Consider the following 72,089-nt stretch of genomic DNA (forward strand, 5'->3'; position numbering starts at 1 on the left):
TCGTTGGGTCAGATGGTGACTTGCCCCTGACTGATGGGGAGGACAACCTCCAGTTCCTCATCGAAGGGGAGCTGGAGAGCGAGAGCGAGGACGACCTCCACTCCTGGACGAACCCCACCTCCTCCGACAAGGAGGAGGAAGAAGAAGAAGAGGAGGAAGAGGAGGAACAGGAGGAAGAAGAGGAGGATGATTCCTCCTCCTCCGCTGGATATCCGCTAGCGAAGCGCTTCCGCGCTTGGGCGGACAGCGAAGACGATGATGATGACGAGGAGGAGGAAGCCCCGGCCGAGGGCTGGGGCAGCAGCGACGAGGAACTCTCCGGAAGCAGCGCCGGCGGCAGCTACGATGCCGACGACGAGGCCAGCGAGGATTATTAGTGTAGGATTAGTAGTTCCTGAGCAATCGGCTCTTCTTTTGTTCCTCCTTTCTTGAGCAATCGGCTCTTCATTGTAAGAACCCCCCCTTTTATTAATGAAGAAGTGTTCCCAATCAATTTTTTGCCGATAGTCAAAGTCAACCAACTCCCAAAAGAGCCGATGGCATCGCATCGGCCTCTACCATAAAACGCGAGTAAGGCCAACCCAGTTGCCCCTCCAAACGGTAGCCTGCAACCTCCGTCTGAGAAAGCAAACTCAGATCCCCAAATCGCCGCCCGAGCAGCTCCAACTCACGGCCACCCGCATCTCAGATCTCGACCGCGCCGTCCCAACTCCACAGCGCATCCAATGGCGGAATCATCCAATGCCAACGCCATGGTCTCCGGTCTGAAGGTAATCCTTAACCGCCTCTCGTCATTCAAATCAACCTTAGGATTAACAGCGAACACCTGAATTAATGTCCTATTCCGTTATTAATTTTAGGTTTCAGACATCCTGCTGCCACATCCTTCTCTCGCAAATTCTATGTGTCTTGGTCCTCGTTCTTCCGAGAGCCCCTCTCTCTTAATCTCATGTGAGGCTAACAGGATCCCCTTCGTGAACCAGAACTTAGATCTGTCTTCCTGGGCCGACTGCCTGCGAGCCTGGCCTAATCCTCCTGAGGGTTGGGTGGCATGGTACAATAGAGTGTCAAAAACCCATTACGCCACCTGGGAAACTATAGGGATAGCCGATGCCTTGTCATTATCATTATCTCCCCTTGAAAAGAATGAAAATATTCTGAAAACCATCGGCTACTTCTGGTCTGATGCACTGAACTGCTTCATGTTTGGCCACGGCCCTATGACACCAACTCTGCTGGACGTGGCCATGATCACAGGCCTAGACATTGCATCCCCAAGCCCCTCTGCGTTTAAGCTACCAAAGGTTCCTTTCACCCTCTCCTCTAAAAAAGAGTGTACCAGCTGGGGTGCCTACCTCAATCGTTATATGAAAACCAAAGGCCCTATGACAGAGCGAGAACACACAGCCTTCCTGAACTTCTGGTTGGAGCACTTCATATTCGGTGGCCCATCACTCGCCCCAACCAAGAATTACCTTTCCTTGGCCTATGAACTTGCCAAAGGCACTCAACTTGGCCTTGGCAAACTGTTTCTTGGAGAGGTCTATCGATCTCTTCAACTGATGTCTGTCAAACTGTTCTCTCAAAAGACAGTTAAAACCGGAGGCCCCTGGTGGTTTATTCAGTTATGGGCTCAGTTGTACTTTCAGAACCAGATCCCAGACTTCCCATCTTTGGCCACATGCACCTTCCCAGATGCTAATGGGAAGGAGATCCGATGCACCAGCTATGGCCAAGCTTTGTATAGTCTCCCAGGCAGCAGGCTGATCCCTAAGGAAGCAGCAGGGTGGTTCAAGATTTTCTTCCAAGGCTTGGACAACCCCATGTTCTTTCCTTATACTGAATCGGAGAACTTTGAGAACCCAGTCTCCTTCCGGTTGGACAACTTTGCCGATGACGCTAGCACCCGGCACCTGTACTCTATCATGATTCGTCCTTGCTTTCTCCCAGTTGGCAGGAGTACCTCAAACCGGATCATCAAGCCTGGTTATGAGTCTTACCAACCGGTAGTAGTAGCCCGGTAGCTTGGTCTTGGGCAAGTGCCCCCACACTTCTTTCTCCACCACCTGACAGCAAGCAGAGCTGAACTGCCTGACATCCTTACTGGCCAAAGGTGCTATACCTTCTTTGACGCTCTGGCCATTCCAATTCCCCACAACCTCCGTTTCACCACCACTACCGACGGTTTCGAGACTTGGTGGTCCATGTGGAAGACCCATGCCTTCAGAAGAGCTCTAGGACCGTTGCTGAGACAACTTGATGCCGAATATGACGCTCCTGCAGACCAGGTACCATTACTTATAAATTTCTTGCAATGGCTTATGATAATTGTCTGTAACCTGGCTCTATCTCTTGGCAGCAACAAGATGGCCCAGAGCCCATGCAAGCCGATGGATCCCCCTTCAAATTCCTTCCACCAGCCCCGGTGGTTCTCTTCTGCCAGAGCTCGCCACCCCTGAAGAAGGTCATAATGGAGAGCCAGCCGATTTCACCGAAATCGGCTCCCAAGAGTAAAGCATCCTCGGGGCCAGTTGCCCCCCGAGCCTCATTCCAGGCGAGGAAGGCGGTGAGGAAAGTAGCTGCCAGAAAGACCCTGAAGCGTAAAGCTCCTGCCCAAGAAAGCTTGCACGTAAGCTGACTCGTGCCTTGGCTAAATTTATCTGTCCTCCCAGTCTTTTGCAACATGCTTGTACTTCTTTTTACAGACTTCCACCAAAGAAAACTCCAGCGGGGAGGCACAGTCTAGCCAAAGGGACTCGAGCCCGGGCAACTCCGGGAGATCCACCACACAGAGCCAGACGGACTCACCAGCGTCGGCTTCCAAGAAAAGGTCAACTCCCGAGCCTGCTGCCTTTCAAGCTTCGATCAGAACAGGGTCACGCGTGAAGCGTCGATGCGTCAAGAGGGCTCGCAAAGACCCACGAGCTTCTCCATCAAGCTAGGAGGTTTCACATGTAATTACCTCCCTGGTTTATATTTCATGCTAACCCATTGCCACTCGGATCGGCTAATCACTTCCTTTTGTAGACCAATGATACCTCTAGCGGAGACGTCGAAGAGGTACTGATGCCGTCCGCCATGCTAGACCTAGCCACCTCGACGATCGTGGCTGACCAAGTGGCTAACCTAGCCAAGTCCACGGAAAAGCCGATTATCACAACATCGGCTGCTCCTCCTACCTTGGGAGAGGTACACTCCACTCCCTTGGCTCTATCCTTTTCTTTGTTGTATACTAATACCACTCTTGTTCGTCTTGTCAGGGTTGTGATCTTTCAAGCTTGCTGACGTTCGATCCTGAATCCATCGAACCAGCTACTTCCAAGGCAGGTGAAGAACCAAGTCCTAGCACGGTCGATGGTCCACTCCAGCGTCTCAAGGCTTTGCTCTCCTCCTCAGTTGAGACCCTGGTTGAAAACCCCGAGAAAGTCAAAGGTATCCTCGAAGACATCCAGCCCCATCTCCCGGTGACACTGCAGGTGAAGCTTTGGCCAGCTGTGACTCTATCAGTCTTCAGGTCAAGGGTGCAATCGGCTCGTCAAAGAATTATCCTTCGTCATGCCCAGCTACCGTTGAGGGCCGATATTGCAGACAAGTGTCAACGGCTCAACGAGAAAAAGGCTGCTTTAGACGCCAAAACTGACACTTCTGCCAATAGTGCCGAACTCGAGACCCTGCATAAGGAACTGGAAAACCTTGAAGAGAGGGTCAGGGTGACCAAGCAGCTTATCCAAGACAAGGAAGCCCTTATTGCCCGCTGTCAAGAGGAAGCAAAGGGCCTCACAGCCGATCTGAAGACCGATCTGGCTGAAATTCGTGCCCTGAGCAGTCAGCTGGTGACGGGCAAGGACGAGGACGACGAGGCCGAGATCGCCGAGGTGGATCGTATCCGTGCTGACGCCCTTCACGCCCTCAACGTGTTTCTTCAGTAAAGCCTCTGTGTATAAACTGACAAATGTTTTGCTGAACTTGTACCTCTAAAGTCGATGACTGTGCATCGGCTTTTTATTCTGAAGTCGATGTCTTTGCATCGGCTGTACTTGTATGCTGTTGTCTTCGCATATTTCCTCAAGTCGATGTCTGTGCATCGGCTATGACTTGCATGTAAAAAAAAATTTTTACTGGCCGATTTTTCTATCGGCCCCTCACATTTCACTTCCCATGTATCGGCCCCTCACATTTCACTGCCCATGTATCGCACATGTTCCTCTGATTAGGTGCCCCCCGAGCCGAATCTGTCAGGTTACTGCAGATATCGGCTCTGCAGTTATCCAAAGAACTATACCTAAACATCGGCTCTGCGGACATGACCAATGCCGATTTCTTCGAGCTCACAAGCCGATGTAAACCCATACCCTAGTTTTCCGTCACCTCTTAGATCGACACTGAACACAGGGAAAACGTGTGGTAAGGATAATATGGGCCGATTGCCGGAATCGGCCCCCATTTTGGTTGCATTGCTCAATGAAGGTTTACATCGTGGTCTTGCTTTACTATGACTACGTGACATGCTTGAGATAAGATCATTACTTTTTATTTTTTGGGGCCGATCACAAGGATCGGCCTTGCCACGTACGTCCATAGCTTTTGCTCTTGTTACACGGTCAGGCCGGTGGATAAGACCAGCCTCACCCCATTTTTTCTCACGTCGATGCGCTCGCAGTCGTCCAAAGTGATGCCTGAGAGTGGCTCTTGGCCTGCCGTCTCCCAAGCGTTCATGCCAGCCGTTGAAATCTCGGCTGAGTCATCTGCGTGGACGACCTCGACTTCATCTCCATCCCACTGTATCAAGCATTGGTGCATTGTAGATGGGATGCAACAGTTGGCGTGGATCCAATCTCTGCCTAGCAGGACAGCATAAGTGCTCTTGCTGTCGATGATGAAGAATGTCGTAGGGATGGTTTTCCTCCCTACGGTCAGATCCACGTTCAGAACACCTTGTGCTTCAGATGCTTGGCCGTTGAAATTGCTCAGTGTAACGTTGGTCTTGATCAGATCCGAGCTAGAGCGTCCCAACCGACGTAGCATGGAGTATGGCATGATGTTGACGGCCGCTCCGGTGTCCACCAGCATCTTGTTGACAGGCTGCCCATTGATGTAACCTCATAAGTACAGGGCTTTCAGGTGTCTGTAGCTTCTTTCTCGTGGCTTCTCGAAGATAACTGGCCGTGGGCCACAATCAAGTTGTGCCACAGGTGCTTCGTCTAATCCTGGAGCACAAAACTCCGCTGGAAGGATGAACACCATGTTTGTACCAGCCGATGTCTCATCATCGGCTTTCCTTTGCTTGGGGCGCCACTCCATCTTTTGTGGTCGACCCTCTTCGTCTAGAGTTCGCTGAATTTTCGCGGCCAGATCGGGCCGCGCCTTCCTTAACGTGTGCAGGTATAACCTTTCGGCTTCCTCCAAGCCACGTAGTCGCTGAACCCTACGCTTTTGGGAACGGCTGAGTCCATCAGGGCACCACCTTGGCCGGTGGTACTTATCTTCTTCTTCTTCATCGTCATCTTCTAACTCCTCGAGATCTTCCACCCGAGAGGACTCAGCTTGCTCGTTCCGAGATGGGAGAGGTCCCAGACGCTTGAACACTGACACGTCTCCTGTGCTCTTCTTCTTCTGTCTACATTCTGGGCAGTTGCCGATTGTAGGCAATCGGCTCATTCCTGAATCCCAGCAGTGTTTGAAGAAAGGACAGTCCCAGTGCTTGTCCACGTCATCTTGCTCTCTTGACTCGTTCTTGGTACGGCGCTCATATCTCTCCTCGTCTCGATCCTGCCGACGATGTCTCCTGGCGTCCCTGTTAGCCAGACGATCTCTTTCATCGTCATCGCTGTATCGTCGGCGTTGGTCATACTGACTCACATATTTGTTGAGGAGATGATCAAAGAGAGGTCGTTGATATCGCACATTCTTCACTTCTCCCTCTGTGATGTAGCGCTTGCCATCGTGTCGGAGCCGATCACGCGGAACGGCTTCTTCCTTGTCCTTGCTACGAGAGCGGCTGCCCTCGTCTCTGTCCTTACCAGAGTGGTGCCCAGGCCCTACCATGTTAATACTGAACGAGAAACCTGGCTGGCACCTCCCAGGGTAAGTGCACTCCACCATGTTAATGGCGGGGAAGGGGTGTGTGTCGACTTTCATGGCGTACTGGTTAAAGATTAGACGCCCTTGCTCTATCGCCATTTGGATCTGCTGACGCCACACCCTGCAGTCGTTAGTGGTATGGGTGAACGTGTTATGCCATTTGCAGTATGGCTTTCCGTTCAACTCCTGTGCCGTGGGGGTTTTGAGGCCTTCGGGTAACTTTAGCTGCTTCTCCTTGAGTAAGAGGTCGAAAATTTGCTCAGCTTTGGTCACGTCGAAGTCAAACCCTCTTGGAGGCCCTTGTGGCTTAACCCACTTGCAGGACACGGGGCTTGCCCCCCGAGTCCATTCAGCCACTGCTACCTCTTGATCTCCCGCAGAGCCTTCATCTTCATCTGCCTCAACCAGGACTACCGCACGCTTGAATTTGTCCTGGTACAAGTCTGGGTGGCGCTGTTCATATAATGATAGTTTCTGAACCATATGCGCCAGTGAAGGGTAGTCGGCTTGGGAAGCCATATCCTTGATCGGCGATGCGAGACCCACCACTGCCAACTCGACTGCTTCTTTTTCTATCAAACGAGCCGAATAGCATCTGTTCCTAACGGTCCTGAAGCACTGGATGTACTCTGACACTGTTTCTCCGCGCTTCTGACGCACTTGCGCTAGATCGGCAATGCCAGCCTCGGAAGCCTCTGAATGATATTGCATGTGGAACTGCTCTTCCATCTGCTTCCAAGTCCGGATTGAATCTGGTGGCAGCGAGGTGTACCACCCGAAAGCCGATCCTATGAGGGACTGTGCAAAGAACCTCACACGTAGTTCATCTGATGCTGAGATCGTGCCCAGCTGCGCCAAATATCGGCTCACATGCTCGATTGAACTGGAGCCATCTGACCCACTAAACTTGGAGAATTCAGGGAGCCGATATTTGGGTGGTAGTGGGATCAAATCATACTCGTTGGGGTACGGCTTGGAATAGCCGATTGCCCTCCTTTTCGGCACCATGCCGAACTGGTCTCTCAAGATTGTACTGATCTGATCCGCGGTGTTGGCTGCAGGAGTCGAGCTCTGAAGATTCGCTGGAGTGGCGTACTTAGCCAGCCACGCTTGCTTCTCAAGCTCTGAGCTAGCTGCAGGAGTTGAGCCTTGGAGGTTTGTTGGCGTGGCATACTTAGCTAGCCACGTCTGCTTCTCACGGTCTGAGCCAGCTGCAGGAGTTGAGTTCTGGAGGTTCGTTGGAGTAGCGTACTTAGCTAGCCACGTCTGCTTCTCAAGTTCTGATCCAGAAGCTCCTGCTGCTGTTCCGGAAGTCCCTGCTGTTGTAGTCTGGTTCGTGAGTGCCCAGCCACTGCAATCTGGCACGTATGTGCACGTGTATCCGTGAGGGATCTCCTTGGGCGCCTCATACAAGAACTGGTAATCACTAGGGTCACCACCGATCTTGTGGACGACGAATGCCGGTGAACTCGGCACTTCTGGTGCTGCCAACGCGAATGGCAGCGGTGGTCGGGACTGGAGTGGTATCTCTCCTTGGTGAGTCCCTAGAGCGGGTCCTGACGGAGAGTACTGATGCCTCATGATTTCCTGGATCACCCGAAGGGCGACACGCTCCAAAGTGTTCACCAGGTTCTCAGAATGGCGGTGTAGCGAATGCGCTACCATGAAATTAATCTCCTGACGCAGAGACCTGGTGCGTTCTTCTGAAGGGGTAGACAGGTCCACTCCATCGAGCGCGCCTTCAGGCGAGAAACCTTTCCACCTGATGCCGTGTGAGCGGGTCCTCTGGAAAGAGCCGATGAGGTCGGCTTCGAGGATGGCTTTGACCTCGTCATACTTCTTCTTGAGCTCCTCGGTCAGATCCTCGTACGTGACTGGAGTGCCTTCCGCCATCTCAGATGTAGATGGCGATGCAGTTGATGTTGAAGACTGTCCCACCGGGCGTGCCAGAATGTGTTGGCGTCCGAAACCCACCGGCGAGCAACGGCTGGCAACACGAAGAGCCGGGAACAACCTAGAGCTACGGCTGGCCCTGGTCCCTCCGAGCGACGGCCCGCAAAGCTCCTGGTACGCACGTCCCGATGCTGGTGCAAGGGCGTGCCACCTGATCTATACCTGATCAGGAAGGTGATGGATTTGCTTCGCTTAGTTTCCTGCATGGCATACACGTAAACATTAAATACGAGCCTCGATCGGCTCTCAGGTTGTCCTGTGAATCGGCTCAAGGAGCCGATCCACCCATGGTTCGTATGAGGTCTACGATCACATGGAGGTCCTGCTTGATCGATATATAGCTAAAACGACCTACAACGATTTAGGGTTTTCACCGCATAATCGGAACATCCTACGCGTGATTGAGCCTGGCAGCCACGCACGGTGATAATAAACCAACCCTAGACAAGGCCTAAAAACCAACATGAAGTTGATCCCCGAAACATCTTGTCTAGGGCTAGCAAACTACACCCTACGTGCTACTGGATCCTTCAACCCGTTTGCAAGGCCTAACTATGCAGATATTAAACTAATCCTTGAAGAACAAGGAGCAATCATAACGGATCGGATCTACTAGATAATGATCAAGCAAGGTGCCGCCCTTACACCTAAGATAGGTGTAAGGGCGGCTAGACGTCTAAGGGTTGCATGGACGAAAGCATGTATCGTGGTAAAACAATGCTAACCCTAACACATCTATGATAACTACGTTGCTCGCCATCAACAAGGCTTCAGCACGAGCGACGCATGAACGACGAATAAATCTTGCGATCTAGGCAGCATGATGCTTACCCGGAAGAAACCCTCGAAACAAAGGGGTTGGCGATGCGCCTAGATTGGTTTGTGATGAACGTGATTGTTGTTTTTCTTAATAACCCTAGATACATATTTATAGTCCGTAGACTTTCTAACGTGGGAATAATCCCAACCGTGTACGAGCCAAATTCTAACTAACCGACACGTATCCTACTATATTTACAGATACAAGGGCAGACTAGCCCAAACTTCGTGTACAAGGCCGCTTCATGTATATCTTTCATGTATATTCTTCAAGCCCAATCTTGAACGCGGCCCACCTCTAATCCGGTCAAATTCTGGTGATAACAAGTAGTAAATAAGTAAAGTAAAGTAAATGCAAGTAACTAATTTTTTTGTGTTTTTAATATAGAGAACGCAAACAAGACAGTAAATAAAGTAAAGCAAGTAACTAATTTTTTTTGTGTTTTTGATATAGAGAAAGCAAACAAAGCAGAAAATAAAATAAAGTAAAGCAAGACAATAACAAAGTAAAGAGATTGGATGTGAGAGACTCCCCTTGCAGCGTGTCTTGATCCCCCCGGCAACGGCGCCAGAAAAAGAGCTTGATAACGCGTGAAGCACACGTCCGTTGGGAACCCCAAGAGGAAGGTGTGAAGCGTACAGCAGCAAGTTTTCCCTCAGTAAGAAACCAAGGTTATCGAACCAGTAGGAGATGAAGGCCACGTGAAGGTTGTTGGTGACGGAGTGTAGTGCGGCGCAACACCAGGGATTCCGGCGCCAACGTGGAACCTACACAACACAATCAAAATACTTTGCCCCAACTTAACAGTGAGGTTGTCAATCTCACCGGCTTGCTGTAAACAAATGATTAAACGTATGGTGTGGAAAATGATATTTGTTTGCAAAGAACAGCAGAGAACAATGACTGCAGTAGATTGTATTCAGATGTAAAAGAATGGACCAGGGTCCATAGTTCACTAGTGGTGTCTCTCCAATAAGAAATAGCATGTTGGGTGAACAAATTACAGTTGGACAATTGACAAACAGAGAGGGCATAACAATGCACATACATATCATGACGACTAATATGAGATTTACTTAGGGCATTACGACAAAGTACATAGACCGCTATCCAGCATGCATCTATGCCTAAAAAGTCCACCTTCGGGTTAGCATCCACACCGCTTCCAGTATTATGTTGCAAACAACAGACAATTGCATTAAGTATGGTGCGTAATGTAATCAACACAAATATCCTTAGACAAAGCATTGATGTTTTATCCCTATTGGCAACAGCACATCCACAACCTTAGAACTTTCTGTCACTGTCCTAGATTCAATGGAGGCATGAACCCACTATCGAGCATAAATACTCTCTCTTGGAGTCACAAGTATCAACTTGGCCAGAGCCTCTACTAGTAACGGAGAGCATGCAAGATCATAAACAACACATATATGGTAGATTAATAATCAACTTGACATAGTATTCCATATTCATCGGATCCCAACAAACACAACATGTAGCATTACAAATAGATGATCTTGATCATGATAGGCAGCTCACAAGATCTAACATGATAGCACAATGAGGAGAAGACAACCATCTAGCTACTGCTATGGAACCATAGTCCAAGGATGAACTACTCACACATTAGTACGGAGGCGATCATGGTGATGTAGAGTCCTCCGGGTGATGATTCCCCTCTCCGGCAGGGTGCCAGAGGTGATCTCCTGAATCCCCCGAGATGGGATTGGCGGCGGCGGCATCTCTGGAACTTTTCTCGTATCGTGGCTCTTGGTAATAGGGTTTTCGCGACGGAGAGTATAAGTAGGTAGAAGGGCAGAGTCAGAGGAGGCACGGGGGGCCCACACCATAGGGCGGCGCGGCCGCCCCCTTGGCCGCGCGGCCTTGTGGTGTCGGTGCCCCGTGGCCCCACTTCGTATCCTCTTCGGTCTTCTGGAAGCTCTGATATGTCTCAAACATATCTATAATTTCTTATGTTCCATGCTAATTTTATGATGATACTCACATGTTTTATACACACTTTATGTCATATTTATGCATTTTCCGGCACTAACCTATTGACAAGATGCCGAAGAGCCAGTTGCTGTTTTCTGCTGTTTTTGGTTTCAGAAATCCTACAAAGGAAATATTCTCGAAATTGGACGAAATCAACGCCCAGAGTCTTATTTTTCCATGAAGCTTCCAGAAGACCAAAAGGATCGCGAAGTGGGGCGACGAGGCGCAGCCACACTAGGGCCGCGCGGCCCAAGGGGGGCCCGCGCCGCCCTAGCGTGTGGCCCCCTCGTCAGCCCTCCGACTCTGCCCTTCCGCCTACTTAAAGCCTTCGTCGCGAATACCCCAGTACCGAGAGCCACGATACGGAAAACCTTCCAGAGACGCCGCCGCCGCCAATCCCATCTCGGGGGATTCAGGAGATCGCCTCCGGCACCCTGCCGGAGAGGGGAATCATCTCCCGGAGGACTCTTCATCGCCATGATCGCCTCCGGATTGATGTGTGAGTAGTTCACCCCTGGACTATGGGTCCATAGCAGTAGCTAGATGGTCGTCTTCTCCTCATTGTGCCATCATATTAGATCTTGTGAGCTGCCTATCATGATCAAGATCATCTATTTGTAATGCTACATGTTGCGCTTGTTGGGATCCGATGAATATGGAATACTATGTTATGTTGATTATCAATCTATCATATATGTGTTGTTTAAGATCGTGCATGCTCTCCGTTGCTAGTAGAGGCTCTGGCCAAGTTGATACTTGTAACTCCAAGAGGGAGTATTTATGCTCGATAGTGGGTTCATGCCTCCATTTAATCTGGGACAGTGACAGAAAGTTCTAAGGTTGTGGATGTGCTGTTGCCACTAGGGATAAAACATCAATGCTTTGTATAAGGATATTTGTGTTGATTATATTACGCACCATACTTAATACAATTGTCTTTGCAAATTAATACTGGAAGGGGTGCGGATGCTAACCCCAAGGTGGACTTTTTAGGCATAGATGCATGCTGGATAGCGGTCTATGTACTTTGTCGTAATGCCCAATTGAATTTCACACTACTCATCATGATATGTATGTGCATTGTTATGCCCTCTTTATTTGTCAATTGCACAACTGTAATTTGTTCACCCAACATGCTATTTCTTATTGGAGAGACACCACTAGTGAACTATGGACCCCGGTCCATTCTTTTACATCGAATACAATCTACTGCAATACTTGTTCTTACTGTTCTTCACAAACATCATTTTCCACACTATATAATTAATCCTTTGTTACAGCAAGCCGGTGAGATTGACAACCTCACTGTTACGTTGGGGCAAAGTACTTTGATTGTGTTGTGCAGGTTCCACGTTGGCGCCGGAATCCCTGGTGTTGCGCCGCACTACACTCCGCCACCAACAACCTTCACGTGCTTCTTGACTCCTACTGGTTCGATAACCTTGGTTTCTTACTGAGGGAAAACTTTCTGCTGTATGCATCACACCTTCCTCTTGGGGTTCCCAACGGACGCGTGCTGTACGCGTATCAAGCACATTTTCTGGTGCCGTTGCCGGGGAGATCAAGACACGCTGCAAGGGGAGTCTCCCACTTCCAATCTCTTTACTTTGTTTTTGTCTTGCTTTACTTTATTTTATTTACTGCTTTGTTTGCTTTTTATATCAAAAATACAAAAAAAAATTATTAGTTACGTGCTTTACTTTATTTACTATCTTGTTTGCGTTCTCAATACTAAAAACACAAAAAAATTAGTTACTTGTATTTACTTTATTTAGTTTGCTTTATTTACTATTGCTAAAATGGGTACTCCTGAGAATACTAAGTTGTGTGACTTCACTAGCACAAATAATAATGATTTCTTATGCACACCTATAACTCCACCTGCTACTACAGCAGAATTTTTTGAAATTAAACCTGCTTTACTGAATCTTGTTATGAGAGAGCAATTTTCTGGTGTTAGTTCTGATGATGCTGCTGCGCATGTTAATAATTTTGTTGAACTTTGTGAAATGCAAAAGTATAAGCATGTAGATGGTGACATTATAAAATTAAAATTATTTCCTTTCTCCTTAAGACGAAGAGCTAAAGATTGGTTGCTATCTTTGCCTAAGAATAGTATTGATTCATGGACAAAATGTAAGGATGCTTTCATTGGTAGATACTATCCTCCTGCTAAAATTATATCTTTGAGAAGTAGCATAATGAATTTTAAGCAATTGGATAATGAGCATGTTGCCCAAGCATGGGAAAGAATGAAATCTTTGGTTAAAAATTGCCCTACCCATGGACTGACTACTTCGATGATCATCCAAATCTTTTATGCAGGATTGAATTTTTCTTCGCGGAACTTATTGGATTCAGCTGCTGGAGGTACTTTTATGTCCATCACTCTAGACGCCGCAACAAAGCTTCTTGATAATATGATGATTAATTACTCTGAATGGCACACGGAAAGAGCTCCACAAGGTAAGAAGGTAAATTTTGTTGAAGAAACCTCCTCCTTGAGTGATAAGATTGATGCTATTATGTCTATGCTTGTGAATGGTAGATCTAATGTTGATCCTAATAATGTTCCTTTAGCTTCATTGGTTGCTCAAGAAGAACATGTTGATGTGAACTTCATTAAAAATAATAATTTCAACAACAATGCTTATAGGAATAATTCTAGTAACAACTATAGGCCATATCCTTCCAATAATAGTAATGGTTATGGTAATTCTTATGGGAATTCTTACAACAATAATAGGAATGTACCCTCTGGTCTTGAAGCCATGCTTAAAGAATTTATTAGTACACAAACTGCTTTTAATAAATCTGTTGAAGAAAAGCTTGGTAAAATTGATATTCTTGCTTCTAAAGTTGATAGCCTTGCTGCTGATGTTGATCTTTTGAAATTGAAAGTTATGCCTAATGAAACTAAAGATATTAAGTCATTTGCTACAGCAAACGCCATCCAAGTTCGAATTAATAAAAATATTAGATTGATGGCTGAATTGCATGCTAGGTGGGAAAAAGAAGAAAATACTAAAGAAAATAATGTAGCTAAAGTTTGGACTATTACCACCACTAGTAATGATAATGCTTCACATGTTGCTACACCTCCTACTATCAATGGTAAAATAATTGGTGTTGGCAATGTTTCTACTCCTAATACAAAGCGTGAAAAACTGCCTGAAACTGCTAAAACTGCTGAAATTGCTTGTGATAAAACTGCTGAAATTTTTCAAAATATTGGGGACAATGATCCCATTGATTTAGATCATAATGGTTTAGATTTTTATGATTGTCACATCTCTGAACTTATAAAGTTCTTACAAAAACTTGCTAGAAGTCCTAATGCTAGTGCTATAAATTTGGCCTTTACAAAACATATTACAAATGCTCTCATAAAAGCTAGAGAAGAGAAATTAAATCATGAAACTTCTATTCCTAGAAAGTTAGAAGATGGTTGGGAGCCCATCATTAAGATGAAGGTCAATGATTTTGATTGTAATGCTTTATGTGATCTTGGTGCAAGTATTTCTGTTATGCCTAAGAAAATCTATAATATGCTTGACTTGCCACCATTGAAAAATTGTTATTTGGATGTTAATCTTGCTGATAATTCTACAAAGAAACCTTTGGGGAGGATTGATAATATTCGCATTACGGTTAACAATAACCTTGTCCCCGTTGATTTTGTTGTCTTAGATATTGAATGCAATGCATCTTGTCCCATTATTTTGGGAAGACCTTTTCTTCGAACTGTTGGTGCTTTTATTGATATGAAGGAAGGTAATATTAAATATCAATTTCCTCTCAAGAAAGGTATGGAACACTTCCCTAGAAAGAGAATGAAGTTACCTTTTGATTCTATCATTAGAACAAATAATGATGTTGATGCTTCGTCTCTTGATAATACTTGATTCACACTTTCTGCGCCTAGCTAAAAGGCGTTAAAGAAAAACGCTTATGGGAGACAACCCATTATTTTACTTCTACACTTTTGTTTTATATTTGAGTCTTGGAAGTTGTTACTACTGTAGCAACCTCTCCTTATCTTTATTTTATTGCATTGTTGTGCCAAGTAAAGTCTTTGATAGTAAGGTTCATACTAGATTTGGATTACTGCGCAGAAACAGATTTCTTGCTGTCACGAATTTGAGTAGTATTCTCTGTAGGTAAATCAGAAAAATCTGCCAATTTACGTGCGTGATCCTCAGATATGTACGCAACTTTCATTAAATTTGAGCATTTTCATCTGAGCAAGTTTAGTGCCCCAGAAAAATTCGTCTTTACAGACTATTCTGTTTTGACAGATTCTGCCTTTTATTTCGCATTGCCTGTTTCGCTATGTTTGATGGATTTCTTTGTTCCATTAACTTTCAGTAGCTTTGTGCAATGTCCAGAAGTGTTAAGAATGATTATGTCACCTCTGAACATATGAATTTTTGATTATGCACTAACCCTCTAATGAGTTTGTTTCGAGTTTGGTGTGGAGGAAGTTTTCAAGGATCAAGAGAGGAGGATGATACAATATGATCAAGGAGAGTGAAAACTCTAAGCTTGGGGATGCCCCCGTGGTTCATCCCTGCATATTTCAAGAAGACTCAAGCATCTAAGCTTGGGGATGCCCAAGGCATCCCCTTCTTCATCGACAAATTATCAGGTCACCTCTAGTGAAACTGTATTTTTATTCCATCACATCTTATGTGCTTTACTTGGAGCGTCTTTATGTTCTTATTTTTGTTTTGTTTGAATAAAATTGGATCCTAGCATTCATTGTGTGGGAGAGAGAGACACGCTCCGCTGTTGCATATGAACACATATGTTCTTAGCTTTATTCTTAATGTTCATGGCGAAGATTGAAACTGCTTCGTTAATTGTTATATGGTTGGAAAAAGAAAATGCTACATGTGGTAATTGGTATAATGTCTAGAATAATTTGATACTTGGCAATTGTTGTGCTCATATAGATCATGTTTAAGCTCTTGCATCATGTACTTTGCACCTATTAATGAAGAAATACTGTAGAGCTTGTTGACATTTGGTTTGCATGATTGGTCTCTCTAAAGTCTAGATATTTTCTGGTGAGGGTTTGAACAACAAGGAAGATAGTGTAGAGTCTTATAATGCTTGCAATATGTTATTATGTAAGTTTTGCTGTACCGGTTCATACTTGTGTTTGCTTCAAACAACCTTGCTAGCCTAAGCCTTGTATTGAGAGGGATTACTTCTCGTGCATCCAAATCCTTGAGCCAAAAACTATGCCATTTGTGTTAACCATACCTACCTACTACATGGTATTTCTCTGCCATTCCAAAGTAAATTGCTTGAGTGCTACCTTTAAAATTCTATTCTTTGTCTTTGCAATATATAGCTCATGGGAAAAATAGCTTAAAAGCTATTGTGGTATTGAATATGTACTTATGTATCTTATTTCTTAATAATTTGCTTGTTGAGAGGTAACCATGTTCCTGGGGATGCCATCAACTATTTCTTTGTTGAATATCATGTGAGTTGCTATGCATGTTCGTCTTGTCTGAAGTAAGGGAGATTTATCATGATCAAATGGTTTGAGTATGCATATTGTTAGAGAAGAACATTGGGCCGCTAACTAAATCCATGATCCATGGTGGAAGTTTCAGTTTGGACAACAATCCTAAATCTCTTATGAGAATATTACCTGTTGTTGAATGCTTAAGCATTAAAGAGGAGTCCATTATCTGCTGTCTATGTTGTCCCGGTATGGATGTCTAAGTTGAGAATAATCAAAAGCGAGAAATCCAATGCGAGCTTTCTCCTTAGACCTTTGTACAGGTGGCATAGAGGTACCCCTTTGTGACACTTGGTTAAAACATATGTTATGCAATGATAATCCATGTAAATCCAAGCTAATTAGGACAAGGTGCGGGCACTATTGGTAATCTATGCATGAGGCTTGCAACTTATAGGATGTCTTATACATAACACATATGCTTTATTACTACCGTTGACAAAATTGTTTCTATGTTTTTAAAATAAAAGCTCTAGCACAAATATAGCAATCCATGCTTCCCTTTGCGAAGGGCCATTCTTCTACTTTTATGTTGAGTCAGTTTACCTATTTCCTTCCATCTTAGAAGCAAACACTTGTGTTAACTATGCATTGATACTTACATACTTGCTTATTCGCATTCATCATATTACTTTGTGTTGACAATTATCCATGAGATAAACATGTTGAAGTTGAAAGCAACCGCTGAAACTTATATCTTCCTTTGTGTTGCTTCAAAACTTTCTACTAAGAATCTATTGCTTTATGAGTTAACTCTTATGCAAGTCTTATTGATGCTTGTCTTGAAAGTACTATTCATGAAAAGTCTTTGCTATATGATTCAGTTGTTTAATCATTGTCTTTACCATTGCTTCGAATCACTTCATTCATTACATATGCTTACAATAGTATTGATCAAGATTATGATAGCATGTCACTTCAGAAATTATCTTTGTTATCGTTTACCTACTCGAGGACAAGTAGGAACTAAGCTTGGGGATGCTTGATACGTCTCAAACGTATATATAATTTCTTATGTTCCATGCTACTTTTATGATGATACTCACATGTTTTATACACACTTTATGTCATATTAATGCATTTTCCGGCACTAACCTATTGACAAGATGCCGAAGAGCCAGTTGCTGTTTTCTGCTGTTTTTGGTTTCAGAAATCCTACAAAGGAAATATTCTCGGAATTGGACGAAATCGACGCCCAGGGTCTTATTTTTCCATGAAGTTTCCAGAAGACCGAAAGGATCACGAAGTGGGGCGACGAGGCGCCGCCACACTAGGGCCACGCGGCCCAAGGGGGGCCCACGCCGCCCTAGCGTGTGGCCCCCTCGTCAGACCTCCGACTCTGCCCTTCCGCCTACTTAAAGCCTTCATCGCGAATACCCTAGTACCGAGAGCCACGATACGGAAAACCTTCTAGAGACGCCGCCGCCGCCAATCCCATCTCGGGGGATTCAGGAGATCGCCTCCGGCATCCTACCGGAGAGGGGAATCATCTCCCGGAGGACTCTTCATCGCCATGATCGCCTCCGGATTGATGTGTGAGTAGTTCACCCCTGGACTATGGGTCCATAGCAGTAGCTAGATGGTCGTCTCCTCCTCATTGTGCCATCATGTTAGATCTTGTGAGCTTCCTATCATAATCAAGATCATCTATTTGTAATGCTACATGTTGCGTTTGGTGGGATCCGATGAATATGGAATACTATGTTATGTTGATTATCAATCTATCATATATATGTTGTTTAAGATCTTGCATGCTCTCCGTTGCTAGTAGAGGCTCTGGCCAAGTTGATACTTGTAACTCCAAGAGGGAGTATTTATGCTCGATAGTGGGTTCATGCCTCCATTTAATCTGGGACAGTGACAGAAAGTTCTAAGGTTGTGGATGTGATGTTGCCACTAGGGATAAAACATCAATGCTTTGTCTAAAGATATTTGTGTTGATTACATTACGCACCATACTTAATGCAATTGTCTATTATTTGCAACTTAGTACTGGAAGGGGTGCGGATGCTAACCCGAAGGTGGACTTTTTAGGCATAGATGCATGCTGGATAGCGGTCTATGTACTTTGTCGTAATGCCCAATTGAATTTCACACTACTCATCATGATATGTATGTGCATTATTATGCCCTCTTTATTTGTCAATTGCCCAACTGTAATTTATTCACCCAACATGCTATTTCTTATTGGAGAGACACCACTAGTGAACTGTGGACCCCGGTCCATTCTTTTACATCGAATACAATCTACTGCAATACTTGTTCTTACTGTTCTTTGCAAACATCATTTTCCACACTATACAATTAATTCTTTGTTACAGCAAGCCGGTGAGATTGACAACCTCACTGTTACGTTGGGGCAAAGTATTTGATTGTGTTGTGCAGGTTCCACGTTGGCGCCGGAATCCCTGGTGTTGCGCCGCACTACACTCCGCCACCAACAACCTTCACGTGCTTCTTGACTCTTACTGATTCGATAACCTTTGTTTCTTACTGAGGAAAAACTTGCTGCTGTACGCATCACACCTTCCTCTTGGGGTTCCCAACGGACGCGTGCTGTACGCGTATCAAGCTCCGTGGAAAAATAAGACCCTGGGCGTTTGTTTCGTCCAATTCCGAGAATATTTGCTGTGTAGGATTTCTGAAACCAAAAAACAGCAGAAAACAGGAACTGGCGCTTCGGCATCTTGTTAATAGGTTAGTGCCGGAAAATGCGTATAAATGATGTAAAGTGTATATATAACATGTGAGTATTGTCATAAAACTAGCATGGAACATAAGAAATTATAGATACGTTTGAGACGTATCATTATCCACGGGTACATCCGAATGGAGTATGGCATTGTATAGAGATTTGACAGAGAAAGAGCCATCTACGTGTAAATTCCATCTAAATTCATCTGGTTCAGGTGATAGATTGATATCCCCCGACCTTTGAATTAAGGTATTCCACGCCAATAGCCTTTGTCCTAGCAAAACTCATCTGAACGTCACATTCGGGGGAGAGGTAGCCATTACTATAGCAATGGTATCTCCTTTGCGATGAACGATACTATACAACGCAGGATACTGTTCACTTAGGGGTGCATTGTCTAACCAAGCATCTTCCCAAAAACGTATCTGTGCTCCATTCTTAATTGAGTAAGTTCCATGGCGAAAAAAGATATTATTTGTCGTCATTAGACCAGCCCAGAAGTGTGAATCCCCAGGTTTCCAAACCACTTGAGATAACGTCTTGGAGCCTATATACTTTCTCCGAAGAATAGTTTGCCAAATCCCATCCTCGGTAAGGAGCTTAAAAAGTCATTTATCCAGCAGGGCTGAATTCTTGACCTCCAGTTCATGAACTCCAAGCCCGCCTTGATCTTTGGGACTACAAACTATACTCCATTTGACCAGTCGATACTTCTTTTTCTCGTTGTCCCCTTGCCAAAAGAATCTAGATCGATAATAATCGAGTTTATGCAGAATTCCTTTTGGTAATAGGAAGAATGATAACATATACAGTACCATATTGGTCAGTACCGAATTAATGAGTATCAATCTTCCTCCCAGGGACAGCAATTTACCTTTCCAACTGCTAAGGCGTTTCTGTAATCTTTCTTCCACTATTTTCCATTCGGCAATCGTAAGTCTCTGATAATGAATCGGAATACTCAAATAGCGAATAGGAAATTAGCCTTGCCCACAACCAAACAACTTTGTATAAAGAGTTGTATCATCTTGAGCATCACCGAAACAGAACAATTCACTTTTATGGAAATTGATTTTCAATCCCGACAAATGCTCAAAAGCCACCAAAATTAATTTCAGGTTTTGAGCTTTTTCGAGATCATGATCCATAAACAGAATTGTATCATCGGCATATTGAAGGATAGATAAACCACCATCAACGAGATGTGGAATCACACCTTCAATCTGACCATCAGACTTGGCCCGCTCTATGAGTATAGCCAGCATATCCGCCACAATGTTGAATAACATAGGTGACAACGGATCCCCTTGGCGTAACCCTTTTCGTGTTTGTAAATAATGGCCGGTGTCATCATTAACCCGAATTGCCACACTACCTCCATACACGAAATCATTTATTAAAGCGCGCCATTCAGGAGAAAAACCTTTCATCCTGAGTGTCTGTTGAAGGAAAGACCACTTGACCTTGTCATAAGCTTTTTCAAAATCTAATTTTAAAATAACCCCATTTAATTTCTTAGTATGCATCTCATGTACCGTCTCATGCAAAACCGCCACTCCGTCAAGGATATTTCTTCCTTGCATGAAAGCGGTTTGAGATGGCCGAACGACATGCTCCGCAACCGTATTAAATCTAATGGTGGCCACTTTCGTGAAAATCTTGAAACTTACATTTAAGAGGCAAATAGGTCTATATTGTTGAATCCTTTCTGCCTCGTTAACTTTCGGTAACAAGATTACTTCACCAAAATTTAGACGAAATAATTCTAGTTGTCCTATGTGCAGGGCACTGAACAAATCTAGAAGATCCGCTTTAATAGTATCCCAGAAAGTTTGATAAAACTCCGCTGGAAAACCATCGGGACCCGGTGCTTTGTTGCATTCCATTTGGAAAATAGCCTTTTGAACTTCTTCCTCGGAATAAGGTGCAGTTAGTAAGCCATTTTCTTCTATAGAAACTTGGGGTATATCAGCTGTTAAGTCCTCATTTAGAGAAAATGCGCTTTCATCCGGAGGACCAAACATGCCTTTATAATAATTAGTAATGTAAGATTTGAGTTGCTCATGGCCTTCAATTAGCCCTTCATCTTGAGAAAGAGAATGAATACGTTTTTTCCGATGTCTCCCATTGGCTATGCCATGGAAGTATCGCGTATTTGAATCTCCTTCTAAAACGAATTGAGCTTTGGAACGTTGATACCATTTGAGTTCCTCTTCACGGAGGAGACTCGCCATCTGCGCATTAGACTGATTCTTAAGTTCAATCTCATGCGGAGACAGTGGTCTTACCTCAGCAACCGCCTCAAGCTCATTAATCACACTTGATAAGCGAGCCTTCTCCTTCTTAAGAATACCAGTCGTATGGGTAGCCCAACCAGAGAGATGTCTGCGCATTGCACGCATCTTATTATTCCATCTCAAGATTGGAGTACTACCACCAACCGGCCTTTCCCAAACCATCTTAACCATCTCATGGAACCCATCTCTCTGTAGCCAAGCCAAGTTCAAATTTGAAAGGCCGCTTACATACAATGCGGGGATTTCCAGTAGTTAGGAGGATAGGAGCATGGTCAGACAATTTTTCAATACGTTCTAGTGCACGAACCGACACCATAGGGTATTTATCTTCCCATTCAGTATCCATCAACACGCGATCTAGTTTTTCGTATGTGGGTTCAGGCAAGCTGTTAGCCCAAGTAAACTGTCGACCGAACATAAACACCTCTCTTAAGTCAAGGCTATCAATGACAGCATTAAACAAGAAAGGCCAATGTCCATCAAAAAGACCTTTACTTTTTTCATGAGGAAATCTTAATAGATTAAAATCTCCACCGATCAAAATCGGGTAGGGATTATCTTTAATAAGATTTACCAACTCACGTAAAAAGTCAGCCTTAAAAACGTCTTGGGCGGCACCATACACGGCAACCAGACTCCACATAAAACCGTCAGCTTTATTCTGAATGTCGAGTTTAATGTGGTACTCTCCATCAGAACTAGCTAGAACAGTCATGGTGTCTATTCGGACGCCAACTAAAATGCCACCAGACCTACCACGAGGTGGGCGGGAAAACCACTGAAAGTTAATCCCGCCTGATAAACGGTCGAGAAAACTTTGTGAGAAATTCCGCCTACCCGTCTCTGATATTGCAATAAATTCTAAATCATAGTTTCTACAACCATCGGCAATGTGAGAATGTTTAGCCAAGTCACCAAGACCTCTGCTATTCCGAAACATGCCATTCATTAATTCAAATGGTTATGTACTACAGTTTTATAACAAGGAGAAGTCCATCATTCAGCAGCAGCCTCTCATAAGCTTGATATCACTGTCCATGTTTAATGGCACACCCCACTCTACCAATTATACATAGCCTATGTCCACCTCAAACAAACAGCTGATGGCCAACATCACCTGTTAAGAACCTCACATGGTGTTAAGCATGCAGCTTGTGATATTTCAGCAGGATCACACACCTGTATAGCTAAAATCTTTTTTGAAGAACTTATATACATATTTAATTTTCGCAACTACTAGTAGTCAGAACACCATGTACTCACGAAAAGATTCAAGAAAGAAGACACTGTTGTGGAAGTTGCCTGCCGAAACAATTAAGTGTGTTCAGCAAGATAAAGTCTTAGGGACTTCATGTCACAAAATCAAGAAAGTAGTCCGTGCCGGACATTATTGGAGAACCTCTAAATGGTATGAGACTTTGACCTTCACCAAACCAGAAATGGAAACAGCGACCAGTCTGACTGCTGACTGTGATTTAGGCATAACCAAGCCAGAATAGAGCCATTATATACTTTGGTAAGCATGATCCGGTGTCTTAATGGTTGCCTGCAATATTTTGATAGCTCCTCGTCGGCTATCGGAAAATTGTGTTCTAGTTTCGCACTATAGGAATAGCCCGCTACGCCGACGATCACGAGCCCTCAGCAAGTCAGCATAGCCTTAAAAGGCTGTCGGCGTACACCTTCGGTGCAGCTCCTCGGAGAAGGTCCACCCGTTGGCGTATGGACCCTCGCGGTGCAGGCCACGCCGTCCCGTCCTTTAACTTCAAAAAATTTGATTTTTTTTAATTTTCTCAGTTTCTCACATGGATCATTTTAATTCTAACACTACACTTAATCTTAGGTCAAGTTACCCCTCATAGTCAAACTTCCCACCCGGGTTAACCATCCTCACACTACTCCACCCCTAGCACCCTTAACATCTTGGTTCCTTCTGGTTGAGCTTTCATCTTCTTCACAAAATATTGTTGATAATACTACCATATCAATCCAGTTAACAATTAGATCGTGATATCACAACTCTTTATTATTTTGAATTTAAATAATTATTTAAATAAATACCAATGGTTAAGTAATAATAATCACTACCGAGGATGCAATTATAATTTATTTTTAAAAATAAAAATATATAAAATCCTGAGTTTTTGGCAAAAACTAAAATTTTCCTACTTTCATATTTTTATTTGGAATTTTGAGAATCATTTTGATATATTATACATTTTTTCCGACTTCGTATGCAACCAGAAAAGCCGTTTTACCGATACATGACGCAATTTTGCAAAAAATATCAAATTTATTTTTGTTAAATTCTCTTGCAACTAGATGATATAACACATGGACATCTCGAAGGATTTTATTTTTAAATTTTTTTATCATTTTCTGCCATTCAGTTGAAAGTTAAAAAGGCGGATGGGGGGGTGCGTGGAGGGAAAAATTGCGACCTCTACGCCGAGGGTGGACATCGGTGTAGCAAAAAAAAGAGGAGAAAACTATGTGGATGGTGGCCGTCAGCGTAGCCTTGATGTCGTGACAGCGCTGCCACGTCCTTAGTTTGGTGGGTTGCATGCACAGGCATACACAGATGGCTTACGATGTGCCGAGGGCAGCCGTCGAGGGCATCGCTACTCCGACGGACCTTTTGACGGGCTGGCCTGGAGGGCCATACGCCGATGGTCCCGACTTTTGACCGTCGACGTATGAGAAGGTCGTCGACGTTGCGCGCCATTCCTGTAGTGTCGGGTTGCGACTTCAGGAACATGGTTGGCAGTCTGTCACACTATCACCGGTAAAGTGTACTCTAAATATCATCAATGGTTCTGATAGGTTCATCAAGACCAGTGCTAGACTTCAGCATCATGACGGTCCAAGTGGTGGTTCTCTGCAGTTTACGTATGCAAGACCCGGCAGAACTGCTGGAAATTTCTTTTTTTTGAACAGGAGAGACCCCGAAGGGTCAAGAAGTTTCATTTAGTCAAAGCGGTCAGTACATTTTACAAACAGGCCCTCTAAGAAAAATAAGATAAAAATCAGGCCTTGAATATTACAACCAGGACCCTGAAAGAAGTTACAGAAACGCGATCGAGTCCTCAGTCGCCGCCGCCGGTCGGAGACCTCCAACTTCAGGCACCATCGTCGCCGCCGGGGACTTTGCCACTTGGGGCGTCAATGGCGTTGCTTCCTGGAGCAGGGTCGAGGGAAATCCTCACGCAGAGGATAGATAGCCGTCGAAGTAGCCGGCTTGGAGTGGCTCAGAACGCCGAAGATAGCGCCGGCAAGCCATGCCCGACGCTGGTGAACTCCAAATCGAAGATCTGGAGCAAGAGCTCCAGAGGCGCGGAGCGGCCCCCTCGGCCAAAGATAGCGGCGGCGCAGCTCGCCGACGCTTGGTAGCTTCCGCTGCAGAAGCTTCACTTCTCCATGCTGCCACCAAGCTTTCCAAACTGACGCATCACCTCCACCTCCACGCCCTCTCCCCTCGCCACCATGGCCAGCCGGAGAAGAGGGAGATGTTGCATAGATCAGAAACAAGATGCAACCCAGGGCTTTATTGACTCTTGTTGAGGGAAGAGCAGCACCACTGCTCGCCATCAGCTCCTTCCTCCGGAGCTTGACGAACTGGGGTAGAACCTCCTCCGGCCGCCATGAGCTGCCCACAAGCCATGGCCACCGAGTCTCCTCCGGCATAACGCCAAACCGGGACAAAGCCCGAACACTAGTACTAGACCTAGATCTACTATATACAGACCGGCCTCCTCCCTCCCGCCGCCTCCAGCCGGCGTTACGCTACCTCTTGTTTTCTGTATCTGTCATAGTATAAAATAGCCGGCTATTTTTTAAAGGAAATATATTAATATCGATAGATACCAATTAACTTAGCCTCTGCAACAACACAATACCTAAAAAAAGCTAAACTAAAAAAAAATCCTGCTATGGTATTTTAGACCTAACAACAACAGTACATCCACCACTAAGACAACACCTCAAATTCAGGCTCTCTAAAAGTGACGCCTCCAAATCTCGCTATTGAGTTGTGACCGTAACTATCGCTCCTTTCGTCGCTTCTTCATTCTTTCCTTCTACAGAGTAAGGAGTTTTCAAGCAAGACCAAATACAGTAGTGGATAACTGCAATAAGTAGTTGATAGCAAAAAAACAGTTCAAGAACAGTGCACAAGCGTCGTCATCGCCCGATTAAAAGATCTTAGGTTTTCACCCTGAAGATAGTCCATGATAATGTTTTCACCCTGAAAAATAAGACTCTAAACTTCACATGTGCTTCCACCGCCACTTGCATAATTTTGTTGGGAAACCCAGAATACCAAGTAAATCTCTCAACAATACAGAGACTCGTCCATTGCTAGTCCTCCAATCCAGCCTTCAAAATATTCTCCGGCTCTGATTTCACCATGGACCAGAATATTATCTATTGGCAACATAGAATAGAGTTTCGCGACGTTCTCTCCAGATCGAAACGGTCGCTTATTTAGCCGCGACATTTTTGGGGGCTATGAAATGCTACAGCCGAGTTATGATGGACTATTCCATTTAGCGATTTTTCAAAATTTTAGAATATTGCAGTCATATCTTACCAAAAACAAAACTACGACTCAAACATGATTTGTGATAGAAATATTTAACTATTCAAAGCACACAAGTATTCAATTATTCAAATCACAAATTTTATCTAATCATACTGAATGCAAATTGAAAACAAGAAAAAAAATCAAAATTCAATAGGTTTAGCGGTTAAATTTGAGGCTAATTAGAGACTAAATATAGCTATAGCCGGCTATTAGCGGGTTTTTCTTATTTAGCCTATAAATTGCATAGCTCAGGGCAGGTCTTCCAAAAAACTATAATGGAGCTATAGCCGGCTATTTAGCTAGTCCACGGTGCTCCCCCTTTCAGAATCTCCCTACGGTTCAAGCCCTCCACGTTTTCATGAGAAGTTAAGAGCATGTCTAACAGATTCCTTAAATTTCTGCCCGTGTAACGCGAGTACAGGCCCTGTATTCGATTTCGATCAGCCGAAAACTCGTCCGAGCTAGCAGACCGAGGGGGCTTTCTGCATATGTGCACCTGTACATGTACTATATATTGTGGCATTTGGCCCCCTGGTAATACAACAAGCATATTGCCTTAACATGGTATCAGAGCGAAGTTGATCCTCTAATTCCCGGCCGACGTTTCTTGTTCCGTCGCCCGTCCGTCCTCCGCTCGATCTCGATCTCGATCTCCTGCTCCGCCCCGCCCGCTCGATCTCGCCCGACGCCCTGCAACGCCAGGCCGATTCCCTGACGCCTCTTCTCCGCCAGCGCCAGGACACGCCATCCCCAGCCCGATCTCTCTGATCCGTTCCGGGAGAGCCCGGGCGTGGCCGCTGCTGATTTCCCGTCCCGCGTGTGATTCCCGCCGCGTCCTGCTCCCGCGATCTGCGCGCGCTCCCGCGATCCGCGCGTGGCCGCTGCTGATTTCCCGCCTCCGCTGCTTCCTGCCTGCCGAGTCCTGCTGCCGATTTTCCCTGGCGCTGCTTCCTGCCTGCTTCGTGCTGTAGCCGTTCGGTCGTCGTTCTCCTTGCCCGCCTCATCCCTGCTGCCTCCGATCTCCCTGCTCTCCTGAGATCGCTCTCCTGCAGTTGACTTCCGTCTGAAGCAAAAAAAAGAGAAAAAAAAGAGCTATGTCTTCCGCTGATCCCGCCCCTTCTTTGGGCCCACCTTCGGTACTTGATATTTGTCCGCTGCCTCCGTGCATGACTGCTAGCTATTCTTCGTCGCCGTTTGCGGCCTCTTCACGCGGCTCTGCCCGCGCTTCACCGACTCCGTCTACGTCGGCTCGCCGCTCTATACCGACTTTTGCGGCCTCTTCACGCGGCTCTGCCCGCGCTTTGCCGACTTCCTCTATGTCGGCCTGCCGCTCTACATCGACTTTCGCGGCCTCTTCACGCGGCTCTGCTCGCGCTTCGCCGCCTTCGTCTATGTCGGCATGCCGCTCTACATCGACTTTCGCGGCCCCTTCACGTGGTTATGACCGCGCTTTGCCGACTCTTTCTTCATCGGCGTGTTGCTCTCCGTCGCCCCCTTTGGTGGCCTCTGTGCGTGTGGGTGATAGCTCCTCGTCGGCACCTGATTGTACGTCGACCTCTCCAGTCGCGCCCCTCTCTGCGCATGAGATAGCGCAGCTTCACCGCCTGCTTGATGCTTGGGATTCCAGTTTACGTCAGCAGCCTCGCGGTCTGAGTCTCCGCCCTCGTCCTCATTGCACCTATTGTGGCAAGGTTGGCCACACTTCCTCTACCTGCTGGACGCGGGATCCCAGCTTACGTCAGCAGTTCCAGGATCGTCAGCAGGCTGGCTCTTCAGGATCTTCTGCAGTTGCACTCTCTGATCAGGACATTCTCAGGGGTCTTCGTGAGTGCACTTTCATTTGCTACGAGACTCTTCCTCGCCGGCGCTGCTGGTTACGTGGCCGGCTCTTCCGGCACCGCGCGACCACCACTTTCTACACGATCAGTACGTCCCCGTGGTATCTGGATTCTGGAGCTTCCTTTCATATGACCTCTGAGTCTTCTATTCTGTCTGCTCTTCGGTCTCTTATTTCTCCTGTCCGTGTTGTCACGGCTGATGGTACCTCTATTCCTGTTTCTAGTAGAGGCACCATTTCTACTCCCTCTTTCTCTGTCCCTGATGTTTCTCATGTTCCTTGCCTTCAGATGAACCTTTTCTCTGCTAGCCAGCTCACCGATTCTGGTTGTCGTGTCATTCTTGACGCTGAGTCTTGTGCGGTTCAGGATCGTCGCACACAGGCCCTGGTTGGAGCTGGGCCTCGTAGCCGTAAGTCTCCGGGGCTTTGGGAGTTATACTGGCTTCGTATTCCTTCCGCTGCCACTCCATCTGCCAGTTCTCCGGTTGTCGCCTCTGTCACCGGCTCTTTTCAGCAGTGGCATCATCGTCTTGGTCACCTTTGTGACTCTCGCCTGTCGTCTTTGGTTCATCGTGGCCTTCTGGGGTCTGTCTCTGGAAATGGGTTGTTACACTGTCAGGGCTGTAGGTTAGGTAAACAGATTCAGCTTCCCTATCCTACTAGTGTGTCTGTCTCTCAGCGACCGTTCGATTTAGTCCATTCAGATGTTTGGGGTCCGGCTCCCTTCGCTTCGAAAGGGGGCCATCGATACTATATCTTATTCATTGATGATTTTTCACGGTACACCTGGGTGTTTTTCATGCACTCTCGCAATGAGGTGCTCTCTATTTATCAGCGTTTTGCGGCCATGGTCCGCACTCAGTATTCCTCACTCATTCGCGTGTTGCGTGCTGATTCTGCTGGTGAGTATATCTCCCAGCACCTTCGTGGTGTCCTTGCTGAGGAGGGTACCCTCGCTCAGTTCTCATGTCCCGGCGCCCATGCTCAAAATGGTGTCGCCGAGCGTAAGCATCGTCATCTTCTTGAGACCACTCGTGCTATGATGATTGCTTCTTCTCTTCCGCCACATTTCTGGGCTGAGGCTGTTGCTACGTCGGCCCACCTCATTAACATTCAGCCTTCCGCTGCTCTACAGGGTGGCATTCCTCTCGAGCGTCTCTCTGGTGCTTCTCCAGACTACTCGACTCTCTGTTCCTTTGGTTGCATCTGCTATGTTCTTCTCCCTCCTCGCGAACGCACCAAACTGACCGCTCAGTCTGTTGAGTGTGTTTTTCTCGGATACAGTGATGAGCATAAGGGCTATCGCTGTTGGGATCCCGTTGGTCGTCGGATGCGCATCTCTCGTGATGTCACGTTTGATGAGACGCGTCCCTTCTATCCTCGCCCCACCTCGGGTACTTACCCGGTGGATGATATTTCTTTTCTTCTTTTTTCCGGATGCACCCCCTGTTGTCCATTCTCCCCTCCCTCCTACTTCTGATGCGCCCCCTTCGGCGCCATCCTCTCGTTCGTCTAGTCCACCTAGTACTCCTCGTTCTCCGGCTTCGGCTCCTTCCGATGCTGTCCCTTCTTCCTCTTCTTCTCATGACTTGTCTTCTGCAGATGAGCCTCCCCCTTCACGGCCTGTCGTCAGCGTCGTGCTCCAGTTCGTTACTCTCCTAGTCAGTATGGTCTCTCTGTCGTTTCCGAGCCGACTTCTTATCGGGATGCCGAGCGTCATCCTGAATGGCAGCTTGCCATGGCAGAGGAGATCGCTACGCTTGAGCGCACTGGCACTTGGTATCTTGTTTCTCCTCCTTCTGGTGTTCGTCATATCACGTGTAAGTGGGTCTATAAAATTAAGACTCGCTCTGATGGATCTCTTGAGCGCTATAAAGCGCGTCTTGTGGCTCGTGGCTTTCAGCAGGAGCACGGTCGTGACTATGATGAGACTTTTGCCCCTGTGGCTCATATGACTACTGTGCGTACCCTTCTTGTTGTTGCTTCTGTTCGCCGCTGGTCTGTCTCCCAGCTTGATGTTCAGAATGCTTTTCTTAATGGCGAGTTGAGTGAGGAGGTTTACATGCAGCCTCCTCCTGGGTATTCTGTTCCCGATAGGATGGTTTGTCGTCTTCGACGTTCTCTCTATGGTCTCAAACAGGCCCCTCGTGCCTGGTTTGAGCGCTTTGCCTCTGTGGTGACTGCTGCTGGTTTCTCTCCTAGTCTTCATGATCCAGCACTTTTCGTTCACACTTCTCCTCGTGGACGCACCCTTCTCCTTCTCTATGTTGATGATATGATCATTACTGGTGATGATCCTGAGTATATTGCATTTGTAAAGGCTCGTCTTCGTGATCAGTTTCTCATGACTGATCTTGGTCCTCTTCGCTATTTTCTTGGGATTGAGGTTTCCTCCACTTCCGATGGCTTTTCTATCTCTCAGGAGAAGTACATTCAGGATCTTCTTGCTCGTGCTGCTCTTGGGGATGAGCGCACGGTTGATACTCCTATGGAGCTTAATGTTAAGCTTCATCCTACTGATGGTGATCCTCTTCCTGATCCCACACGTTATCGTCATCTTGTTGGGAGTCTTGTTTATCTTGCTGTCACTCGTCCTGATATTTCTTATCATGTTCATATTCTGAGTCAGTTTGTCTCAGCTCCTACCACTGTTCACTACAGTCATCTCCTCCGTGTTCTTCGTTACCTTCGTGGCACGATCACTCGTCGCCTTTTCTTTCCCCGTTCCAGCTCTCTCCAGCTCCAGTGCTATTCGGATGCTACGTGGGCGAGTGATCCTACAGATCGTCGTTCGCTTTCTGCTTACTGTGTGTTTCTTGGTGGTTCGCTTGTTGCTTGGAAGACGAAGAAACAGGTCGCCGTTTACCGTTCGAGTGTTGAGGCTGAGTTGAGGGCTATGGCTTTGTTGATTGCTGAGGTGACTTGGTTACGGTGGTTGCATGCAGATTTTGGGGTCTCTGTTACGACACCCACTCCACTTTTGTCTGACAGTACAGGTGCTATCAGTATTGCACGTGATCCGGTCAAGCATGAGCTGACCAAGCATATCGGTGTTAATGCTTTTTACACACGTGCACAGGTACAGGATGATGTTGTTGCGGTTCATTATGTGCCTTCAGATTTGCAGTTGGCGGATTTCTTTACGAAGGCACAGACTCAAGCACAGCATGATTTCTTACTCTCCAAACTCAGTGTTGTGGATCCACCATGAGTTTGCGGGGGGGGGGGGGGGTGTTAGATGTATATATCTGTATATTGTAGTTTCCCCATATGTTAGGGGGCTTTCTGCATATGTGCACCTATACATGTATTATATATTGTGGCCTTTTACCCCCTGGTAATACAACAAGCATATTGCCTTAACATGTCTAAACTGTAAAGAAGAATATTCCCAGAATATACGAAATTATTATTTTTTTTCTCTTCTTCCTTCTCTCTTTCTTCCTCCTCGTGCATCACAGCTCCTGCCCCACCCTACCCCGGCCGCCCCTGCTCTGCCCCTGCCCCGGCCGCCCCTGCCCTGCCCTGGCACCCCGCCGCCGGCCCTGCTCCACCCCGGCCGCCCCCCGCCCCGGCCATGGCCGCGCGTGAGCTCCGGCCGCCGCCCGCTCCAGCCTCGGTCCGGCCGCCCCCGCCCGCCCTGCCGGCCGCGCCCGCTCCCCGCCCCGGGCCGCGCGCGAGCCACGGCCGGCCGCGCCCGCACCGGCTGCGCCCGCTCCTGCCCCGGCCGCCGCCGGCCCTGGCCACGCCCGCTCCGGCCGTCCCCACGCCGGCCGCGCCCGCTCCCGCTCTGGACGCCCGCCATGGCCGCCGCCCGCTCCAGTGCGCAGAAGCAGTTGCTAGCTGAAATTTCAGCCCGCCAAGGGTGAGGGGTTGGCCCTGTATTCCCCCTCCGCCCCGCACAAGTAAGGGGCGAGAAGCCGCCCCGTAGCCGAAACTGAAAAATTTCGAGTCAGGGGCCTGATTTACGCGGTCTGCTAGACAGCCGGGTAGAGCTCTACCCCGTATATCGGCGGTTATTTTACGGGGTTGGGCCTTTTAGGGGGTCTGTGAGACCTGCTCTAACGGTATGTCTTCCCGTCTCCCGCCCAGCAAAAACCTGAACCACCGCAAGCTGTATCGTCCGCTAAGAACGGTCGTTCCCCTGTTCCTGCACGAGCCCTCGGACCAGTAGGTAGCTAAGCACTCGGCTCTCGCAAGCTAAGCTAAGCTGTCTTCCCGAGGTCTCCACTCTCCAGTGCCCTGACCCTTACGCCGTCTAGAAGTCCATCTCTGAACGCCTCATGGCGGTGGCAGCGATGCTCTGCTCCGTCGTCTTTCTCACGTTCTGCCTTCTCGGTCCGTAACAATGGCGCTAGCTGGCAGTGTTCTAGTCAATTGGCGTTGATGTTTCGCCCTGATGTATGGTGCATATAATGTAGTGTCTATGGCGTTGATGGCGGGGTACTACTACGGCCAGGCGGAGCTGGTCGTCGGGCCAGGCTGCTCGCGGCTCGTGCAGATGAACCCCTTCTTCTTCAAGGAAATCACAGTGAGGATGGCGGAGGAACAATGGCCGGGAGAGAACGGGCTCATGCTCTACGGGCTGCCCGGCGGGGCACCGCGCCTCGACGTGCCGGCTGCGTGGTCGGAGGCTCGCCGCGTCGTCGTGCCTGCCAACTCCCACCGGGTACGTACCGTTGCGTTACCACATCACTCCCTGTATCCACTTGTCAGTTAGTTTCGGGCCGTGTACCACTCTCCGAGTACTGTCATGCTTGGTTCAGAAAAATTCAGAAGTTCAGATCAGAGTGGTAAACCAATTGCTCCGAGTTCTTGGTGTGATTTAGCTACTACATCTTGTGTCTCCAGCAGGAATGGGTTTATTTCCTAAACGCGGGGAGTCAAATACAAGTCGGCTACAGTGTCAAGCCTTCCACTGAACTGATTAATCCGTTCTGCATCATCATTGCGCAAGGTAAAGGGTTTCCCTAAACAGAGGAATTACTGCATCTCTCATGTCTGAACAATGTCATAGCATGTATACCACTCGAGGCAGTGGTGCAATTTGGCCTGTGAGAACAGAACAGTGAACACTACTAGGCAGTAATTTCCACAAAATCCATCGTTTCGATTGTTTAATCCCGTTTTAGGATTTTGGGCTGATCAGCACTGCGTACACAATACACAAGACTATAACTCCATTTCTCCAAAAGTAGATACACTATATGTAAATCATTTTCTGAGGTTTTGAGTTCACCACAGGTAATAAAAGCTTTACTCAGTGGACAGAGAACCCATCAGTACATGAGACCACATTAGCATGGCGTTTGGTACAGGGTAAGCACTGTCAAAGTCTCTGACTTGTTTGACCGCAAGAAAAAAAAAAACACTGTTGGGTGTCGACTGTAGCATTCTAAAATCCTAACACGCCAAACTCTGAATCTCAGGAACTGGAACAGTTAAGCAGGCAATCCTTTCGCCCGGCGACTATTACGTCGCCGTGGGCAACTTACACGATCAAGACACAACGGTAAGATCGACGCTTCCCGCGACACAGCAGCAGTGCTAGCCGTTCTTCTTCTGAAGATTTCGTGAGCTATGTGAACTGGCAGGTGGCGCTGGATATCAGAGTCATGGCCGTGCTCTACAACACCACGGGAGCAGACTACGCGTGCTCGCCGGGCAGCTCCGTTTGCACGTACAGGCTCCCGATTCTGGGCCAGAATGTCGCGGTTCTATCATCTGGTCTCAGTGAGGTGAAATAAATATCTGAAGATTCAGTTAAAGTTGCAGCCAATGTTCTACTAACAAACAACCTTTCAGAGATCGAACTCTGACGACGAACAGCACGTGAGAGTGATACTGTCGTACGAGCCTCGCTGGATAGTTTACTTCATCGGCTCAGGTACGGTACGGTACAGCACAGGTTCAGTTCGATCAAATTACCTCAATGAAATGCTGAATGTCACGTTGACGTTGGTAGCCATCTTGGCGGTGGCGCTGCTGCTCCTGTACGAGGTACTGAGCACGATGATCGGGTTCTGCTGCTGGTGCTGCACCGGGGGCGAGGGCGGACGACGTTCTCCCGGAGCAGGAGAGCAGAGGACGACGACGACCTCGCTGCTGGCAGCGGACAAGGAGGAGGAGGCGAGCCTGGGCTCGTCCTACGACTCTGTCTCCCACGACGGCGACCACGAGGAGGAGATGGGAGGGGACGAGGAGGAGCGGCGGCTGTGTGTTGTGTGCTGCGACGCCCGGAGGGACTGCTTCTTCCTCCCCTGCGGCCACTCCGCCACCTGCCACCCCTGCGGCACCAGGTATCTACAGTGTGTTTTTCCCGAGCAAGATTGTATGGTTGAGAGATTGATGCCTGCTTTGTCGCAGGATTGTGGAGGGAGATGGTGGCAGCTGCCCGTTCTGCCGGAGGAAGCTCAAGAAAGTGAGGAGGATTTTCACCCTCTGATTGAGTATCTGATCTGATGATGGCCCGCCTTCTCTTGAGGAACTGAGGACGAACATTTCCTACTGTTTTAAACTTTGAATGAACGAGAGACCCAAAAAAAAAAAGTATGAGCGCGTGAAAAAAATGATCGCCCACCGTGGGGCTCGAACCCACGACCACAAGGTTAAGAGCCTTGCGCTCTACCAACTGAGCTAGACGGGCTTGGCGAATGGTATCAAATTAGATCCTCCATGTTGTCGTCACGTCCAAATCGATGTGTTTTTGAGAAGTGCGGAATGGTGTCATTGCAGCATTCTGCGATATCAATGAGTAAGGAATCACACATATTTTTATTTCTATTTAACTTTCTTCGAAACATTGCAACCGAGGGTAACAAAACACCTTCGACAATTATCAAGAAAAACACAAACAAGATACATTGAATTATCAACTGATCCATGATAAATTGTTAGTGATATTCAATTCAATTCACCACACAAGTTTGAGCCAAGGTCAGACAAAAGTATTTAAAGAATGAGCTCATGTTAAAAGAAATTGAGACTTCGACGACAGAACTATACTCTCTGCTTGTACAATCTAGATACATTTTCATGGAAAGTTCTTAATTACATTTGATAGGGAAGACTTATTCAAAGATCATGTATATTTCGTATTTATTTAAAAACCCACAGCACGTGCATGTGCTCCCAACGTGCCCTCGATATGATAGAAAATTTAAAATTTGGGGCTCTTTCTTCTTTGATTGATGCAAAGAAGCAACTGAAAAAGGATGGTGGGAATTCTTCATTTTTCTAAATGGCAACACGAACTCCTGCCGTTTATTCGAGAAAGCACTATTGAGAAGACATGGAGTGATTACTATTACATATAAATAATGAGTAATTTGCATGAAATCATTCAAGCGGGGATAGCTCAGTTGGGAGAGCGTCAGACTGAAGATCTGAAGGTCGCGTGTTCGATCCACGCTCACCGCAATTCATTTTTTTTTAGTCTAATCTTCAAAAAGACTGAAAATCATTGTACTCCGTTTTTTAGTCTAATCTTCAAAAAAAAAAAAACTGTACAAGCCTTCTTCAGAAGTGGTATCTTCCGTGTGAAGTGTGAACTATCAACAGCGTTTTCATCGGAGATCCAGCAAGTTTGACATGGTTATGTGACTGAAACAAGAAACTTTGTGTCTTTTCCAAGCCTGTTAATGGTACCTCATGAGCACACAATATCAAACCTTCATCACCTCAAACCAAGCATAAAAGTTCACAATCCATGATTAGAGCACAGCAAAGCAAGCATGCTAGGATCTCAAAACACCCCGTGCCCGCAGAATAAACGGAAACACAATGGCATTCCTTGATTTTGATCTGTATAGGCAAAACACGAGGCACCAAAAGCTCATCTTTCGTCAGGGGATTTTTCAGTGCTTGAGTTACACCTTACAAGCATACATCTATTGTACAGCTAAGCTACCCCGCCTATTTCCACCTTCGGCGAGCCACAGTGAGCGCACAAAATACAACCGAGCACCTGGGAGGTACGATGTACTCTACTTCTATCATCTTCTGGAGCCCGTTTAAATACCAAGCACCTGGAAGGTGCTCTACTTCTGCCATCTTTTGGAGGTCCTCACTGAAGAGCCTCCTGTCAACTGGCTCGATGAAGGTTTCGTTTGACCTGGTGAGTCAGCAAGATTCCCATTAGATATAGGGAAATTAGATCTAGTTTGAATGTTTACCATGCATAATTCACAGCTAGATACAAAGACTATATGGGCAAAGCAACATGAGATTTTCCAAAGTGTCAAGGTTTTATTTGAGCACTAGTACTAACATTTTACAGGTGCCACCATAATACTACCTCCGTTTCAAGGAATAAGGCGTCCTCGTTTTACGTGTTTTTTGTTTGACCAAGAATAACTTCAAACAGATAAAGGTTGTTTGCATGAAATTACTATCATTGAAAAGTGTGTTTCAATACGAATCCAACGATACTAATTACATATAATATAATCAAAATTTTGTTGCTCAACTTTTATGGTCAAAGTTCGTCTTGGAATACGCGTGCGCCTTATTACTTGAAACGGAGGTAGTAGTAACCTGTAATGTCAAAGTAGAGAAGTTCTATACTTGTGTGGTTTACGGTACATACTTGGAGTCTTCAAAACTGAGTCTCTTGGTTTTGATCTGGACGGTGTTGGCTGCCCGGTTTTTGTGAGAGTGGATCTGGCTACTCGGGATGGAACTGTACTCCTGAAATTATTGGCATTACCAAATTAGCAAGCCTAGTTTTCAAAAGATCAAACTGTGTTGCCAAATTAGATATAAAATGAAGGAAAACAATTGATAATTCTGATGGAAGCTATCAAGTACATTGTCATTTCATCTCCAGATACATTTTCTTCATAATCCGCTTCATCCAATCTCATAGGTGCAATGCCAATGGGTGACGTATGACCAGCATCTGCATTCACCTCAGCATAACTCAGATGATCTGATAATGTGATCCGTTGGTTTAATGTGACCAGCGATGCCTGGTTGGAATTGAACTTGCTTGGTTTGTCAATGAACAAATTTGGGGGTTTAGCATTGTCTTTCATGAGTTGGAGCTGCTCAATTTCCATATCTTTTCGTGAAATTGTATCTTTCAAAGATGAAACCTGAAAAGAAAAACATGAAGAGCAAGTCTTAAACTGAAACGACAAATTGTCCGCACTACAAGAGATAATCATCGTCAGTAAGATCAATTACAGGAAGTAGGAACAATCATTTTGGAGTTCCAACTATTACTTCACGCCATTAGCAACATAAAACTTGAATCATATACTGTATATCTAACAGTAATACAACGATTCCTCATCTTCTAGCTACTGAATTATAGAAAGCTTAAAGCTGTACACATGGTCCTATGAAAATTTTGCGATTCTCTATTATACAATTTTTTTAGCTTATTCTTACTATATAATAGATTCAAAAGTTTATTTCAACAGGGTTGTGACATATACCCCTACATGATTGATGGCATTGATTTCTGGCATATTCTTGATGTAATTAGGTATCCAGCATTGGATAAGTAAAGGTTAGGAACCTACAGAAAACTTAGGCAGGGACAGCCTCGAAGCTCAGCTATTTTACTGCTTATTGTTTTGATACAGGGCTGTGAATAGTAGTTTTAACAGTTTAAAACCTTACCAATTCTAATCACAAGTTTACAATAACCTCTCGAGTCCTAAAATTGGGTTCCAACCTGTGTTCCAAGTGATCATAGAAGGAAAATATGTACTCCCTCCGACCCATATTAGTTGATTCTAATATAGATGTATCTAGATACATTTTAGTTCTAAATACATCCATATCAATGGCAAGTAATATGAATCGGAGGGAGTACTTCGTTTTTCCATAATGTTAACAATTTAAATATTCCATTCATATGTAAGTCTATCATTTTCTTTTACATAGTATTCCTTTCTTTCCAGACCAAAACAGTTCTGTAAGTACTCAAAAGGAAAACAATTAAACTCCAGTTCCAGGCGAGTTAGATAAAAGCTGAAGTATAAAAACCTGTTCCAACAGCTCTTTCATATCCTTTCCCTCTTTGTTACTTCTTGCAGCACCTAACTCTACTCCAGAAACTCTTTCAGCGAACTTTAGAGTGCTTATAGTTTCTGAATAGGACTCGACATCAGGATTTATTTGAACAAACATTAGTGTCTTTGCTTGTCCACCTGCAATAAATAATTTTAAGAAATAATTATAAAAGGAATAAATATAAAAATGCATTATTTACCAATGACTAAGCAATCAATTACCCAAAGAGCTCTGGAGAACTTGTGTTAGCTTGCTGTTTCTGTAGGGCACATGGGCATTTTTCTGTGCCAAAGCAAAAATCACATCACCTAAAGCAGAGAGTGATTTGTTAATGTGTTGAGCCTCCTTCAATCTATCTCCAGTTGCCTCAGACCGCTCAACTCTTTCACTGCCAGCAAGATCAATGAGATGCAGACATCCTCTAGAGGTGGATCCATTCTTCATATCCAATCCTCGAACATGCACGGTTAGAATGCTACATGTAGTAATATTATTTTAATAAATCCATATTATAAGGAATAAATACAAATATAACTATGATTAATAGTTCAGTCAACCTGTGTGAGCGACTGCTTCTTTCATTTAAGGCCGTCGAACCAACTGCTCTATTTGCTAGTCCAATTTCCATCAAGTCTAACACATCTGATGTTGATGTAACGGAGTGTAAGCTCGCATCCGGTACAACAAGTCCATTAGGCTGAGAAGTGCTCCAAATCCCAAGTGTTTATTTATGTCAAGGAGTACCATCATTGCTTTTGTAATGTTAACAACATAAACACAAGAAACATAACGAAAAACGGCAAGGCGATAATATAAAAAGGATATCGTTTCTGTGCAATATCATTTGACAGAAGATCACGAACTTGTTCATTATATATCTCAACCATCTGTACTCCCACCTCATACGAGAAAACGTTTCTCCTACTTAGTGAGATATCAAACAGATCATTTAAAGCCCGGTAATTGACACCCCAATCTGTTTTTGACATGCTGGGTCCACTCTAGTGAACAAAAAATATAGATAATAAGACACTAATAATTATAGTTAATACAATACAAAAAAAAACGAGTACTCATGATTAGAATCAGTACCATCGTGTAAGTTTTTCCAGAACCAGTTTGCCCATACGCAAAAATACACACATTAAATCCATCAAGAACTGACCGAATCAACGGCTGAATGTCTGAGAATACCTCAGCTGTAAATTTAAAAAAAAAGTCAATTACAAAACTTATTAACATGTGTAAACAAAAACAAAAAATGTTATTCCCTCCGGCCCTAAATACTTTTCGCAGATTTAAGCAAAATATACGCTAAAATATGTTTAGGTTCATCAAACATGCGACAAGTATTTAGGGCTGGAGGGAGTACTATTATAAAGTTGTACCTTGGGAAGCAAATGAACTGAACACTTTGTTAAACTTGAACATGCGATGTCCGTCTTTTCCTTGCTTCGAAGGATTTGAAATCAGAAGATCACCACTTTCACCAATGTAATCAATAGTGGTCGATTTTTTATCTTGACCAGGAAGAAATGGTCTTACACGACAGTATACTCTTATATTACCTACAAAAAAGATAAGATACTAAAAAAAATTAATATGATATCTATGCTGTACAACTGAAACAATCTCTGGGCAATGGGATACCTTTTAATTCTTGCATTTCATTAAACAATTTCTGGTTTTCAGCGAGAACTTTGTGGTAATTTTCGGCGGCATCAACTAAACACTTTAAATTGGACCCTGCACAAGTTCAAATAGAAAACCTTTCAAACTTAAAACTAACCATATAATTTTACAGAAAACAATGCAACAGAACTTACCTAAATTAGACATTTCATCTTTCCACTTCATCTGGAAGACATTCAGGTCGTTCTTTATTGACCGTGATGATATAGTTAAAGACTGCCATTGCAAATAAACAGAAAATAAGTAAAACCACAAAAGAATTTTAACAAGTTATAAACAAACATACCTTGACATTTAACTGTTGACTATTCATGTAATTCTGAAAAATATTTTCCTTTTTGTTCCATAACTGTGATTTCAGCTTAGAGGCAGTCTCAATTTCTTCTATTTTCCTGTTTGACTGCACTACATGAAGCTCAAATTCCTTCACTTTGCTTGTTAATTGGTCTTCCATTTCCTTTGTCTTAACTTCAAACTGACCAAGCTGTTGTTCATAGAGCCTATTCATTTCTTCCATTTCTTCCTTAAGGCCTGCTATCATGTTCTCAGCATTTTCTTTTTCTTTCACTAACCGAACAACATTTTGCTCACTGAATTTCCTTCTCTCTTCAATTTTCGACTTCTCTTCCTGCAACAAACATAAAAGTATGTCATCCTATGACTTACTACCAGCATAATCTCTACTAATAGCGCAAGTGACGGAAAAGATTATCTTATTTGTTTATCACATGTACTATTAGTAGAAATAATCATAAATTCTCAGAAAAATAACTGTATGATGTCATTTTTCATTTCATCTGTTCATCTATGTGTATCTTATTAGTACTCCCTCCGATTCATATTACTTGACTCTAGTATGGATGTACCTAGAACTAAAATATGTCTACATCCATTCATATTAGACTCAAGTAATATGAATCGGAGGGGGTAGAACATATTGATAAACTATAATACTACAGAATCAAACAAAATGCATTGAGTGTAGAATGAGGAAAGACACGGAAAAAAAAGGAAATTAGAATAAATGACTCAGCTTTGCCTAGATGTGCATGTATCTACACACCAAAACGCGTCTACATACAAGTGTATCTAGACAAAGTTGAGTCAATTATTTGGAATGGAGGGAGTATATATGAGTCGTACCTTGACTACGTGGAGCAGATTTATTGCCATCTGGTCAGGAAAACTGCACAACATCAGCACAGTGGATAACAATTCTGAACCTCTATAATTTATCCTGACCATCAAGTAAATAGATGTACCTGGTTTTCTTCATTTGTGCCATTTACTAATAATTCAAGTGCTTTAATTTTTGAATGGTACTTTTCTTCCCTTGTCTTGATGATAGTATTTTGCTGAAAAGCAAGGGATCATCTGATTCAAGAGCTGTATTCAAAGTACAAAAGGAAAAATATAAAGTTCAAGTAAAGGTTTTACTTACATTTCTTATGTGCTCTGCTTGAACACACAGACGACGCTCAATCTCTTGCACTACTTTCCTCAGTAAATAAACTACACGCTGATGTGAGAAGACGAGTTAGATGAAAAATTTAACAACAAAAAGAGAGAAAGAGGTAGATTCGTGGTTTAAAAAAAAGAAATACATGTGGAATTTCTCCCTTTCTTCTTTCAATGCTTTCATCCAGGATACCATTAACAACTGTAAGAAGAGACTGAGTTGGTGCATTCTGCGAATATAATTATCATTAGGAAAGGGACATCACAAGATAGAGCTATTCAACAAATTTAGGAAATATCCTAGGTGTCAACGATGGAGTTACATCTAAACTGTTTGAATGCATCATCTCTGAAATCTTGGCAGCTGGAAGATCAGCATAAGATCCACGTTTTAGCTGGAAAATCTCGCGAAGCTTTTGTCCTGCAGGATATACAACAGGATTGTATAGATCAAAAGGCTGCAGGAAAGTAGTATCCCAAAATTACGGTACCTGGTATTTGTACTCAGCGATGAGAATTGTATCAAAGCATAAAATATTTAATAATATTGTCAGCATGAAGAATTTGAACCATGTTAAAGCCCTGACAACCCACTCAACCTGATCAGATCATCATGCCTCTTGAAAGTATAAATTGTTTGATATCATAAAAGGGTAATAATTACATATATGTTGTATCATATATGAGTTAAATAATTCTAGAGCAAAAGACTAAGGGCCTGTTTGACAACACAGTTTCCTCACTATTTTTGTACTGGAGTTTCTGAAAAAACTATAGTTTGCAATACTTTGAGCTGTTTAGTACAGTAAAATACCATTGTTTTTAAACCGTCGTAATCCAAAAAAAAACTGAGGTAAGAGGTCTGAACCTCTTTTTTCAAAAACTACAGTTTTAAGAAGACTGTATTATCACTTGCCTAGGTGTTGGAATACCATGGTTTTGGATTGGTTTATTAAAAAACAAGCTGCCAAATGGAGCCTAACTCCCAAGGGACTTCTTTTACAGTATTTACGAAATTGTGCAAAATGAACTACAATACGCGCATACCATTAAATGCAGGAGTTTTCTGCTGAGACTTGGGATAGGGAAGCCCATTTCCCCTGTCCTCTCTTGTGGGTGTTTTCCCTTGTGCTGCACCACCAGCAACTAGAGACACATCAGTTTCTGGAACTCTCCATTTTTTCCGGGACGGAGTCTTTAAAACATCTCCTGAATTATCATTAACCAATCCAGGACTCAAATTGTCCCGCAGAACCAAGAGGCAATCCACCACCGAAGACATTGATCCCTGCAATCATCACATCCAGGGTTATTATAATGTAACTTGACAGTAACACAAACCACGACCAACAACCCTAACCACCTCACTATACAACAATAATAAGAGCAACATCCAACTTACCAATAAGAAATTAGTTTCAACAGTTATTGTAATTAAAAACTCAAGCATGGTACCAACTACTTATATGATGAAAGCACCCTCACCTCCTCGAGATCTTTCACGCTGAAGCCTGGCAGCCCCATGTCAGCAACCACCGACAGGAACTTCTTCACATTGCCCGAACGCTGCTCCGATGATGCATAACCACCAGGTAACCCCTAAACAAAAACAGTCATAATCAAAGCATGTAAATCAACATAACCCGGAAATTTTCGAAGTGCAAAAGGCACACCTCAAGAGCACCAGGGATGAGTGTGTCCGCGAGACGGCACAGAACAGTGCCATCGCCGAGCAGCTCCCGGAGCTCTTCGTCAGATGAATCTGATGGCAGACGGTGCTCCGGGATTAAGGCACCGAGCCATTTGATCACCTCCGCACGTCGAGCATCTAGGAAGGTTTTTCACCACCACGTAAAACAATTAATATGACAGACATGCAAAATTCACGAGTACAGGATCAAAAACTGAAAACTTTTGTTTACTGTAACTACGGCGGGCCTAGGCCAGCCTGAACATATAATCAGCCAAGCCTCAAAGCCTCAAGTACAGAGTCAAATTACAAGTCGGAAAGAGAAAGGAGAAAGCACTAGCGACACCACCAAGCCCAAAACTAACATTCAGACGGTCCCTCGAAGAAGATACACGACAAAAGCAATCAAAATTCAACTCCAAGGGGATATCAAACTAAATAATAGCGGCCGCTTCAATACATCGGCGCTTCTTCAGCAAAAATCTTGCCGACGAAAGAGTGATCGAGCAACGTGAGGAAGAAATGAAATTAACTCCAAGTGCAAAGCAATGAATCAGAGACAGAGCTTAAGAATAGTCGGGTTGCATATAGCTAACAAACTCGCCGGATATGTAGCCCGAGAATCCAGAGAGCACGCTCGCTGACAAAAAAAAAATCGAGCTCGCAGGCTCCAATTTCGCAACCCGATGTGCATCCGGGATCAGCCGCCTCACCTGCCCGGAGCCCCTCGCTGTCGCCGTCCACGCTCCCCATTCCCCGCCTCCTGGGACAAGCTCAAGGCGGTCCCGGCGCAGATCGAGGCCGCCGCCGGCGGGGTTGGGGCGGATTCAGCCTCGGAATGGGCGGGAATCAGGGGATTTCCGGGGATGACGCGCGGGCTGGGGTTTTGCTCCCGCCGTCGTGCGCCGGCCGAGGAGCCTCCGTTGCTTTTTTGTTTTCGTTTTGGCTCGGTTTGTTGCTGTCTCGCGTATGTCGCGGGCCTTTGATTTGCGTTGACGTCGCCAGCTCGTCTCCTTCCGTTAACTCGCTCTGCCCGTCTTCTGGCGTTACCGTCAGTTAGACACTGAAACTGTGTCAATATATTGACTTGCAAACATTTATTTGTCCTAGTTGATTTCTCATAAGATCAAGTTTAATCATGATGGATTTCTCGTTTAAACAAAAAAAGGGTAAAATTAGCTAAATCAGCTATTAATCATGGTGAGTAGGCCAAAATTGTGTCAAAAATAGTCAACTCAATTTCAATAACGTATACAATATCTTAGCACACGTTTCACTTAAAGCAACAACAATATACATGTCTATGTTGGGGTTTTGATTTCCGCCAATAGATTTGTAGGTTGGTATGAGACTAAAATTTGATGGGTTGGCACACACGAAAGCTACAAAAACTCGAGGATATGAGCATGTCCATGTCCAAGAGGATGGCGGGTAAAGACCTTACTTTTTGTGGTTTGCTTATTGCATACGGCGCGCTCAAAGTTGTGGTAGAACTCAGTGGGGTGCTGCCCGATGAATTCCTTACAAGTGAGAGTGAATCCCGCCTTCTCCACCACTGGAGAAGCGTTTAATTAGATCTAGGTCTACTATCTTTTGCCTCAAATATATGTGTTTGTGTAGATGAATTGTAGAACTAGATCTAATCTTTCTTTTGCCTCAAGTATATGCAAGATTTATTGGAGCAATAGAGGGGAAACAAGTTCTTGAAGGTCAATAATGGAGGGGCCAAAAGGGATCTCAATCTTAGGTACCTCTTGGCGAAGAATGCACAGGGGTTACCACCAATCCTATAACCCGGTCTCCTACAAAGCTCCCCGAGACCAGTAAAACTAGGAAAAATCTAGAGGATTTATACATTGTCCTTGCGCATTTCACCTGAGTTCGATGATGTTTTTTATGCTTACCTTAAGTTGGAATACTTCTCTTGATCATAGTTTCTTGGTGGAAACTCGGGTTTGCTCCCTTATATTCCATTATGGGAAAAATTCACTTAATTAATCACTTTTCACATATCTATTATCACCAAATGTAATATGAGCTTCAAACATAAAATCCCATTAAGGCGCATATCTTAAACTTTCTCTTCTCAACTATTATGACACACTCCATTTGACGTATTTATCTCATGAGCTATATCTTTCTTTATGCAAGCCCATGAGTGGTCACCAGCCCACATAGATATACCAAACACATAAATAATGGTTTAGTTCACAAAGTGTGATTTACCAATGCTTACCATACCACTAGATCACTCAATCCAGACAGTGCAACATTTTACGCTTATGTGTTGATCTTCTAGAATCCAATCCCTGAAATTGATTTGATCAACAATTATAATCTGTATGCTTTATCTTGAAATCTATAAGGAATTCTGCACTTCAATTGATTGCTTCAAGACTTGATCATTGTTAGGTTAACCCATTTACCAAATCATGACCATATTTGAGTTCCTTTAATGAACTCCATCTTGTTTGTTTCTTCATCTTCACATGAACTTTATCTCAATCATCTTCATTCACTCAATGAACTCAATCTTGTGTTGGAGATATGCTCGAGAGGCAATAATAAAATAGTTATTGTTATATCTTAGTGTTCATGATAAATGTTTACATCACATGCTATAATTGTATTAAGTGGAAACATTGATACATGTGCGTTGTGTAAACAACCAGAGTCCCTAGTAAGCCTCTCGTTTAACTAGCTTGTTGATTAATAGATAATCATAGTTTCCTGATCATGAACATTGGATGTTATTAATAACAGGATCATGTCATTAGGAGAATGATGTGATGGACACACACCCATAGTAAGCATAGCATAAGATCAAGTCATTAAGTTCGTTCTGCTACAAGCTTTCAATACATAGTAACCTAGCTAGTCCTTCGACCATGAGATTGTGTAAATCACTTACACCAGATGGATGCTTTGATACATCAAACGTCACTTCATAAATGGGTGGTTATAAAGATGGGATTAAGTGCTCTGAAAGTATGAGTTGAAGCGCATGGATCAAGAGTGGGATTTGTCCATCCTGATGACGGATAGATATACCCTGGGCCCTCTCGGTGGAATGTTATTCAATTAGCTTGCAAGCATGTTACTAGGTCACAAGGGATGATATACCACGGTACGAGTAAAGAGTACTTATCGGTAACGAGGTTAAACTAGGTATAGAGATACCGATGTTCGAACCTTGGATAAGTAAAGTATCGCGCGATAAAGGGAATCGGTATCGTATGTTAATGGTTCATTCGATCACGAAGCCATCGTTGAATATGTGGGATCCATTATGGATCTCCAGGTCCTGTTATTGGTTATTGGTCGGAGAGGTGTCTCGATCATGTCCGCATAGTTCATGAACCGTAGGGTGACACACTTAAGATTCAATTTCGTATAGTAGATATGGAATATGAGTTGGAGACCGAATGTTGTTCAGAGTCTCGGATTGGATCCAAGACATCACGAGGAGGTTCGGAATGGTCCGGAGAATAAGATTCATATAAGGAAAGTTGATCTTAGGGTTCCGGAAAAGTTCGGGATTTTTCCGGTATCGTACCATGAATCTTCTAGATGGTTCCGGGGGTCCCACAGTGGGGCCCACCTGTCCCGGAGGGACCACATGAGCTAAATGGGTGGTGCACCATGCCCACAAGGGCTGGGGATTGATACGTCTCAAACGTATCTATAATTTTTGATGTTTCATGCTTGTTTTACACCAATTCATATATGTTTTGTTTACACTTCATTGCACTTTTACATGATTTCCGACACTAACCTATTAACAAGATGTCACCGTGTCAGTTCCCTATTTCTGTTGTTTTTGTATTTCAGAAAAGTTGTACATGAAATATTCTAGGAATTGGGCGAAACAAAAGCCGAAGTCAATATTTTACCAAAACGAAGACGAAGTCCAGAGGGGGGTCGAAGAGGCGCCACAGGGCGGCCAAACCCACCCTTGGCGCGTGTAAACACCAGGATTTTTAAGTCCAGATGCCTATTATATCATACATCGCAATCCCAGGAAGATTGTTTTTGCGAGACATAATAGTAAGTAGCATAGAGTCATCATTTATTACAACACATACTTGTCTTACATCAATGGATCACATGATCCAATATTACACAAATAGATTGTTCAACAACACAAATAGTAGCGGAAGCGAAGTAGTAGTGGACTATCTATTCCACAGGCAACGCTTGACGTTAGAAGACGATCCTAGTTATCGTAGACGTCCTGTTGTCCGTCATCCTGATACTGTTGCTCCTCTTCAAAGTCTGGCATTCGAATATCCAGGGCAAAGCCATGAGTACTTTAAAGTACTCGCAAACTAATACTAAAGTAATTACTTAGGGAGTGTAGTAAGGGGCGCTAAGCTCTAGGTTTATTTGCAGAAAGCCAAGTTTTAGTTCATCAAACCTTTAGTAAAGAATCATCATTTGCTAGACTAACTCAAGTGGGAACATTAGTGTCATTCCCACCATTCATTTGTGATTCAAGTCAAAATCACCTTTCAAATCATCATTCCTTTTTAAGATCAAAAATTCTGATAACGGAACAGTATGGCCTTTCCAATCGTCCGTAACCGTGGACACGGCTATTCGAATAGGTTTAACACTCTGCAGAGGTTGTACTCTTGTGCCACAACTCTTGATTACATCCGTCGAGGATAACCCTGAATCATCGTAACTCAGTACGCGGATCATCAACCTTAACCTTTCACTTATATATACTAGTATAGGCACCTCTCCCCATGAGCTTGGCCTCCCGGTGAAAACCAACTGTTAACCCGGGAACTGCACAGGGCTTGGGTCGTACATTCACCTCATATCCACATCATTTCTCATATACGGAGGCAGCCTCGGTGTAACCCCTATGAGGCTTGTTTAGAGGGAACCCATACTAAAATACACAAGTTTCTAGTTAAGCCCTACCCATAATCAGGTATTGTGGGGGTACTTGTATAATTGGAAGGGTATCGCATTCAAAACCCATCATCAGTTTTCATTTAACTTCACCAAGTCAACCATGTCACCTTCAAATTCACCATCCTTTCAAAGTCATTTCACTTCACCATGTTCCCATCTAGAGTAGTCAAATTTTATTTGATTAGCACTAGCAACTATTTCATGAGGGGTGCTATCTAGCTTTAATTTGCTCCAAGCTAACCTTAAATATTGTTCTACTCTAGACCAAGTGAGTCATGAATCAAAAGTACTTTGAAATACATAAGCAAAAAAAAAATACTTGTAAGGTAAAAACATGGGATAGGTAAGACATGAAATAAAGGGTGATGGTGCCTTGCTCTTGTAGAGCTATGCACTTGGTGATTTGGCAAGGGTATTAGCTTGCCTTGAGCAGGGTAGTTGTCAAAGTTCTCCTCCTCCTCTTGAGAGTAGGCCTCCTCCTCTTGGTATTCCTCGTTACTAGCGTCTATATACGAATACGAGGTATATAATCACTAAACCAATCTTACATGCTTGACTAAAACACACCAAAGGGGTTCACACACATTATTCTAGCAACACACAAACATGGCATGGTGAATTACTTGGTTAGTTCTTATTTAAGAGAAAAATAATTTCCTCTCATATACTTATTTGCTATTTAGATCTTTAGAGAAAATAATTTCCTCTCATTAAATCTTAATCTCCTCAAATAATAATAAGGTATGAATATAAGTTGACCAAGGTCAACATTCCATATCTATTATATGGGAGCATAATTTAAATGAGGTGCTACACCTCATACAATAGCCTAAGTTCATTTCCTCTTATTGTATTACTTAGGATCAAGATTTAAATGAGAGAGTAGCTCTCATACTATTTATAGAATTTGAATTCCAAAATTTAAATGCACTAGAAATGGCTACATAGCCATTATTTTGATCTAGTCCTTGATCATACAAACAACTTGTCTATATTATTGCATAATCAATTATAGGACAACATTTGTGATTTATGAGAGTTGGAATCAACTCAAAATCAATTATGGTTGAAATTTAAATAAAGTTTCAATTTGGAAAAGTCCATGTCTTGTTATTTTTAGCATTTTAATTCTACTACAAATTTGGAGATGGGACCAGTGGCATTAGTTAGATAATTTCATGGGCTTTCCAGAGATATAAAGTTTGCTAAATTTGGAGTTGTAGATTTCAAACTATTCAAATTTTACTAAAGCATCTGCAGGACATTTGAATTATTAACAAATCCCTATTTGAATACTTGGGCTTGGCGGGAAATGGAAACGGGCCGAAACGAATTAAATCAACACTGCGCAGCCCAACAAGCATCTGGTGCCAATGGGCTGCCCTGACGAGGTGGGGGCCACCCGTCAGTGGCTATTAACCAAGCGAAACGATACGCGGGATGTAAACCGTCAGATTAGAAATGGATCGGGCGGTTGAGGATCGTCGTCGTCTCCGACGGGATCCCGACGTGCTGGCGGCGTGACTGGGGGGTCGGAGAGCGTACCAGGCCACCAGCGATCGAGGGCAAGGTGCGCGGTGAAGTGGAAGTAGATGAGGAAGTCCCTGGTACAACGGCGGAGCTTGGCGAGGCTCCAGTTGATGTAGATGTTCTGCGGGCTCCGGCGGCGATGATCTTGCAATTCCGGCGAGGTAGTGTGTAATTGGACTAGCTACCAGGATGAGAAGAACCAGTGAAGAGAGGAGATGAGATTGTGTGAAGAAGTTGTGCTCGGAGCGCCTCTATTTATAGATGGGGAGTTGGTGCCGCGGGTGCTGTGAAGGGCCGATCATGGCGCGGCGTCTCCGGTGCTCGAAGGGGCAAGGCGAGGACGGCTACGTGTAGGCGTCGTCCTGGCGATGCTCAAGGTGCAGCGGGCGCAGAGAAAAGGTGACGGGAGGGCTCGGGCGCATGCGATGATCGCGGCAGTACCCGCGGTAGTATTCCGATGAGGACGACGATGACAAGGCGGCCGCAGTCGTTCGAGTGTGTCTAGGCGGTAGAGGTGAGGGTGGCGATGCTCGTTCCAGTGATAGGGATGCAGGGGAGGGACGGAGGTGATCGAGCGCGCGACGTACTGGCGCGTCCAGAGCGCGGTGAGCGCGCGTGCTGGCGTGCGCTGGCAAGGTTTTGGACGCGGCTCTCCTGGCCAATGCCATGCGCGCGCGAGGCTCGGCCGTGCATGGTCATCATCCTTGTGCAGTGTAGATGCTCCAAGACAAGAATTTTAGGAGAGAGGGAGGCCAGAGAGATGGTGGCCAAAGGTGGCCGGCATGGTACGGTGTGGAGCTTTTCTCCTCCATTCTCCACTTTAAACGAAGAGGGCAAGGACGGGGCTTGATGCAGGTGATGCAGTAGAGGCTCATCATCGCGAATTAAAAGTGGTTTAGGCAAAAACCCACTGGATATTGAGGTGTAACACAAATCTGTAACTATGCCTGCCAACTGTTCGACACAATGGCCGCATGAACATTTTTGTTGAACTTTGGATTTCTTTTTGGTGTAACTCACTTATATAATTATTTTGTTAGAATGGTGGTGGTGGTGTTCATTTTGGAGTTGATTTGCAAAGTTTCAAAAATGGGGTCATCTTCACTTTGTTTCAGGGTCACTACTTGTCAAATCCATTCTGGTCAACCTGGTCAAAGTTAGCATGGGTGGTCAACATGAAAGTTGTTCACCTTGACAAGGTCTTGGATGACATGGCAAGTGTTGACCAAGTTTAGTTTAAGAAAAGATAAAACCAGAGGGGTAAAGTGAGGAACATTTTACAAAACTCACTTTTGACCATTATCATATGTATGTTGGTTTGGAGAAATTCTTTGATTTGATTCTGGTTTCTTTGATGCATTTGTGTTTGTTTATAATGTATAAGTATTTTACAAGTGATAGATCAAGCAATGGTGGCCTTTGGTGATGATTTGCATAATTGGCCAAAGTTGTATGTGAGTGAGAATTGAGTTATTTTCTATTTCTTCTATTCTTCTCAAATTAGGGTTAGGTGATCTTGGTTTAGGGTTTAAGCACTCTTGATCAACAAACAACACTCATCATGGCAATTGCACAAGAGAAAAGCACACTATGCATGGAACTATATATGACACTATATGCATAGAAAAAGTTTTTGTTTGTTGCAAATTTTGAGTTTGGGAAATTCTATTTCTTGATTTATTATTGTTGAAACTTGGGATGTTACAGCGCGTCCTGAACCTGGCCCGCGCCAAGGGGTGGTCTGGGCCCACCAGGCGCCCTACCGACCTAAATCCTCCGCCTATTCATACATCTTCTTGGGAAAACCCTGGATACCCGAGCCTCCATCCACGAAAAGTTATGTCGCGACCGCCATCGCAGAACCCATCTCGGGGGGTCTGAAGTTCTTCCCGGCACCCTGCCGGAGGGGGAAATCATCGCCGGAGGCATCTACATTGCCATGCCTGCCTCCGAAGTGATGTGTGAGTAGTTCATCCCTGGACTATGGGTCCATAGTAGTAGCTAGATGGTTGTCTTCTCCACTTTGTGCTTCATGTATCGATCTTGTGAGCTTCCCTACATGATCAAGATCATCTTTATGTAATCCTATATACTTGGTTTGCTGGGATCCGGTGAATATTGTGTACTATGTTGAGATTGATTATATATTCATGTCATATGTTATTTGTGATCTTGCATGCTCTCCGTTGCTAGTAGAAACTCTGGCCAAGTGGACACTTGTGACTCCAAGAGGGGGTATTTATGCTCGATAGTAGGTTCATGCCTCTAGTTTTCTGGAAGAGTGACTTTATAACTTCTAAGATTGTAGATGTGTTGTTGCTACTAGGGAGAAAACAACAATATTTTATCCGAGGGTAATTCTATTGTTTACTTTACACACATTGCTTAATGTGATAGTCTGTTGCTTGCAAATTTATACTGGAAGGGGTGCGTACGCTAACCTGAAGGTGAATTATTAGTCATAGATGCAGTTGGATTACGGTCTATGTATTATGTTGTAATGCCCATATCAAATCTCATACTAATCATCTTGTCATGTATTGATCGATATTCTGTCAATTGCCCAGCTGTAATTCGTTCACCAAACATGCTATTTCTTTATGGAGAGACACCTCTAGTGACCTGTGGACCCCGGTCCTATTTCCTTTACTGATAAATTCTACTGCAATCATGTTCTATTTACTTTCTGCAAACATCTCCTTCCATTGATACGTCTAATCCTTTGTGTTCGGCAAACCGGTGAGATTGACAACCTCACTGTAAGTTGGGGCAAAGTTCTTTGGTTGTGTTGTGTGCAGGTTCCACGTTATTGCTGACGCCGGTAGTGCTCCCTGCCACTACTCAGCCAGCAACATATTCAGAAGTCGCGCCTTTCTCCTACCGATCGATTAAACCTTGGTTTTCTTACTGACGGAAAACTTGCTGCTGTGCTCATCACACCTTCCTCTTGGGGTTCCCCAACAGTGTGAAGTCGGCGTAACGATAAGAACCATCAAGTCTATTTTCTGGCGCCGTTGCCGGGGAACTGAAGAAAAGCTACACCACAGAGATTGCCAACTCCCACGGCAACTGCACTGCCAGCAGGGATGCAGCCCACCATGGCCCATGCGCCCCCTAAAGGGATAAGTCCAAATCCCTAAACTTAAGGGGGGTGATGTCTACGCTCGCTTCTATTCTTGTAGACAGTGTTGGGCCTCCAAGAGCAGAGGTTTGTAGAATAGCAGCAAGTTTCCCTTAAGTGGATCACCCAAGGTTTATCGAACTCAGGGAGGAAGAGGTCAAAGATATCCCTCTCAAGCAACCCTGCGATCACAATGCAAGAAGTCTCTTGTGTCCCCAACACACCCAATACACTTGTCAGATGTATAGGTGCACTAGTTCGGCGAAGAGATAGTGAGATGCAAATGATATGGATGAATATGAGTAGCAATATCAATCTGAATGAAATATGGCAGCGAGTAAACATGCAACGGAACAGTAAACAAACGGAGATTCGATGTTTGGAAACAAGGCCTAGGGATCCTACTTTCACTAGTGGACACTCTCAATATTGATCACATAATAAAACCACTCTACACTCTCTTGTTGGATGATGAACACCGCTATTTGTGTAGGGCTACAAGAGCACCTCAATGCCGGAGTTAACAAGCTCCATAACATTCGATATTCATATTTAAATAACCTTAGAGTGCATGATAGATCAACACAATTATACCGAGTACTAACATAGCATGCACACTGTCACCGACAAGCTATGAAAGGGGGAATAGATCACATTAATACCATCATAGTAATAGTTAACTTCATAATCTACAAGAGATCACAATCATAGCATATATCAAGTACTTCATGATGCACACACTGTCAACATTACATCATGGAGGAGGGATAGACTACTTTAATAACATCACTAGAGTAGCACATAGATGATATTCAACTAGATCACAAAGAGAGAGAGATGAACCACATAGCTACAGCGGAGCCCTCAGCCCCAGGGGTGAATTACTCCCTCCTCATCATGGAGACAGCGATGGCGGTGAAGATGGCGGTGGAGATGGCTTCCGGGGGCAATTCCCCGTCCCGGCAGGGTGCCGGAACAGAGACTTCTGTCCCCCAAATTGGAGTTTCGCGATGGCGGCGGCTCTGGAAGGTTTTCTCGGGTTTCGTCAATCGGTGTCGATGTTTTAGGTCAGGAGGCTTTAAATAGGTGAAGAGGCAGAGTCGGAGGGGCCACGGGGCCACCTCACACTAGGGGGGCGCCCCCCCTGGGCTGCGCCACCGCCACGTGTGGGGCCCCCAGGGCGCCCCTCTGGTCCTCCTTTGACTTTCTGGAAGCTCCCGGGAAATATAAGATGTTTGGCGTTGATTTCATCCGATTCCGAGAATATTTCCTTTGTAGGATTTCTGAAACCAAAAACAGCAGAAAACAACAACTGGCACTTCGGCATCTTGTCAATAGGTTAGTTCCGGAAAACGATATAAAGTGTGAACAAAACATGTAGGTATTGTCATAAAACAAGCATGGAACATCAGAAATTATAGATACGTTGGAGACGTATCAGCATCCCCAAGCTTAGTTCCTACTCGTCCTCGAGTAGGTAAACGATAAAAGAATAATTTCTGAAGTGACATGCTACCAACATAATCTTGATCATACTATTGTAAAGCATATAAGATGAATGCCGCGATTCAAAGCAATGGTATATACAGTGGTTAAACAATTGAATCATATAGCAACGACTTTTCATGAATAGTACTTTCGAGACAAGCATCGATAAGTCTTGCATAAGAGTTAACTAATAAAGCAATAAATTCAAAGTAAAGGCATTGAAGCAACACAAAGGAAGATTAAGTTTCAGCGGTTGCTTTCAACTTGTAACATGTATATCTCATGGATAGTTGTCAATGCAAAGCAATATAACAAGTGCAATAAGCAAGCATGTAAGAATCAATGCACAGTTAACACAAGTGTTTGCTTCTAAGATAGAGAGAAATGGGTAAACTGACTCAACATAAAAGTAGAAGAAAGGCCCTTCGCAGAGGGAAGCATTGATTGCTATATTTGTGCTAGAGCTTTTTAATTTGAAAACAAGAAACAATTTTGTCAACGGTAGTAATAAAGCATATGTATCATGTAAATTATATCCTACAAGTTGCAAGCCTCATGCATAGTATACCAGTAGTGCCCGCACCTTGTCCTAATTAGCTCGGATTACCTGGATTATCATCGCAATACATATGTTTTAACCAAGTGTCACAAAGGGGTACCTCTATGCCGCCTGTACAAAGGTCTAAGGAGAAAGCTCGCATTGGATTTCTCGCTTTTGATTATTCTCAACTTAGACATCCATACCGGGACAACATAGACAACAGATAATGGACTCCTCTTTAATGCATAAGCATTTAGCAACAAATAATATTCTCATATGAGGTTGAGGATATTTGTCCAAAACTGAAACTTCCACCATGAATCATGGCTTTAGTTAGCGGCCCAATGTTCTTCTCTAACAATATGCATACTCAAACCATTTAACTCATGGTAAATCGCCCTTACTTCAGACAAGACGAACATGCATAGCAACTCACATGATATTCAACAAAGTGTAGTTGATAGCGTCCCCAGGAACATGGTTATCGCTCAACAAGCAACTTATAAGAGATAAGATGCATAAGTACATATTCAATAGCATAATAGTTTTTAGGCTATTTGTCCCATGAGCTATATATTGCAAAGATAAAGAATGGAAATTTTAAAGGTAGCACTCAAGCAATTTACTTTGGAATGGCGGAGAAATACCATGTAGTAGGTAGGTATGGTGGACACAAGTGGCATAGTGTTTGGCTCAAGGCTTTTGGATGCATGAGAAGTATTCCCTCTCGATACAAGGTTTAGGCTAGCAAGGTTGTTTAAAGCAAACACAAGTATGAACCGGTACAGCAGAACTCACATAAAAGACATATTGCAAGCATTATAAGACTCTACACCGTCTTCCTTGTTGTTCGACCCTTCCTAGAAAATATCTAGACCTTAGAGAGACCAATTATGCAAACCAAATTTTAGCAAGCTCTATGCATTTCTTCACTAATAGGTGCAAAGTATATGATGCAAGAGCTTAATCATGAGCACAACAATTGCCAAGTATCACATTGTTCAAGACATTATACCAATTACTACATGTAGCATTTCCCGTTTCCCACCATATAACAATGAACGAAGCTGTTTCAACCTTCGCCATGAACATTAAAAGTAAAGCTAAGAACACATGTGTTCATATGAACCAGCGGAGCGTGTCTCTCTCCCACACAAGCATTTATTCAAGCAAAACAAAAATAAAAACAAATAGACGCTCCAAGTAAAGTACATAAGATGTGACCGAATAAAAATATAGTTTCAAGAGAAGTGACCTGATAAGTTGTCGATGAAGAAGGGGATGCCTTGGGCATCCCCAAGCTTAGATGCTTGAGTCTTCTTGAAATATGCAGGGATGAACCACCGGGGCATCCCCAAGCTTAGACCTTTCACTCTTCTTAATCATATATCATCCTCCTCTCTTGACCCTTGAAAACTTCCTCCACACCAAACTCAAAACAAACTCATTAGAGGGTTAGTGCATAATCAAAAATTCACATGTTCAGAGGTGACACAATCATTCTTAACACTTCTGGACATTGCACAAAGCTACTGGAGGTTAATGGAATAAAGAAATCCATCCAACACAGCAAAAGAGGCAATGTGAAATAAAAGGCAGAATCTGTTAAAACAGAACAGTCCGTAAAGACGAATTTTTTAGAGGCACCAGACTTGCTCCAATGAAAATGCTCAAATTGAATGAAAGTTGCGTACATATCTGAGGATCACTCACGTAAATTGGCAGAATTTTCTGAGTTACGTACAGAGAATTCAACCCAAATTCGTGACAGCAAGAAATCTGTTTCTGCACAGTAATCCAAATCTAGTATGAACCTTACTATCAAAGACTTTACTTGGCACAACAATGCAATAAAGTAAGATAAGGAGAGGTTGCTACAGTAGTAACAACTTCCAACACACAAATATAAAACAAAAGTACTGTAGCAAAATAAACACATGGGTTATCTCCCAAGAAGTGCTTTCTTTATAGCCATCAAGATGGGCTCAGTAATTTCAAGGGATTTCTATTTTCGTGCCCCTGGTTCGTTAGTTGTACTCAGTTTTCCCCAGCCTCTTAACTTTTCCTCAGTTTTCCCCTCCCTCTAGTTTGAAACCCCTCGCAGAGGCTCGGACGGGAGGGTTGCCGTCTGGTCAGAGGCCTTCCGTTACCGGTGACGGCTAGGGAGCCGCGGTGGTTTTGACTTGACCGTTGCTTTCGAAATGTGTTGACTATTGACTGGAAGAGCTGACCCAAAGCTTTCCCCTCCGCCCGAGACTGGAGGAGCTCACACACCGCCCCTCCGCCGCCACGCCATCCTGCCCACCTACCTTATGGCGTCGTCCGCCGCCGAGCCGGCCCCGCCCCCACCACCACCCCCGGGCTCCGCCTCCACCAGATCTGGATCTACCCCTGTCCTCTTTGTAATTCCGTCTGATGCGCAGACGATTCCCGCCAACCGTGGAGAAGATTGGGAATCGGAGGGATCTAACGCATGGATTCCATCTGGGTAAGCATCGTCTGCCTATGTGAATTAACAGTAGGCAGTTTTTGAGCGCCAATCATTGTTGCTCAACTAACTGCGTTGCTTTTCGAATAGGATGGATCCAGCGCTGGCTTTTCGGCTGGTGGTTAGGCTGGATTCTAGCTTTACGCGTGATTCTAAACGCTGTAAGACTGGGTTTGACTTCCCTGCGGTGGTTGCAATCACCATCTCGTTAAGGGATTTCAAAGCTAACATCTACGATAAGTACACCTGGAGCTCTTTTGATGCAGTTCATTTCGAATATTTCAACCGCCCGGAGGGAAGATTTGTTCCACTAATTTCCGAAGACGATCTGGGAATTCTTTTTGCTTTGAATGCTTCTTGCCGGTTCGGTAAAATTCGTATCCATGTGGACAGGGGCCAGGCATCATCTGGTGCTGGGGCATCATCAGGTGGTCGGGCATCATGTCTCTCTACTGCTGCTGCCTCTGCTAATAGTGTGCGCCGTGGCGCTCCTTGTAGGTCCACAGCAGCACCATCTGTCCCCAGTGCTAGTGGTAGCCAGATCGTTCGTACGGTCGATATGGAGGACGATGCAGACATTGAGGATCAGTCTCCTCAAGATGATGAGGATGAGTTGATGTTTCCTGAATTGGTAGATCGATGCAGTAAGTAGGCAATGGAGGATCAATACATGGAAGATATTGCTTTTGGTGCCAGATTTGATGACACTGATGATGAAGAGAAGAATGAGAATGATGACAGCCTCGTTTTAGCCGATTACGAAGGTGAAGACTTGCCAACAATTGAGTGGAACAGGGAGAATCCCCAGCTTGTAGAAGGCACCGTGTTTCAAACGATGATGGACTGCCGTAATGCAATTACAACATATCACATTCTCACTAAGAATAATTTTGAGGTTCTTAAAAGTGAGCCAGGTAGGTTCACAATTAAATTCCCATACCCAAGGTGTAAGTTTAGGCTGCATGCATCCACAATGCGCAGAATCAGCTTGGTTCAGGTACTACGCCAACCAGTTGTGTATTTAGATCACGGTGTAAAATTTGTTATCTATTACTGACATCCCTTATCATTATGTTTCAGATAAAGAAGAATAAGGTGATCCATAGGTGTCCACCTCTAGGGGGAGAGCCAGAGCTGAAAACAAAGCTAGCGAAGACTAGGTGGTTGGCAGATGTAATCCTAGATTGGCTGAGAGAAAATCCTTCACTTGGTCCAACAACACTCATAAAAAAGTTGGTTGAGAAGTATAAAATGAAAGTACCTTACATGAGGATGTTCTATGCAAAGGAAATGGCTCTTGACAAGATCAATGGTCCATGGAATGAAAGCTTTCAGTTGCTTTACACTTTCAAAGCTGAAGTGGAGATGGCTAGTCCAGGCAGTGTTGTGGCGATAGACAAGCATACAGTTCCCTACAAATTGAAAAGCGGGAAGGTAATGCACAAGGAATGTTTTAGAAGGGATTTTGTTTGTTTCAAAGCTTGCTGGAAAGGCTTTTTGGACGGTTGCAGGCCTTATTTGGTCGTGGATGCATCAGCTCTTCATGGCAGGTTTAAAGGACAACTAGTTGCTGCTACTGCAGTTGATGGACATAATTGGATGTTCCCTGTTGCTTCTGGGGTTTTGGAGGTTGAGTCACAGGAAAGTTGGACTTGGTTTCTGCAGAATTTGCGCGACCTTATAGGTCATCCACCAGGACTTGTTATCCACACAGACGCTTGCAAAGGTTTGGAGACTGCGGTAGAAGCAGTATTCTCTGGAGTGGAGCATAGGGAATGTATGCGACACTTGGTACAGAATTTTACAAAGAAATTCAAGGGTAAAGTTTTTACTGACAACCTATGGCCAGCTTCATACACATGCAGCTCTAGGAAGCATCGGTTTCATTTGGATGTGTTGTATAAACAAAAACCTGGGGTGAAGGAGTACTTGGATGAACATCATGGTAGGGTGTGGTCAAGAAGCCAATTCAATGAAATTTGCAAGGTAGACTATGTAACAAGTAACCTTGCGGAGAGTTTCAATTCAAAGGTCAAGTCATTGAAAGGGCTTATGCTGTGGCAAATATTTGATAAGATTAGGCAGATGATCATGATAAAGATCGATCTGCGTCAAAGAATTGCATCCACAAATTATGTTGGCCATCTCATGCTCCCATCTTTGATTAAGTCTTTGCATGCCAGGGCAAAACAATTGAGGATGCAATGCGTCAGAAAAGGAATGGAGGCTGAGGTAACCTACACTGACAAACAAAACAAGCAGTGGAGGTATCCAGTGAGTTTGGTTGATAGGACATGCTATTGTAGGGGATGGCAGATCCGTGGGATACCCTGCATACACGCATTGTTTTTCATGAGTGTTATAGGGGGTGAAGATGGTGAAGTTGATCAGTATGTGTCGAGTATTTCTCATTTGCCAAATTTAGGGCTGCATATGCTATGAATGTTCCTACCTTGTTGGGAAAAGACCAATGGATGAAAGTCGATCCGTGCTTCAAACTGTACTCTCAAAGATTGACTAGACCGGCAGGTAGGCCGAGGAAGAATAGGATCAGAGCTAGTGCAGAGGGTGGTGCACCGATTCGAAAACGTAAGTGCAAACGTTGTGGAATCCCTGGACACATTGCTAGGCTTTGTAAAAATGCAGTTGACCCAGCTTTTGGAATGGAAGATCAGGCGGGAGCAGCAAATGCAGAGGAGAATGAAGCAGCAATTCAACTTGAGATTGAAGCAGCAGTTCAACATGAGGAGATTGAAGCAGCAAATGCAGAGGAGATTGAAGCAGCAGTTCAACATGAGGAGATTGAAGCAGCAAATGCAGAGGAGATTGAAGCAGCAATTGAACATGAGGAGATTGAACCGATGGATCGAGAGCAGAGGGAACAAATGGATGTAGAGCTGCTTGAACCGATGGATCGAGAGCAGAGGGAACTGATGGATGTAGAATTGCTTCAACCGATGAGTCTAGAGGAGAGGGAACAGTATAGTCGAGAATGCCTCGAAAGTAGTAAGGCCATGATAGAAGCTAACTTCGAAGAGTACATGAGAGAAGAAAAAGCACAAGCTTTGCAGAAGAAGAAGAACAAGAAAGAGGGCAAAAGGAAGGTAGACACCGGTAATATCCCTGGTAGGGTTACCCGGAGTAAGGTGGTGGCCCCGGCGAGTCACACCAGGAGCAAGAGAAAGATTTTATTCTGAACAACTAATTTGAATTTGTATGAACAATTTGTATTGGGGTTCCCTTTGTATTGGCGATCCCTTTGTGTTGAACAATTTGTATTGGGGTTCCCTTTGTATTGAGGATGCCTTTGTGTTGAACAATTTGAATTTGTATGAACAATTTGAATTTGTATGAACAATTTGTATTGGGGATGCCTTTGTGTTCAACAATTTGAATTTTTATGAACAATTTGTATGCCACATTTAAGCCACATTTATCATTTTCTCTAGGGTTTAGGGTTTTAGGGTTTTAGGGTTCAATTCAAAATAATTCAAAACATGGTGGAACCTTCCCATGGAGCCTTGTTATGTTACCTACAACCTAGAGAAATAATAATGGAAAAGGAAATATAGAGATATGAAGTTTTTATGCCAAAAGCTTCAAAACCACTTCCTAGTCCATGAGCTACTAGATATGAAGATGCAGGGCTTTCTGCTCAATACACCTCCCAAATACCCACTATGCTTACAAACTTTGTCCAAATGAGTCCAAATTCGTCACACTTGTGTATCTTTGAGTTGCAAACATTATCTAGTCGACCAAAATGTAATATATTGTTCAAATAACACAATTTTACAATTTTTATGCCAAAAGCTTCAATTTTCCTTAGTCCCTTTATTATTTGGGTGCCCCTGTTTTACTTAGTGTTACTCAGGTTTCCCCCTCCGGGCCCACTTGTTTTACTCAGTCCTACTCAGTTTTGCCCTTCCGATAAACATTTCCTCACTTTTCCCCCTCTTAGTTCTACTCAGTTTTCCTAACTTGTACTCACTGGCTGATCTCTGATTGGTCGAGATGTATGTCACACGGATCTTGGTTGGTTGAAAGCTCAACGAACGCTTGCACCGTTCGATCATTTATGATCGGATGGCCTGTATCTCTCTCTCTCTACCACGATGGACGCATACGGAGACAAGAGCAGAGCACATACCTACCAACCCTGGCAGTCGCATATTCCAGTCGCATCTTCCTCTCTCGTATTTCCTCTCTTACTCCGGCGGTCGCGGCGGCGCGGATCTAACCGTGCGTGCGGCAGCGCGGATCTAACCGTGCGTGCGGCAGCGTGCGGCGGCGCGGATCTAACCGTGCGTGCGGCGGCGTGCGGCGGCGCGGATCTAACCGTGCGTGCGGCGGCGTGCGGCGGCGCGGATCTAACCGTGCGTGCGCCGTGGATCTAAGAGTGCCGGTGAGGATCTAACCGTCAGAAATAGTTGAAATGTCTCTCTCTGTCTCACTTTCGATTCTATTCTCAGATCTGTTGAATGATGAAGAACACCAAGACGGCGGCCGTGCCGACAGTGGTCATCAATGCCACGAACATTGAAGCCATCGCCTACAACATCGCTTCGACGGCGCAGACCCAGCCTTCAATGTCGGAGCCTGTTGATGTCTCACTTCCGGTGCCGAGAGTGCGAATCGATGCCAAGACGATTGAAGCCATCGTCTACAACCGCGACTGCAAAGCCGCCGATCCAGCCCTCCGCAGATCCGTCGCCGATGAAGTACACCAAGACAGCGGCGGTTCCAACAATGGTCATCGATGCCACGAACATTGAAGCCATCGCCGATAACATCGCTTCAACGGCGGATGGCGCGAGATGACCACCCTCGGCCGCCCGTCGTCCCGGCCTTTCTTGCCCATCGCTGCGCGGCCGTGTTCGACGCCGCAAATTGGGATAAATTATGATAAATTTGTATTTTTCAATTTCCAATTGGGATAAAATTGTTCGAACTACTGCCTCCGTCTCAAAAAAAGCTTCTCCACGTTCTTGATGTGTCCATGTACATCCGTATGTATGATTTGAATTCTATCCCAACTTGATTGGGAAGATATTGATATGTATTTGATCCGGAGGCTGGTACATGCTTTCACTTTTGGGATCCCTTCACTTTTATAAAATGTTCATGCATGCTAAAATTATCGTGCGCATTACTTACCACAAGTAGGAAATTGTATACCAAAATACAGTGCTTAGAGCCACAACAAAATACAGTGGTTAGAGCCATCTACTGAATAACAATTCTATACTAAATCGTCTACCAGAACCACATAACTGCTAGGACAGGGATGACACCTAATAAAACTGCACAGATGAATCTACTTTTCTCCTCTCCCATCACTTTAAGTTCATGTTCTAGATTTTCTACCACTTGATCAAATACGGCAAGATCTGTCTCAACTCTCAACTTCTCCTTGCGAATAAGCTCTGAATTCTTCTTTTCTTCCTCCACAATACGCTTCAGCTTGAATATCATCAGGTTTTTACGGGCCAATTCATCACCTAAATTGGCCACCTTCTCCTCCAAATCCATCCTCTGGCTACACCACTGGGTTGATTCATCTTGGTATGCAATGTACCATGGATCATCGGCTTGCACAGCTAACTGTAACAATAATGGAAAAAAGAACAACTGAAATCACTCCAACAGGCCATGGCGGAACTTCAAATTCAACGGTAGTACAGAGAGCTGAAGCTAGATACCTGCACTTCCGACGAGGTAGGAGAAGTAGAACGTGGCTACGACATGATCGAATCGCCACCCTCGCCGGTGTACCCGCTACGACCAGACATTGAGGACTATTTCGTACCTGCAAACTCCAATAAATTACGGGAACCGAATCGATTAGGGGGCGGGGGAAGCAGAAGCGGAGGTCTTACCAAGCTATACCAATTAGTGCACGGAACAAATCCCGGTCGTCGTGGGCGGCGGATCTGCTTGCGGCGGACTTTCCTGCGGTGGGTACAATGCGTGCGGACGAAAGAAGTGTTGGAGCCATGGTTGACGTGCAGCGCCGCAGTTCGTCCGACGCCGCCGGGGGAAAGAGCCGGCGGCGCGACGAGGCGCCGGCGATGGCTGCTCCGTCCGACGGTGGGGAACGAGCTGCCAGCGGTTCTCCGGTCTAGCTTAAAAATAATTAATTAGCGAACTTGTTGCTTCTCTCTATGATATTCTCTAAAGACATATATCAGAGCGGCAATATGTGAGTTTTCCTGAAAAATAGACGACCCCACTGGTCATTGGCTGCGCAGGCCCCACAGAGCGACAATATATGATTTTTCTCTCTAAATAAATAGACGACCCCACTGGTCATTGGCTGCGGCAGCCCCACAGAGCGGCAATATGTGTCTTTTCCTGAAAAATAGACGACCCCACTGGTCATTGGCTGCGCAGGCCTCACAAAGCGGCAATATATGATTTTTTCTCTCTAAATAAATAGACGATCCCACTGGTCATTGGCTGCGGCTGCCCCACAGAGCGGCAATATGTGTCTTTTCCTGAAAAATAGACGACCCCACTGGTCATTGGCTGCGGAGGCCCCACAGAGCGGCAATATATAATTTTCTCTAAATAAATAGATGACCCCACTGGTCATTGGCTGCGGCAGCCCCACAGAGCGGCAATATATGTCTTTTCCAGAAAAATATACGACCCCACTGGTCATTGACTGCGGCAGCCCTATAGAGCGGCCCCATTTGTCATTGGCAGCAACGCGTATAAAATCATGACATAAAACGGCCCACACGTCAGCGATAGATGGATGGCTGCTCCAACGTGTCTCCTGACCCTACCCGTCAGCACGAGACGGTCAGGGAGGAGCTGCCCCTGTGCGGCCCCACCCGGTTAGACTAACGGTCAAGGCCTCTAACCTGACGGCTACCGGCCGTTCCAGCACTTGTGCGTGTTTCAAACTATAGGAGGGGAAAATTGAGGAAAAACTAAGGGACTGGGGAAAACTGAGTACAACTAACGAACCAGGGGCACGAAAATAGAAATCCCTAATTTCAATGATGCACTCCCAAGAAATAAGAGTTGAAGCAAAAGAGAGCATCAAGAAGCAAATTCAAAACACATTTAAGTCTAACCCACTTCCTATGCAAAGGAATCTTGTACACAAATGAATTCATGAAGAACAAAGTGACAAGCATAGGAAGATAAAACAGGAGTAACTTCAAGATTCTCAACATAAAGAGGGGAAACTTAATATTATTAAGATGCCTATAACCATATTTCCCTCTCTCATAATAACTTTCAGTAGCATCATTGATGAAATCCACAATATACCCATCACTTGAAACATTCTTATCATGATTCATATGCATAGAAGTATCATTAATTTTGGCATAAGAAGAGTTCTTCTCATTAATAGTAATTGGAGCAAGATTATTATCAAGAATTTGAACATGGTAAACAAGTTGCATACTAAGGGGATTGTTTTTGGCAATCCAATCATAACTATGACAAGTTTCATAAGGATAGTTATAACCTATATCTTAGCATTCTTTATAATAATCATCAAAGGTCGGAGGCATAGTGTCATCATAAGAAATAGAATAGTTATCTTTCACCGTATGTTCATCTGTGACCATACCATCATTGTTACTAGAAGGAGATGTATCAATCATATAATGATCAGTAGCAAAAGGATTTTCAAACACCTCATCCCCAAGCTTAGAGCTTTCTATGTCATTATGGGAGGAAGCATGGATAGTACTGATAATATGGCAATTATTATCATCATCATTTTCGGAATTAGTTTCCCAGAGATTTGCAATATCAAAAGTAGTGTGCTCCTTCAAATCATGATCACTAATGTAGGTAAAGGGCATAGGAAGATCATTGTATTCAGATTCATTATCATAATAATCATCAGGAGCAACATACTTACGGTTACCTATCGTTATCTCATACACGCGGGGATATGCCGTTACCTCTTTCTCTTTATTCCCCTTCTTCTTCTTCTTCGTTCCCTTCTTCTTCTTCTTCTTCTTCTTCTTCTTCTCTTCCTTCTCTTCTTTTCTTCTTCTTCAGGAGGAAGAGGCTCGAAGGGAGGCTTCTCCACATAACCTAATTTATTTCCAGAAACAATAGAAGAAACTTGGGAGGATTCCTCCTTCTCATTAATAAGTTCAAAACACACAGCGGTCCTATCATATTTTGGCAGGGTGTCATCTTCTAAAATATTTTGTATGTAAGTATTTGTATGGCAATTATCAATGCAATAAGAAAAACACCCATGCAGGACATCATCAATATCAAGATCACTCATATGTAACAAAGAGATTTTTCTTGATAACTCTTCACACCACAAAAATAAAGTAAGTTCATCATGCTGATTAGGAGTAATTTCATCATCACAATACAAATTTGCAGCACTCATGGGGTTCAAATTATCATTAGAGGAGCATTGGAAATTAAAATAACCCACTCTATGGCAAACTTCACAAATAAAAGGATAGAGGGCGCAAACTTTTTTACCAAGATCATCTAGAGCCCTAGACCACTTCCTAGTTTTTTCATTGATATGATGGATACAATATTCATCTTCGATTTGATTAATTCCACAAGGTCTATGTATTCCACAAAAATTAGCATGCTTATAGGAAATAGCATTCTTAGGAGTTTGAGCATGTTTATGGCAATCATTAACAACAATTTCATCCTTCATGCAAGCATCTTTAAAAGGTTCATGATACTTATCAAAATTCTTCTTAGGCAATTCAAAATGAGAGGCAAAAGCTTTATAAAGATTTGCAGCAACTTGAGAGTCAAGACCATAAGTAGCACTCATATTTTGAAATTTACCAGTATCCATAAAAGTTTCAATGCATTCATAATCATAATTTATACCTGACTCTTTACCTTTGTTGTTCTCCCATCCTTCAGCGTTCTCCTCAATCCGATCAAGAAGATCCCACCTAGCTTCAACCTCCTTGCCTGTGAAAGATCCCTCCGAACAGGCATCTAGATAGTCCTTGTGATGTCCTGAAAGCCTTGCATAAAAATTATTAATAATAACATTACGGGGGAGCTCATGAATGGGACATTTGAGCATTAGTGACTTCAATCTCCCCCATGCTTGAGAAATACTCTCTCCATCACGAGGATAAAAGTTATAAATGTAATTTCTATCAATATGCACTTCATGAGGAGGATAAAATTTAGAATAAAAGAGAGATGCAATTTCCTCCCAACCAAGAGAATGCCTATTCTTCAGCAATTTATACCAATGCGCCGCTTTACCAGACATCGAAATAGAGAATAGTTTCTTCCTCACTTCATCCATAGAGATACCTGCACACTTGAATAACCCGCATAATTCATGCAAAAACATTAAATGATCTCCAGGGTGGACAGTTCCATCCCCTTCATAACGGTTATCCATAACACGTTCAATAATTTTCATGGGTATCTTGAAAGGAATACTTTCAGTAGGTGGATTTAAAATATCACAAGCATCATTAGAGTTATCGCATAAAGTATTATCAGAGAAAAATATTTCTTCCAAAGCTGAGGAGCAAAAAAGATTATTATTATATAAACTAGCCTACCCAAGCTTAGACTTCTCCATAGCATTAGCAGTAATTGCGTTCATACTAATAACATTGCTACTAGCATGCAAATAAGGTTCCATAGGTTTTTTAATTTTCGCATCAAATAATTCATGTCTTAACTTAGGAAATAGAATAAGAAGCTCATTGTTGTCCATTATGCCTAACTAGTGTAAACAAGAAACAAAAAGATGCAATTGCAGGATCTAAAGGAAATAGCTTCGAGTACTTACAACGGGCGCCGGAAAATAGCTTAGTAGCCGAGATCCGGAGTGTGAGTACCTTTTACCTTTCCTCCCCGGCAACGGCGCCAGAAAATAGCTTGATGTCTACGCTCGCTTCTATTCTTGTAGACAGTGTTGGGCCTCCAAGAGCAGAGGTTTGTAGAACAGCAGCAAGTTTCCCTTAAGTGGATCACCCAAGGTTTATCGAACTCAGGGAGGAAGAGGTCAAAGATATCCCTCTCAAGCAACCCTGCGATCACAATGCAAGAAGTCTCTTGTGTCCCCAACACACCCAATACACTTGTCAGATGTATAGGTGCACTAGTTCGGCGAAGAGATAGTGAGATGCAAATGATATGGATGAATATGAGTAGCAATAGCAATCTGAATGAAATATGGCAGCGAGTAAACATGCAACGGAACACTAAACAAACGGAGATTCGATGTTTGGAAACAAGGCCTAGGGATCCTACTTTCACTAGTGGACACTCTCAATATTGATCACATAATAAAACCACTCTACACTCTCTTGTTGGATGATGAACACCGCTATTTGTGTAGGGCTACAAGAGCACCTCAATGCCGGAGTTAACAAGCTCCACAACATTCGATATTCATATTTAAATAACCTTAGAGTGCATGATAGATCAACACAATTATACCGAGTACTAACATAGCATGCACACTGTCACCGACAAGCTATGAAAGGGGGAATAGATCACATTAATACCATCATAGTAATAGTTAACTTCATAATCTACAAGAGATCACAATCATAGCATATACCAAGTACTTCATGATGCACACACTGTCAACATTACATCATGGAGGAGGGATAGACTACTTTAATAACATCACTAGAGTAGCACATAGATGATATTCAACTAGATCACAAAGAGAGAGAGATGAACCACATAGCTACAGCGGAGCCCTCAGCCCCAGGGGTGAATTACTCCCTCCTCATCATGGATACAGAGATGGCGGTGAAGATGGCGGTGGAGATGGCTTCCGGGGGCAATTCCCCGTCCCGGCAGGGTGCCGGAATAGAGACTTCTGTCCCCCGAATTGGAGTTTCGCGATGGCGGCGGCTCTGGAAGGTTTTCTCGGGTTTTGTCAATCAGTGTCGATGTTTTAGGTCAGGAGGCTTTAAATAGGCGAAGAGGCGGAGTCGGAGGGGCCACGGGGCCACCTCACACTAGGGGGGCGCGCCCCCCCGGGCCGCGCCGCCGCCACGTGTGGGGCCCCCAGGGCGCCCCTCTGGTCCTCCTTTGACTTTCTGGAGGCTCCCGGGAAATATAAGATGTTGGGCGTTGATTTCGTCCGATTCCGAGAATATTTCCTTTGTAGGATTTCTGAAACCAAAAACAGCAGAAAACAGCAACTGGCACTTCGGCATCTTGTCAATAGGTTAGTTCCGGAAAACGCATAAAAACGATATAAAGTGTGAACAAAACATGTAGGTATTGTCATAGAACAAGCATGGAACATCAGAAATTATAGATACGTTGGAGACGTATCAGGGGGGACTTGGGAGGCAAGTCTATCCGCCACCTCTCTCCCTCCTCCTTCTTCCTGCGCAAGCTTGGCGAAGCCCTACAGGAATTTCTTCTCCACCCCCACCACCATGCCACCGTGCTACTGGGATTCCGAGGGGATCTACTCTGCCACTGCCCGCTGGAACGGGGAGAGGAAGGACGTCATCGACACCGTATGTGTGACCGAGTACGGAGGTGCTGTCGAATTGCAGCACTCGAAGGATCGTCTACATCAACCACGAGATCTGATCTTGTTAAGGCTTTGGATCTACGAGGGTTAGTTTCTCATCTATCTCGTTGCTCTGATCTCATAGATTAGATCTTGGATTTTCCATATATTGGATCTTGGTTTTATTCGTCTTTGCGGTAGAATTTTTTTGTTTTCTATGCAACGAACCCTACAGTGGTGTCAACGTCGTGTCTATGCATAGATCTTTTAAACGAGTATAACACAATGGTTTTGTGGGCGTTGATGCTTTTGTTGTCGCTTGCTTTTCGTCTACTTTGCATCTTGTGGGATGGGGGGATGAAGCGGCCCGGGCTAACCTTACATGACCGCGCTCATGAGACTTGCTCCACGCTTGACATGCAACTTGTATTGCATAAGTGGCTCAGCGGGTGTCTGTTTATCTCACCATAGTTAAGATCCAATTTACAATCTGCACTTGACAACACTTGTATCAGCGTTGTAGTTCTTGTTCGTAGGTAAGATCGGATCCCCGTAAAACATGCAAAGAAAATTAGAGGCGTCTAACTTGTTTTTGCAGGGGCATGTGATGAGATATGGTCATTATGTGATTATGTTTATATTTGATGTAAGATATGATCCTTATTGTAATGTGGCAACCGACAAGAGCCTAATGGTTTTCTTTATTGTTTCATGACCTACGTGTCAATCACCATGTAATAGCTTTATTTCATTGCTATGAGTTAGTAGTTGTAATAGTTGCTATGGATGGTGGACAACCGTGAAGCAGTGCCATGGACCTTGGCGCAATGCTGGTGATGATGGAGATCATGCTCGTGTTCTTTGGAGATGGAGATCAAAGGAACACGAAGAAAAGGCCATATCATATTACATTATCCATGCATGTGATGTTTATCCTTTTATGCATCTTATTCTTCTTAGATCGCGACGGTAGCATTATAAGATGCATGATCCCTCACATTAATATCAAGATAATAAAGTGTTCTCCCCTCGTATGCACCATTACAAAAATTCGTCGTTTTTAAGCATCTCGTGATGATTGGATGTGGTAGATTCTACATTCACATACAACGGGTGTAAGTCATGTTGCACACGCGGAAATACTTGGGTTTGCTTGACGAGCCTAGCATGTAAAGACATGGCCTCAGAACACAGGAAACTGAAAGGTTGAACATGAGTCATATGGATGATATGATCAACATATTGATATTCACCATTGAAGCTACATCATCTCACGTGATGATCGGACTTGGTGTAGTGAATATGGATCGTGTGCCACTAAACAACTATGAGGGATGTTGTATTAAGTGGGAGTTCTTTAGTAATTTGATCAAAACTTGAACTAATTGTCCTGAACATTGTCTGTTATCTACCATGCGCTAGTCTTATAATTGAGATAAAGAAAATTGTTAAATTTGAAAGGAACTTTACGGACTGGTACCGTTTTGTTAAAGAATCAAGAAATGATTAAGTCCTATTGCAAACTTTTGGTAAACCTCAAATTGCTAAGAGCAATGTTTTCAATTAGTATCTAAAATTATCTTGTCTCCATGTAACTTGATGTTCAAATCCGTTTGAAAAATAAGGAGCTGAAAAGTTAGTTTTCAGAAATAAGCAAGGTGAGAGATATATGAGATATATAAGACATTATTGCAAGATGATAGAATATAATTTAGTGAGAGACTACATAAACTCATAAGTTTTATGGGAATGTACGAAGGTTGAAGACGCTAGGCGTCCCGATCCTCCAACTAGTTGGGCACCAACGATATTCGCATATCCATAAAGTGGTCATCCTTAGTATGCACCGTTGCTAAGACTCGTCGTTTCGAAGCATCACGTGATGATTGGGTGTTATAGATTCTACGTGTGCATACAACAGGTGCAAGCCAGATTTACACATGCGAATACTGAGGTTAAACTTGATGAGCCTAGCATGTACAGACATGGTCTCAAAACACTCATGAAGTTGTCATGATTTGATGGATAAAATTATGAGTAAAATTGTTCATCACATTAAAAGCTAGGTTACTAATAGTGAAATCCAGAACACTTGTCATGTGATGACAAACTTCAAAGTACGAACCTCAGGGTTATTGATATTTGACCAACAGGCCTAGAAGTTATTGATGTTGAATGTTTTCTGAAATAAGAGGAAAATCGAAAGAGAAACTACAAAATATTTTGGCAGAAAGAAAGAAAATACTAGAAAGTCTAGCTCAGGTGTATATAGATGATATACATGTTATGAATGTATTCTTTGATTCGTCACACAATGGAATTCTTGGGTATTTGTACCATATTGGTTGGTATGAGATGTCATACAACACAACGCAATACAAGAATACAATGGCCTAAAGTAACTGACAAGGAATGTGGTAATAATGCACGTATGGAACAAAAGTAAAGTGTTATTATGTTCATCATTGGCATTCTACCTAACCCTTCAAATTTATAATAAAGAACTTAACAATTTTTATTTTGCTATGGTCAAATGAAAATAATGAGTTGTTCAAATTATGACCATACTCCATGTACGATGGATAAGTTATTATAAATCTTTATGGTAAAACACACATGCATAACACTGACGCTAAAATGCCATAAGGCAAATGATGTGAATTCCACTTATTTGTGGAACTGCCGAGGTCATGTTAGAAAGGAACGCATGAAGAAACTCCGTGCAAATGGATTTTTGTAGTCATTCAATTTTTTTGTATCGTTTGGCACTTGCAAACCTTTTCTAAAAGAGAATGACTGAAAACATCGTTCATAGGCCAAGAGTAGAACGGGCAACTAACTTAGTGGAAACATACATGATGATGTATGTGGTTCATTGGGCATAGCTGTGTGCGGAAGATTCTTCCACTTCATGAAAACCTCCAACAATGAATTGAGTGTATATATATAGATATATTTATTCGGTGAGGAAGAAGTTTGAAACATTTGAATAGATTCTAATAAATTTCAGCATGAAGTGGAAATCATCGTAATAGAAAAGTCAAATATCTATGATTGGATCATGGTGGAAATATTTGAATTACGAGTTTTAGCGAACATCTAAGAGAGTTACGAAATTGTTCCACAACTCACATTTCTTGAAACACCATAGTTATGATGGAGTATTCGAAAGACGTATCCAAACCTTGTTGGATTAATGATGATATAAAATAAAAATAATGTCATTATATTTTGTGGATTATGATTTAGAGACTACCGCTTTTCCACTAAATAGAGTGTTATCATAATCCATTGAAATGTCACCATATGAGTTATGGCATGGGTATAAACCATGATAGTCCTTTCTTAAATTTTGGTATTCATAGCATAAGTAAATGGGTTTACAACCAAAATCGGATGAATGTCTTTGTTGGTTGTCCCAAAGAACAAATTGGGAATTCTTTCCACTATGAAGTCAAAGACAAAAGTGTTTGTCGGTGTTTCTTGCTTATTTCCAAGAAATTGTTTCTAGCGAAGTATTTGAGTGGGAGGACAATGGAACTTGATAAGGTTGATGAACCTGAGCATGATGATCAGAGTAGCGCAACATCAGAAATGGTTCCGGAAGCGGCCACGATGATCATGGCTCCCATGTCTACAAAGTGTTATAGTCATGGAAATTGAAATACCTATTGAACCTTGTAGGTATGGTTTACTTTGTGATCAAATAAATAATTTGTGGACAAATGATTGATTTTGAACAATGATAAACAAACTACATACAAAGAAGCTCTGATGGGCCCTGACTCTGTTAAAATGGCTAAGAGCCATGAAATCTAAGATAGTATCTAATAGACTTGGATATAATATCCTTA

General features: G+C 44.0%; 2 protein-coding genes and 2 non-coding genes across 5 annotated transcripts; 2 read left to right on the top strand and 2 right to left on the bottom strand.

Annotated features, from left to right (window-relative positions):
- Positions 1-32,082: 32,082 nt before the first annotated feature.
- Positions 32,083-34,485, top strand: LOC127338109 (E3 ubiquitin-protein ligase APD2). Its single transcript, XM_051364361.2, has 9 exons — positions 32,083-32,137; positions 32,221-32,468; positions 32,654-32,756; positions 33,044-33,118; positions 33,229-33,311; positions 33,394-33,537; positions 33,605-33,686; positions 33,765-34,098; positions 34,166-34,485. The coding sequence occupies exons 1-9, from the start codon at positions 32,083-32,085 to the stop codon at positions 34,242-34,244; spliced, it is 1,203 nt and encodes a 400-aa protein (XP_051220321.2). The 3' UTR covers positions 34,245-34,485.
- Positions 34,373-34,445, bottom strand: TRNAK-CUU (transfer RNA lysine (anticodon CUU)). The gene has a single exon. It is a non-coding gene; the product is annotated as a tRNA-Lys (tRNA).
- A 660-nt stretch (positions 34,486-35,145) lies between the features above and the next one.
- On the top strand, positions 35,146-35,218 carry TRNAF-GAA (transfer RNA phenylalanine (anticodon GAA)). Its single transcript has one exon. It is a non-coding gene; the product is annotated as a tRNA-Phe (tRNA).
- A 349-nt stretch (positions 35,219-35,567) lies between these two features.
- On the bottom strand, positions 35,568-43,623 carry LOC127326708 (kinesin-like protein KIN-14K). Of its 2 annotated transcripts, none has more exons than XM_071824889.1 (21): positions 43,376-43,623; positions 42,646-42,800; positions 42,458-42,571; positions 42,020-42,260; positions 41,296-41,393; positions 41,119-41,202; positions 40,956-41,033; positions 40,777-40,869; positions 40,658-40,687; positions 39,801-40,142; positions 39,649-39,730; positions 39,473-39,568; positions 39,211-39,390; positions 38,915-39,021; positions 38,647-38,823; positions 38,380-38,543; positions 38,044-38,297; positions 37,796-37,959; positions 36,709-36,894; positions 36,387-36,487; positions 35,568-35,912 (listed from the first exon to the last, which is right to left on the bottom strand). In XM_071824889.1, the coding sequence occupies exons 1-21, from the start codon at positions 43,413-43,415 to the stop codon at positions 35,714-35,716; spliced, it is 2,985 nt and encodes a 994-aa protein (XP_071680990.1). In that variant the 5' UTR covers positions 43,416-43,623; the 3' UTR covers positions 35,568-35,713. The 2 variants fall into 2 exon arrangements, with proteins under 2 accessions (XP_071680990.1, XP_071680991.1); XM_071824890.1 differs by having other exon boundaries at positions 36,608-36,894.
- Between the last annotated feature and the right edge of the window lie 28,466 nt (positions 43,624-72,089).

Source organism: Lolium perenne, chromosome 1, assembly GCF_019359855.2.
Source record: "Lolium perenne isolate Kyuss_39 chromosome 1, Kyuss_2.0, whole genome shotgun sequence".
In the NCBI taxonomy this organism is placed as follows: domain Eukaryota; kingdom Viridiplantae; phylum Streptophyta; class Magnoliopsida; order Poales; family Poaceae; genus Lolium; species Lolium perenne.

What these genes read in the sequence shown, in the direction of transcription:
- LOC127326708 (XM_071824889.1), bottom strand. Translation starts at nt 43,415, where the DNA reads ATGGGGAGCGTGGACGGCGACAGCGAGGGGCTCCGGGCAG. An exon ending in GCGTGAAAGATCTCGAGGAG is followed by an intron (nt 42,261 to 42,457) that starts GTGAGGGTGCTT and finishes TGATGATTGCAG; the next exon opens with GGATCAATGTCTTCGGTGGT. An exon ending in ATGATATTGCACAGAAACGA is followed by an intron (nt 38,544 to 38,646) that starts TATCCTTTTTAT and finishes CATAAATAAACA; the next exon opens with CTTGGGATTTGGAGCACTTC.
- LOC127338109 (XM_051364361.2), top strand. Translation starts at nt 32,083, where the DNA reads ATGGCGGTGGCAGCGATGCTCTGCTCCGTCGTCTTTCTCACGTTCTGC. An exon ending in CTGCATCATCATTGCGCAAG is followed by an intron (nt 32,757 to 33,043) that starts GTAAAGGGTTTC and finishes AGTTCACCACAG; the next exon opens with GTAATAAAAGCTTTACTCAG. An exon ending in TACACGATCAAGACACAACG is followed by an intron (nt 33,312 to 33,393) that starts GTAAGATCGACG and finishes GTGAACTGGCAG; the next exon opens with GTGGCGCTGGATATCAGAGT.